Source organism: Aphelocoma coerulescens, chromosome 13 (genome assembly GCF_041296385.1).
Source record: "Aphelocoma coerulescens isolate FSJ_1873_10779 chromosome 13, UR_Acoe_1.0, whole genome shotgun sequence".
NCBI classification, from domain to species: domain Eukaryota; kingdom Metazoa; phylum Chordata; class Aves; order Passeriformes; family Corvidae; genus Aphelocoma; species Aphelocoma coerulescens.
The window spans coordinates 676,325-747,127 of NC_091027.1; the positions used below are offsets into that span (position 1 = coordinate 676,325).

At 50.0% G+C, this 70,803-nt stretch overlaps 2 long non-coding RNA genes across 2 annotated transcripts; both read left to right on the top strand.

Annotated features, from left to right (window-relative positions):
* Positions 1–9,279: 9,279 nt before the first annotated feature.
* On the top strand, positions 9,280–13,246 carry LOC138118217 (uncharacterized). The gene is made up of 3 exons (XR_011155041.1): positions 9,280–9,633; positions 10,001–10,130; positions 12,531–13,246. It is a non-coding gene; the product is annotated as an uncharacterized lncRNA (long non-coding RNA).
* Positions 13,247–21,390: 8,144 nt separating this feature from the next.
* On the top strand, positions 21,391–51,963 carry LOC138118318 (uncharacterized). Its single transcript, XR_011155090.1, has 4 exons — positions 21,391–21,607; positions 40,385–40,600; positions 49,118–49,232; positions 50,506–51,963. It is a non-coding gene; the product is annotated as an uncharacterized lncRNA (long non-coding RNA).
* Positions 51,964–70,803: the final 18,840 nt, after the last annotated feature.

The following is a 70,803-nucleotide window of genomic DNA, read 5'->3' on the forward strand; positions in this document are numbered from 1 at the left end:
AAATCAATAAACCACCAAAACTATTTAAATGTGATCTATCTGTATTTTTCCTATTTCTTTTTTTTTAAATAACCATGACAGTGTAAGCTACAGCTAGCAGCACGCAGCACAGATGTTGAACAGCATTCCCCTTTGGAAGCCGGTATTTTGGAGTGCAATAAAAATAAGAACAAATACACTGAAAATGCCCAGGTTCAGAGCATTCTGGCCAGTCTTCTGAGCAAGGGGAGCTGGTTGCTCCTTAATTATAGATGAGGAAAGAAACAGATTTTTTAGCCCGCTGGAGATTTGAGAATCCTGGTGCTGGAATGCAGAAGCAGTTTTGGAGGACTGTGGTTCAGCAGGTCCTGGCTCTCGGGGTCCTGTGGCAGCTCCAGTCCCCGTTTTGAGCCAGAAGAGCTGGAAGCTCCTGCTTTGGATGCAGCACTTTGACTAATCCTTCCACCCCAGGGCTGATCTCAGGAATATCCTGTCATGGGGCTGTTACAGGTCCATGAACTCACCACCCGTGCCCTGTAAATGTAGGTAACTTTCTACAGCACTCTGTCAAATGCAGTTTGACAGAAAAAGGGATGTGTTGCAGGGTCTCGGCAGCCTACCCTGAATTACAGCTTGAGCCAAATGAGAAATGCAGAAATGCCCTGATACCCACTGACAGTGCTGGTCACTCCCAGCTCTGTCTGTGAGGAATATTCAGGGATTGCTGAAGCACTTCAGGTTCAGAGGATAAAGAATTTCAGCCTCCCTGATCACAGAGAACATCTCTAGTTACCAGAGAAATATTCTTCAAACAAAAACATGTGTTTACTCTGAAGGAAAGAAGCTCAGGTGGTGGGAGAGTAAGAGCTATTTTTTTTCTTTTTTTTCCTGAAAAATAAACTGGCCATTTGTACATTGATTTATCAAGCTTATCCCAACTGTCTTCCAGCCAGGATTCACAATCCTGCCTTTTTGTTTCTCTACATGCTCCAGCACACAGATATGGCTTTCAGAGTGGAAATCAATACATCTGCAGGACGCCTCTGGTGCTAGCAGAGTCCACGGCTTCTTTGATTAAGCTCTACTAAAGCATAATTATCTGGAACGCCTTGCCATTTCCTTGGCACTGCTCACACAGCTCTCCAACCAGGAAGCATTTCATCAGGGCATTAGAGCTCCACACAACACATGCTGGAGAGAGAAAATTACCATCCTCGGGACAAGGAAACGTTTATGTAACATCCAGTTCAGCAGCCGGGGGGAAAGCAGCCCTGTGTTTGAGCCTGCCCCTGGATCTGGGGCAGACCCCGGCTCTCCCTGGGTGTTCTACCAGAGACCGGGATCCTGGGCTTCGCTGCTGGTTCTGGGCAGCCCCAGGGGGTGATGGCAAGGGGGACTTGAACATCCTAGGTTCTGCTCAGGAAGGGATGGATCTTCTGGGATGTGCAGGGGCAGCTGCCCTGGCCTCTGGTGGGGACACCGTGGTCCTGTCCTGGGGCTCAGCACCCCTCCCCCAGGCCCAGCGTGGTCCCCAGGTGGCAGTGGGTGCTCCTGCCCTGGTACCCCAGGCCTGCTCTGCTCCGTCGCTCCCATTCACGCAATATGGTCATAGTAACAAAACAATTGCCAATGTGACATTATCCTCTGGCAATCCAGGCTCAGGCTTGCTCCAACAGGGAACAGAAGGAGAACTGTCATGTTAACATTTCAGCTGACTCCAGCCTCCCCCTTTTCTCCTCTTTTCCAAGGCTGTGTGTAAAATCCGCCTCCTCTCCCCGCGCTGCCAGATGAAGCTGCTGCACAACACTTCTCTGGCTGTGCAAACCCCTGCCTTCTCCCCTTGGGCTTGAGTCACCCAAGGCAGTGCAAAACCCAAGGCAGCAGCTGAGTCAGGATGGTTGCCTGGCCACCGTGGGCTTCAGAGGAGGTGGTTCAGTCCTACGGGGCTGTGCCACCTCAGAATCGTTATTTTGGAAGATTTCTATCTGTGCGGAGTGGGTGATGCTGGCCAGGGGCCAACAGCCATATTTCAGCCCCTTCTTTCCTGTTTGGATGATAGGTATGATCAGAGCTCGAGCCATGACTTGTTCTGTGACAAGGGGATGGAGGCCGACCAGTGGGCACAGGAGGGAAGATTTCCATACAAACAAATTCCTGCGGCCGCACAGTGAACCTGCTGTGCTCTCGGGACCACAGGTACCCAGCTGTGAGGCTGTGTCCTCTGCTCTCAGATGTGCTGAGGAAAGGCCCTCTGAGAGCCACCCCAGCCCCTGTCCCAGCAGCAGGGCCATGTGCTTGGCTGCTGGCCGGGGGGGTCACACAGGGCACGAGCAGCCGCTTCCCTGGGGATGGCACCAGCCCCACATCCACCTTGTCCCTTCCAGGGAGTGATTCTCCAGAGAGCAGGCTTCTCTCTGCCACAAAGATCTTTGGCTTGTTTTTCTTGGGTGAACAACCCAGCCACTGAGGGCCACCTGAGGAATGCCTGAAGGTCCTGGTGTTCCTGACCACTGGGGTCACTTGGGAGAAAGGGAAATCACTGCCGGCACCTCTCCAAGGGCTCGCCATGCCTTGTGGAAGCTGAGATGGGAGGATCTGACAGCCAAGCTCCAAACCATTGCTTCCAAGCAATGAAGATGTTCTTAGGCTCCCTCGTATTGCCAGTTAAAGAGAGGAAAATAAAAGATCTTGTTCCTTGGCCCAGCCATCAGCCAGCACGGGTCTGGTGCAGATAATCCGAGGCAGCTGCCGGCAGAGGATGAGGCTCAGCACCAGGCAGGACCTGTGATTCCCCAGCCTGAGCCCCAGGAACATGCTCTGACCCACATTCCTGCTCCCTCCAGGGAGCCTGCAGTGTTTTTTTCAGATTTTTGGGAAATCATATTACTCTACTTTCATTCTGTGAGGCTTTAAAGCAATTCTGCTCTATAGCTCTGTTCATCCGCTGCAGCTTCTGCAGTCTGGACTTCCTGAATATGATTTATGTGAAATCTTGATGGTGAGCCACTCCAGCCTGCTTGGGTTTAAGCTTTACTGAAAAGGGATATAAACAACTCTATAATCAGCAAAATGAACCAGCAGCCTTTTGCAGCTGTACCTCACTGCACAAGGTGCACAGGGACTTCTTTCCTGCTGAGGTTCACTCATTTCTTGTGGACACTCATTAAGTGAGGCATCAAAAACCTGAGTGTCCTGGGGAGAGGGGGACCTACAGCCAAAAGCAAAACAGGGCTCACTCCAGGATGCTGAAGGAGAATTTGTAGTGATGATTTTGCCTTTGTGTTTTTTTCCAGATGACCAACACCAATAGAAGTAATAAGTAATTAACATATAATGGAAAAGGGGTTACCCAGGACCCAGTTTTTGCAACCTGCAGTGTGCTGATGGCGAGATGCTAACAACAGCTCATGGAATTCGAGGTTTACTTGAGCTATTTCTCTTTCTTTCTGATCACACAGGCAATTACACAAGGACAATTTGGCTGAGGCAGATTTGTTGTCTACCATGGGCACAGCTGACCCGGGGCTGAGCACAGCCTCCTGTGGTGGATTAGACACTCCAGCTGTTTTCCTGCCCAGGTCCATCTGTGTGTGACACCTTCCTCATGGCCCTGCAGCTGCAGAGGGCAGAGCCAGCCAGGAAAGCTCAGGGAGTGCTCTGCATCCCAGCTCCTCCACTGCAGCCCTGTCCGTGGCCTTAGTTTGTGTTTGTAAACATTTCTCAGGGGTGGGTGGTTGGCTTCTAAAGTTCCTCACTCAAGGGCTTGGAAAGCCATTTTCTTTGTACCAGGAGCTGTGTTTGTATACGAATGCTGGAGTTGTACCCAAATAAGGCAGTCTCTGACCCCTCTGTTATGAAACTTGCCCTAAAAGCAGCAGACAGGGACTGATGGGGGGGTCTGTGTGGTGGGCACATCCCCTCGGCTGGGGGCTCCCTGCCCGTGCCCAGCTGCAGATCATGAAAGTCATCACTCACTAATTCCTGTCATCCAGACAGAACCTCCTAAGCCAAGAGACACCCTTTAAACGGCCTGAGGCAAGGGAGCTTTGTTTGTGTGCTCCCCAGTGTGTGCCCAGTGCCTGGGCAGCTCTGCGGTAGAGCTGGCCAAGCAGCAAAGGTCAGCAGTGGGATTGCACTGGGGCTGCTCATCTCAGCTGCTGTGAGCCCACCCAGAAAGAAAGCTGGCCTCTGTGCCAGGTGATCCTTGTACATCCAGAACAGCCAAAGAGGAACACCAGGAATCTGAGGACAAGATCTTCAGCAACCCCTGGTGAAGGTATGTGCAGCCAGACAAGGTAAGACTTCCATAAGGACCACTCAGGAAAAGGGAGAATTTAGTCTGGTGTGTGAGGCTGGAAGATACAACTGGCCCAGTCCAATAAACCACAACTCCTGTTTGGGAGGATATGTGTCTGTAGCAGGAGAGAACAGGATCTGAGTAGAAGCTGCAGTTAATTAGCTCAGAGCAGCTGAGCTCGTGCAGTGCCTGGGTGCTGATCCCAGGGCCCCCCTCGTCCAGCTGAGGTCAGGGAGCAGGTCCTGCGTGTGTCACCATGTGGTGTGGGTGACCAGGGCCTGGTGGGGATGCTGATGGCATTGCCAGCAGCCTGGTCCTGCTGTCCCCTCAGGAGCCCTCCTCTCCAGGACAACCCAAACCCCCTGAAGCTGCTCCTGCCTTTCTTCAGAGCATGCCTTTTAGAAGCTGTTTCTGTCTCTTCCCTTGACTACAGTGCTCGGCCAAGCATCATTTTAGGGAACATTAGGTAGCGTTTGGGATATTCAGTGCTTTAGCAGTTTCCCTCTTGACCTTCTCCCGACCCTTTTCTCTTGGGTGAGTGTTGTGCAGGGAGAAATTGCCGTTCCCCTTTTCACAATTTCTCTATCTATAAACACAGTAAATGGCAACAAGCTCTGGTAATTCTTGTTAAAAGCCCTCAAGTCCTGAAGTGAGCCCCCAGATAATAATTGAAAAGGCAACAATTAGGGGAGAAGAGAGAGGGACAAAAGGGATGTAAACAAATCCCTGCTTGCAAAAGCCAGAGCAGCCAGTGAAAGCATCGGGCATGCAGGCACAGGAGCACTGTGCAAGAGGCTGGAGGTTTTTGGATGTTTCTGAAATATGAGCTTAATAAATATTAGAAATCATCTTTATCCACATGCTAGGTTTCTCCACTCTCAGTGTTATTTTTTGACATTGGATCTTGGCCCAGATCCTTCATTCAAAGCAAGACAAACTCTCCTAATCCTTGTTTATAACTTGGGAGAGATGGTACTTAGTGGTGGTTATATTTGTGAGGGATTATTGGTTTGGTCTGTGTGCTTTCAAATACTGTTCTTTGCTCATTACAGGCAGCCAGGGACGATTACAGCAACAAGAATGCTCACAGCAGCTAATTCCAACGTCTTTCCGTTTGCCAGTTGTTAACTTTCCTGTGGCCAAGTAAAAGTCTTTGAATGAGAACCAAGAAGTGTTTTACAGTTCCATGCAGCAGCTGAAGCTATAGAGGACGTTTTAGACAGAAATGTTGATTTTCTTAGGGCCCCTGCAGCATCTGCTGACACCTGTGGGTGCCCCTGGGTCTGCTTGGAAGTCTGATTTTTGCCACTTGTTTTGGAAGAGGCTTTGAGCATTCAAATGGCTCCTGTGGGCAGTTTTCCAGAGGGTATGAAACCAGCACACAATGTCACACATGGTTCTGGGCACAGGCTTTATCCACCCAGTGTTTCCTCAGGAGGCTTGAGGGACTGGGCATCCTGGTGGGCACCAAGCTGGACACGAGCCCGCAGTGCAAAGGGCTGGTTAACCAGTTGGTTGTGTCATCCAGCAGGGAGCAGAGGCAGAGCTGAGTCCAGAGGAAATCCTTTCATGCAAGAACTGTGCTTTTGTATTGATTTTGTAAAGCACCAGTTAATATAGGAATAATAGCTGGGTGTTTATTCTTAAAAGGGCCAGACTGTTCTGCCAGGAAAACGAGGATTCGTAGCAGCCTTGAGATATTTTTCTCGTTTTGTTCGCAATACAAATGATACTTGAATTAATATTCATATTAGAATAAAATCTGAGGGGGCCTTGGTAGTAGACCAGTAAACAGTGCAAGGAAAAATGGCTTTTTATGGTTGCATAAAGATGCAAAATGACAGGGGAATTGGGAGCTTGTTTTCTTCTGTCACATCTCCCAAGAAACCAGAGCAAGTGTTCTGTACCTGTGTTTTGTTTTGCCTTTGCCCAGGGACATTAATTATCCTCATGCAGCACACGGGGTGACAGAGCTGCGAGTCCCCACGTGGAACACGGGACACTTGCAGGGTAACGAAACCCATTCCAGGGAAAGCCAGGCATGGAGTGACCGAGGGCTGGGATCAGCTGTGCCAGTGCCTCACCACGTGCCAGAGCACTTGTGGGACTGGGAGAACATGGGTCCTGTGCTGCTGGAAAGTGTGAGGTAATTCCCCGGGAAATGGGGACCAGTCACTGCACTGCCTGGGAACGCTGGGTGCTGCAGAACCACGGCCTGGCCTTTGCTTTCTCGTGTTTGAGGATTTCCTCTCTCCTTTCCTCCTGAAGCAGCAATATCACACCAGGAAGTGTCACTGCTTAATTTTGAGCAACCTGGAGAATTCCTGGGAAGTTCCCCCAACCGTCAGGCACTGCTAACTATGAACTAAGTTGATGAGTGCCCCCCTCCCATTCCATTGTCCAAAAATAAGGGATGCACCACATTAATTACAACAGAGCTTGTTTGTGCAGAGCAAACAGCTCTGAGGAGCTTTGCATTTGCTGTTGAAGCAAATCCTTACCAAGGAAGGCATTTTACAGCAATTGATGCAAGCTGAACAAGGATTGTTCTTCCAGCTGGCCAGTAACTACCACAAGCTGCAGCAGCTTGTTGTTGTTGCAGCTTGTTTATCCCACTTCCTTCAGGTGGTTATGATGCACTTGCAGAATTCCACATTGGTTTGAGGTTGGAAGGGACCTTAAAGCCCATCCAGTGCCACCCCCTGCTGTGGCAGGGACACCTCTCTCTGTCCCAGGCTGCTCCAAGCCCCAGTGTCCAACCTGGCCTTGGACACTGCCAGGGATCCAGGGGCAGCCACAGCTGCTCTGGCAACCTGTTAAACCTGTTATCCCCCTTCCCGTGACTCCTGACCGCCTTCTGGACGTGCAGTAAGTGAGCAACTGGCCCAAGGCAATCTGTTCCCTCAGCTGCTCAGAGGAGAAATCAGCTCATGAGTTCCAGTGTTACTGTTTGTGCTCTCAGGTTGTACCAATGGAAGCAAGGGCAGGAGACAGAAAAATGATGGAGGAGGTTTGTTCTGTAGGATATTATCCTGCTTATCCTCTTCACTTTTCTGGGTTAATGAAGATGATCATATGCAATTTTAGATTGGGAAAGATGACCTGGAGGACTGGGAGGAATAGGCAATTCCCTGTTTTCCCATCTCTATTTGTTCACCCTTAAGGGTCTCTATGAGGTGGAACTGGGCTAGGAACAAGAGTCCGGGGTTATGCCATCTGTGCACAGCTCTCATGGGATTCAGATTATTTTGCTCATTCACAAAGTTAAGAACCACTCTAAACCCTGCCTTTTCTTGCTTCTGCATTGAGGTATCGCCCCAGTGCCTTGTTCTTTCTTTCCTGCACTTGGGAGCCAATTAACATACCCCCAGGAAAAAACAGACATAAAAATTGCAGCCTAGATGAATCTACCCATAGACCTAATAAAAGATGTGGTTGCTGCTTTTTAATCTGCTTTAAAGAAGAAGAAGAAGAAAGAAATTTATGGACACAGAAGGAGTTTGTCATGTGGGGACATGAGAAAGCTCTGGAGCCCTTATGGAGAGGAAGCAGATGAAGACACTGGTACTTGTGTTGGGCAGTAATGGACACTCAGGTAAGGTGTAGGATGCAGCCAGTTCTGCTCCACAGAAACCTGACAAGAGGTTTCATGGGTGCACTGACAGGCTCAGCCCAAAGCCACACTTGCCATTAATTCCAGCTCATAAACTCCAGAGCTGCTGCAGACTGTGCTGGAGACACAGCCATGGAACAAAGCTGCTTCGGGGGCTTCAAGAAAAGTAGCAATGGCAAGAAAAGCAGAAAACAGTTGTAACTGCCAGGAAATGATAAAGCATCAACATCAAGATGCATCACAGCACAAAAGTCAGCTGCTCAATAACTTTTTTGGCATATGCAGCGAGTGGCTAAATAGCTGGAGAGGTGCCACCCCAGCGCCGTCCCTGGAAGTGGCTGTCAGCAGCTCAGTGAGCATCAATCTGCTCAGCGAGTTCCTGGGAACACTCGGGGGCACTGCTGCAGTGGCAGCTCTTGGATGCTGTGCTTTTGGGGAGGGGGCCAGGCTGTGTGGGAGGCTGGGACACCCTGGGGCTCAGGGGCTGTCGATTGGGAATTGGGGGCTGGGGACAGGGGCGGGTGCCTCGCCTGTGATGCTGCTGGGGAGCACCCGGTGCCTGAGCCCGTTTGGGTTATGCACCTTCACTTGGGTCTTCAACTGCACAGAGGCTGGGGGGGACCTGCAGGTCGCTTTCTGAGAGAGGGGACATTTCCCACTGGCTTTAATGCAGAACATCTGTGCTTCCAGAGCTCCTGAGCTTTGGGGACGTTACTGATCCCCTCTGCTGCAGTGTCCCGCTGGGTCAGAACCAGTGGGATTGCCCCATGTGCCTGAAGGGCTGGGGTGTGTTGGGATGCTTCCATAACCTGGTTCTTGGTTCCCAGGTCTTGGCTTCCAGAGCAGGAGGTGGGAGCTCTGCACTTCAGGGATGGTGCTGCCAGACTTCTGCAGTACAGGAGCTTAAGCTTCCAATCAAAACTGTGTCATAATGGAGATAATACCCCAAACGCCTCATTCCTGCCTCTGTGGATGTGATCTCTGGGAGTTTGCTTTAGCAGTGACTCCTTTGTGTAGTTGTGGCAGAATATTCTCACCATCACCGGGGGGCAGGGAGGCAACACCCTTCCCTGCTGCCCTTCAGCACCTCAGTGTAAGGTTTTGTAGCTAAACAGGGTGAGGAAAGGCTTCCTTTGGGAAGCTCAAGGAAAGAATCCCTGGGATTGGGTGGGAGCAAACAAAGCAAATATTTCCTTCATGGCAGATGTTCATATAACTGCTCTGAAATTTGCTTATTTTAATCTTGTGGGATTTCCAATTTCAGAATCAATTCCCCAGCGTGCAGTCTCGGTTGTCAGAAACTGGGGTGGAAGAAAAACACAGGTAGGAGTTCTGATAGGGGAAAAAAACCCTACTGACTATTGAAAAACTGACTGCCAGTGCTGTCTAGTCTGCTCAGAGTTAATATTTTTTCAGCTTATTTCCTCAGAAATATGACTGTTATTTTTTCCCCTGGTTTCACGAAACCAATTTGCATCTGAGATGCATTTTCTGGGACCTCGGCAGTGATGGGACTGGCGTTGCCTCTCTAAACAGAGCACCATATGCTTCCTTCTGTGTGTGTTTGCTGCCTGAAAAACCCTCCCAGATCATCTCCCCGGCTGAGTACATGACAAAGTACCAGAAAGGCGTTAGCACACAAATGCTGACACTCCTGCAAAAGGGGAGAAGTGATAAATGCTTTCCTGTGTAAAGAAAAAGATAAGGATGTATTTTGGGAACCAAGCTGACGGTTGCAATACCTGTGAGTATTTTTAAATTGAGATCAGGAATGTAAGGAAAGGTAGATAGAGGCTATCATTAAATCTGCATTGGTATTTGAAAAACAAACACTGTATGTTACTTTCAAAGTGTCTCTTATCAGAGATGCAAGGAATTGCACTGGGGTTTTCAAATGCATCTGAAGATGAAGGGCCTTATTTCCTTTCACATGAACTTAGCAAGAGTTACTCCCAGATCAAACCTGGGGCTTTTCCTTTTAGAAGTGGAATTCTTGTTTTTTGGTCAAGCAAATAACAATGCAAATTTCAGAGAATACACATTATTCAGCCTTGCTGGAAAAACCCACCACGTCTGAGAAATGGCTTAGTAAGGAAAATGCTGCTTTTCAGACAACCTGCTTGGCTGTGTTGGTCCCAGTTCTTCTGTGGTTTTAAGGCTGTCTGTCCTTTGGGAGTGCTGTGTGGATTTGGTGATGTTTGTCTGGATCTCCTGCCTGCCAGCACCGGCTGGAAATGAGATGTAAGTAAACATTTTGATCAGCTTTGGTTTAAACGGAGCAGCTGCTGCAGGGACACTCTCCCTGCAGTCCCTGGCCAGGACAGGGACAGCTGCTCCATCTGACACCGGGGGCTCTGCTTCTCCCGGAGTCTGGGAAGCGTTTAGCGTGGGTACAAACCCAAGTGCAAACAGTGTCCTTGGAGGGGGACCCTGCTCTGCCCATCCCCTCACAGCCCCTCCTGCCTCCGCTCCCGGCTGCCCGGGCGGGTGTGGGGGACCGCTGAACGATGGCAACGTTGCTCAATGCATCAACGCTGCAGCAGCAAATTATGATAAATCACCGTTTGTGCCCCCACTGGGAAGGTTTCACAATGATCGTTAACCCTCAGAAAGTCTTGTGCTTCCTGTGGAGGTTTAATGATTGCACTCCAAGCTCCCAGATAAGTCACGGGCTGGGCTGTCACCAGCAGCAGGGGGGAAGGATTCCTCACAGGAGGTGTTATTACTTTGTCAAATCTGCAAAAGGAATAAACATCACTTGAATTCTGGCAGACTACCACGACGAACAGGTCGGTGCTAATCTCCACGGGCAGCAGGTAGGGCTGCGCAGGTGCTGCTGCTCTTCTGCCTGGCCAGTCCTTTGCTAATTATCAAAGAACAGAGATTTCCCTCCGTCGTTCATTCTGCTCAGATTCTCCCCATCAGGATCGTTTATCTCTCAGAGACACTCCCTGTGCCTGTTAAGAGCGAGGGCCGCAGTTTTACTTTCGTAATCCGTGGGCTCTCGCTTCCAATTTGCCTCCTGCCGCCGTTCATCACCGCGGGCTGTGTTTATAGGAGCAATCCAAGCTAAAGCTGTCCTCCAGCTCTTCCCTCGGAGCCGGCAGCCTCATTCCTAATAACCTGCTTCTGTAGCATCCATCATCCCTCCTCCAGGCTGCCCCTGCTTCTGACTTGCTGTGGATTATCTGTGGATAGAGGTGTCGTAGAATCATGGAATTGTTTAGGTGGGAAATCCCTCTAACAACGCTGAGTCCAAGTTGCCAAGGCCACCCCTAACCCACATCCCCAAGTGCCACATTTACATGTCTATTAAATCCCTCCAGCGATGGGGACTCCATCACTGCCCTGGGCAGCTGTGCCAGGGCTGGACAGCCCTTTCCATGAAGGAAATTCTCCTAAAGTCTGATTGAAGCTGTCCATCTGTGCATGCATGGGGGCACTGATGGGATCACCCTGGTAACCTGAACAGCTTTGCCCAGCACAGGCAGCTCCAACAGCCAGGAAGGCAAATGTCTGTGCTGCACTGCGAGTTCTGGTGGGCAGAAGGAACAGCTGCCGTGTAAGAACTGAAAACAAAGTGGGAACATCATTCCGGAGCGCTCCCATGGCTCCTGTGCCTTGACAGCAGCGTTCCATTCCTCGCTCCTGCCAGCCCCACGCAGGCAGCGCTGCCCAGCTGCCAGCCCTGGCTCTCTGCAGATCCCCTGGCAGCAACAGGGCCATTCATGGGGTTTGTGTTTCTGTAACAGGACCACCACAGCTGTGAGGAGAGCAACAGCGAGGCAAGAACAGTCATGTTCTTAGAAGTAGACAATTACGTGAGATGCTCCTGTTTCCATAAAAGCAGCAGCTTAGCCAGGAGCTGTAAAACTTCTTGAGCTCAAAAGTTGCTTCATTAGTGAATAGCCCCAAAACTTCCTGAGAAGGAAGTAATCTGTGCTTCAGATGAAGTGTTCAAGTAATTTGAAATAGTATTTTTGAAAGTAATTTTGAAATTAATTTTATTGTAATTTTGGAAGGGTCAAGATGCACAGAACTATCCAAGTACAATTTTCTTGAAACCAAACACTCTGGAGGGTTTAAACAGGGGTTTTGCGAACAGTCACAACAATCCTGTTGTCTGTAAGCACCAGGCATACTAATGAGGCAAAAATTGCCTGAAATAATAGCTTGATCTAACTATAAACTTCCAAATTCTGAGGGTGTGGAGCATCATGTGCCCTGAGTGCAGAGCGTGCAGGTAAGTGGGCTCTGCCGTGCAGTGCCGGTGTGGGGAGCAGTGGAGCCTCTGCTGCCCCTGTGCCATGCAGTGTCCCCTCCAGGGAGCCCTGAGAGCTTCTCCCTGGAGCTGGCCTTGGAAGAGAGCTGGCTGCAAAGCCTCAGGCCACAGCTGGGTGCAGAGGGTTTGGGATGCAGGTCTCAGTACTTCTGCTCCCCAGAACACGAGCCTCTAGAAGCCGAAAAGCTGGGAAGGGGAAAGGGTTTTTCTGCTGCCCGAAACCTTTGCAAAGCTTTTCCCCTTCACTTATGTGCTGCAGGGTGATGGGGAGTAAATAGCCCTACAAAGCTGTAAGTGCTGTGTAATGCACTGGCTGCCCAAATGGATCTGTGTCCCCCTGACAGGTCTCTTCCATGCAGGGAACTGCCAAGTGCCCAGGGAGTGATTGTGGATTCCTGCTACGAGATGATGGCCCTGGCTCTGTCTTCATGAGGACAGTTCTGTGAGCCCAGCCTGTGGATCCAACCCAAGCCCTCATCCACGGGAAAACAGGCATGCTGCTGGTGTTGGGGTGGGTGGGCTGTGGCAGGAGGATGCTCTGTGTGTCACCCTGTTGTAAAGGGGCAGCAGCAGCACCTGCACTCCTTGCCCTGTCCCAGGTGAGTGCCATTCCTCAGGGAGTGGAGGTGTCCTGCTAACTACGGCCTCTCCATGTGGAGCTGCTCTGAAGCAGTGAGGGGGGGCAATGAGGACCCCAGTGATGGCATTTTCTATCCTAGTTTTGGGTTTCTTACAGCTGCTTTCATGCTCAACTCCTCCTTAAAGCTGACCTTTCTACCCCAGGCTCCTTCATCCATTTTTATGATGGTGCTTGTCTGATTGAGCTGTTACTCACTAATGTCAGTGGGAAAAAGAGAAAGCTATTGGAGCCCTTCCTTGTCTTGCCTGCTTGAAGCTCCCAGAAGTCCCACTCAGCGCATTTGTTTTGTTAGGATGTTACATCAAGTGTTTATTTTTTAGGGACATATTTTGCTCGGTGTCCTCGATTTCGCTATTTTGGTCTCTGGGTCACTGTGCTGCTGTTGGAAGCACAGGGACGCATCTTTGGGAGCGTGCAGGGCTCCGCTGGGATGTGCCTGGGGATGGGGTGTGTTAAATCTGCCCCTTGGCACAGCCTGCACAGGGCTGCAGCCCCTCAGTCCTTGGAGCATTTATCCAAGGACAGACATGAGTCATGGTTGCTTCCTCTTGGCACAAGGACATTTAGGAAGATAATAGGTGGGAAAAATAACAGTTGATCCTGAGGCTGAAACTGGAAGCCGTTTCTGAATATAAATTAGAATGTGACCTCAAACTGTCCTGGTTCCTGTCTGCTTGGCAGTGTCTCTCCTTGCCCGAGTCCAGCCTTTGTTTTTCCTTTGTCCCTCTGTCACTTCCATATTGGAACTCTCTTATTTGTCCTGTGACTGGCACAAACCTGTGCCTACACGTGCAAGACAATGCAGCCTGTCAGGAAATGGGCGCTCTTCATCCCGCTCTGTGGCGACAGGAAAATCCCCTGTTAATTCTGCGGGGGTTGGCTGCAGGCCTCCCTCTCTTTTCCATGGGCATGGGCAGTCTGTTTCTCTAATGGAGTCCCTGAAATCTCTCCCAAGGCTTAGAAAATGGAACTTTCCATGATCCAGCACTGTCAGAATGGGAGCTGTTGTAGCCTCTGTGCCAGCTCCCTGCTGCTGCGGCCGTTCCCTGGCGCTGCCCGGCCCGAGGAGGCCGCGGGGCCGGAGCCCGGCTGGGCGGTGGGGTGGGGTGGGCACGGGGACCTGGCACTGCCGGTGTCACCATGTCCTCCACCTGCACACAGCAGGAGGGGTTTGCTTTATGCACACAAATCACTTGTGGAGGCACTATAGAAGAACAGGAGAGCTGCAGGGCTGGCTGAGGATCCCTGGCAAGGCCCGGGCTCGGCTCTGTTTGCTGGGAGGCTGCAGCGGGGCGGCGCAAAGGCAGCATCACTCGGGAGGGTCTGGGCTGGCGTTGTCAATTCCTCGTGTCACAGAATGTTTGGGAGCAGCAGCCCAGCTCCCCCCTCTCCTGTCACTGGGGATCAGGAGGAATTTCCATGAGCTCGTTGTGCTGCTGCGGTACAAGCAGAGTGTCAGTGCAATCAAACAGTCACCACGGCCCTGCTTAATCAGAGTGTACAGTTTATTTTTTCACATAGTAAATTTGCTATGATCTAGGTCAGTGCTTGTGACACCAAAGTCCCCTTCCAGAGCTGTTTGTTAAGCTTTAAAGCCCCCACAAAACTCAAACGTACAAGGGCTTTCAGACTTCCAGGTTGTAGAGTGGCCCTTGCTGGGTTTTGGCACTTGGCTCTCCAGGGGGAAAAAGTTTGGATTCCTTTTTCTGGCTTACACTCACTGTCCTTTGCTTTGCCAAGCTCAGAGTACCAGATTTGCTTTCCCCTCCCACAATTTCATTAATCATGAACAACCTTTTGTTTCAAATAAGAGAGATGTGAGGAGAGCTGTGGTCAATAAGCACAGGCCAAAGGAGTAACTAGGAATATTGATTGGGAATGAAGGCCTGGTGTAATAAACTGCTGTCTGGAAGGAAAACTAAATGCACACAGAGGGCCCAGGTTGCTCTTCCCATGGGCTTTCAGAAAGGAGTAAGAATTTTTTTTTTTTTTTAAATTGAATCACTTGGTGGTAATAAATTACCAAATTTTCTGTCATTGCAATGGTCCATCCTCTAAAAGTACGACTTGGCATTTTTTTTCTTCCCTGGTTCAGAGCACCAGCCTGGTGTGCTCATGTGCTGCCATTTGTCCTCGCCTACTTTCATTTTAATTTGATGTGTCACCATAAAAACGGGGTGACTGAACAGCTTCAGTTCTTGGCACACTGGATTTCATGGAGTTGGTGAGGAGAGCAAGCAGTAAAATTTGTTTCCTTCAGCAAGACTTGGCGTGGCCCCTGGTTTGTCAGGTTGGATTCCTCAGTGCCGTGTCACATTAAGGGACGTGGGACACTGGGGCAGGGCTGAGCTGTGGCCGCAGGACACTGGAGCTGCCGAGTCCAAGGTACTGCTGCCGAAATTCCCGGTGTGGTGGGTGTCTCTGTGTCCCACGGCCGCCCTCGCTGGTGGCTGTACATGCTCCCGTGGGTTCTTCTGCCCTGGGCTCAGCTCTCTGCAAGGACCTCTCTCCTGAGGAGAGTGTGGGAGCTGGGCTGGGTTAGTCCGGAGAAGTCTGAGAGGGGATCCCACCAATCCATACAAACATCCCCAAGGGCTGTCAGAGGATGGTGCCAGCTCTGTTCAGCAGTGCCAGTGACAGGACGAGGAGCAATAAACTCAAACACAACGAGTTTCACCTCTACATGAGGAAGAACTTCCTTCCATGGAGGGTGGCAGAGACTGGAACAGCTGCCCAGGGAGGGTGTGGAGTTGTCCCTGTGATGCAGTAACAGGTCCTGCAGTCACCAGTGCTGTCTCCACACCCACACCCCGTCCTGAAACAGCTCATGGCCAGTACAGGTGGGATGGTTGCTTACTGTTATTATTATTCAATTTTCTGAGTATTTGAGCATTGTTTCCTAAAAGGTGTCATGGCAGTGAGATACCACCTCGAATTCCTATGGCTTCTCTATTTTTCTGCAAAACCATACAGCACCTTTTTTGCTAATGAGTGTTATGAATAATTAAAACTAAATTGCAGCTCTCAAAAGAGGCAAGCAGACAGAGGGAGTGAGCCTCTCTCCTTGCTTCCTTGGCATGGAAGTGCCAGAGCTTCGCTGTCCATCTCACTGCTCTTCTACAGGGGAAGACTTCAAAGGCTCATGAGCAGAGTTCCAGGAGCCATTGGAGTTGGGGCACTGCGGGCCTCCATTACTGTTGTGCTCTCAGGGCTGATCTATTGTTACAGACTCTTGCACTTTGTGCAAACCAATTAAAATGAATAAGTGTACTCTGATCTAATATCCAAGTCACTTTTTGGCACACAATCATTCATCATAAATGCACATAAAGCTAGAATTCAATTAATCAGCTCATACAAAGAGCCTGTCTCTTGCTATTTTTTCCTAATACATTTTTTTCTTTGAATAAAAATGTAATTGTCAGTGCAAAATATCAAACCAGAGCCACATAACAAATAACTATGGATTTGTAATTAAGCCAAATAAAGCCTAAGATGGAGTATAAAAGGCAGAGAGCTGAAATCCAATTAAAACTTATTATGAGAAATACAATGCCAGGATTTTTTCAGGCGGAGAGCAGCATACTCTGGTCTGTAAGAGAACACTGTTATTGGATTTGATAATGAAAGCCGAGGTCTGCTTCCGTGAGTGTGGAGCAAACAGCAAAGGGCAAGAGGAGACAGAGACACAGGAGGGAGGCTGGAAGGGCCGGTTATCTGCTGCTGTAATCAGAGCCCGGCTCTGGCCATTTCCCCTCCTCCAGGGCTGCACTTGACTCGAAAGGAGCAAGTGATTCATTCTGGTTGCCCAGGCTGGAGCTGCTCTGGCTGGTGTTTGTGTTCAGGAGAGCAGAGAGCTTTCCACGAGTGTGGCCGTTAGTGCAGGACACCCAGAGAGGGACACGAGGGCTGGGCTGGGCAGGAAACACCGGCAGGGACAAGGAGAAAGTGGCAGCTCCTCCTGATCACGGAGTTTGATCCCCCAGCCCTCACTGCCAGCATCCTTCATCCTCCTGCCGTGCCTGGCCCGGCATCGGGGCTGGAAGGGATCGGCACCATCGCTGCTGCCTCTGGGAAAGGAGAAAAATAACAAACCTTCAACCTTGTCTATGACTGACTTCACACAGTGGCCTGACTAATCATTGTTTCTCAAACAGAAGTGGTTACAAATATAAAGTGGTTGGTGAGGTCATTTTTCTTTCACTTTTTTCCCAATCAGAAAGCTTCTTAGACATGGAAAATGAATGTGTGAAGTTAGCCTAGTCTGAAAACAACTGGACTTCGTGCTTAAAATGAAGAAAAAATAGATTAGATTTCTCTTCCCAGAATTCTTATTGTTCCAAAATAACTGTAATTATTCCCTTTTTCTTTTTTGTTATTGAGTTCTTCCATTGTGTATCACATAATTCTCTTAACCAGCAGAATATTCCTGGCCTTACATTTTATTCTGACCCTACCCTTTTTAAAAATATTATTATAGGTACAACTCCCATGTGCCTATTTCATGTCTTTGTAGCATTAATGGTCTCTTGAATAATACCCAGCTGTGTTGTTTACCCCTTCTATTTTTGCTAATGGCTGTCACTGGTTTTGCAGCTCGGTGTTTCTTCCTCCCTGTGACTCTTGTGTGGATCGGCCTGGGCAAGGCTGAGGATGGAGAACGAGCTGGGGCTGGGAGCCAACATCTTCCCTCCCTATAGTTAATGCTTGTCCTGCCGCTTCCATACCTGGGCATCCTCCATCTCCATGGCTTCATTTTCCAACTCCCATGACAACCAATGTCCCAGCCCCAGGAGATCCCTGTGCAGTCCCAGGAGCCCTCCAGGACCAGGCACAGCAGCTCCACCAGCACAAGGGAGTCCCCTGCATGCTGGTGGGTGCAACCTGCCCCTTGCTTTCCTCCAAGGGTGGAAACCCAAAGTGGGGTGGAGTGTCCCCAACACAACTGCACCCTCAAAATGTCTGTTGTGAAGCCTGGGGAAAGCTGGGGTCTTTTTTACAGAAAAAAAGATCCTTCTTGTTTTCAGTAAACTGATTTTCAGAAGTGTCCAAGACATTGTGACCCAACTTTGTCAGGCGAATAGGTTGGAGCCCTGAAGATGCTGTTCCTGCTCCTGCCCATGTGGCTGTGAGCAGCTGGGAGCTCAGCCACAGGGGCTGGGTATGGAACAAACCTGGCCTTTGGCTCTGTTCCTGCAGCCTCAGCTCCAGGGTGCTGCTCCCAGCTGGCTCAGGGACAGATTGAACGGGACGTGCTGCTGCCCTTGGCTTCACCCGCTCTCCTCCGTGCCCTGAGCATCCGACACCCCCGGCCCTCGCCCCTCGCTGTTCTGTCCTCAGTTCCACAGAGGGAAAACCCTCGACTTGGGCACTGCATGGGGAAGCTGTGTAAGGCAAAAGGCATTCATGGGTTAAATACTGAATCTTCTGCAGCCAAAATTTGAGACATTTTTTCAAAACAGCTCTTCCGTGCCTCTGAGTGTCTGAAGTGGTTCTGAGCTCTTGGGGAAGTGCAGCCGCTCCCGGTGTGACCTCAGAGCAAACATGAAAGAATGAACAGTCACGGACACAGGGACGGCTCCAGCTGGCCCCAGCTATGAGCAGCTCTTAGGAAATCCTTGATTAGCATTCACTTATAACATAATCTCTTGTTCTTTTTCAGCTTTTATGAACAACACCTGTAGCAAGCAACAGGGGAATGAGGTGACTCTTCTCACCAGATGGAGAGTAAGAGAGAAAAGGCGCCTGAAATCAGAGAGGGAACAAGATCCCAGTTTGTGTGGCTGAATTTGAGATGGGAAGACACCCTCTTTGAGTAATTTGGTATTTTTTGTATTGAAACAAAGTACTGAGCAGTCAGCCTAGGCACTGTCAAACATAGTTATTAACATAGGAGGTAAATAACAAGTATTAAAGTTGTCTGGTGGAGACAGCAGCAAGCAGTAACTCTTGGGTAGAGACTGAATCCCAGTGTTCAGCTCTTTGTGCCTCACAGCCACATCCACCCCAAAATGTCTTCTGCCATCTATTAATTCACCTGCCACACATCTCCTGTCTCTGAATTCTGACCCTCATTTAGCAGCTCTAACCTCAGCCCGTTGCCCTGGTAGTTAATAACGTCCCTGTGCAGGTGCTGGTGACGTGTGATCCATCCTGGCTCCGCAGGCTCTTCGTTAACAATTAACAGCATTAACAACACTCTCCATATCATGTCAGCAGCTCGCACATCACTGTGGGGCTGTGAGGGGCTGTAATTGGAACCATCTGTTTGAAGGTTTCTGTTCTCTTCAGCTTGCTGGTGGAGCTGTCTCTCCTGCTCTTGCTCAAGCAGAGCCCATGGAGAAGAATTCCTTCCCAATATCCCATCTATCCCTGCCCTCTGGCAGTGGGAAGCCATTCCCTGCATCCTGGCACTCCAGGCCCTTGTCCCAAGTCCCTCTTCACCTCTTTTGGAGACCCTTTGCACACTGGAAGGGGCTGTGAGGTCTCTCTGGAGCCTTCTCTCTGCCGGGTGAACACCCCCAGCTCTCCCAGGCTGGCTCCAGGGGATGGGTATTTGGTGCTTAGCAGTGACTCCATCGGGCTGAATCCTGGTGACTCCCAAGCTGGGAAGTGTGGATTGTCCCCAGCCAGGTCAAGGAGGTTACAGGCAGTGCCTGTCTGAGGGGTTGTTATGATCATGCAAATGACTCTTCCTTCAATTAGTTGCACCACTGAAAACAAAAAGTTGGCTTAGATGGAATCCTTTTCTCGTGTCTCTTCGGGATGGAGGGAAGCGCTCTCCTCCCTCCTCACAGGTACCAAAGGCTTCCTCGGGGAACTCCAGAGCTGCTCACGGAGTGCCCATGGGTGGGGAATGACTGCTGGGAAGCACTGGTGACCTTGGCACCTTGGGGGATGCTCTGCCCTCCCTTGGGAGAATCATGGGGAGCCCCAGGCAGGTCCCAGAGCCACCGCTGCAGGAGCATCCCCTGAACCCTGCAGAATTATGCATGCGAGCTGCTTCTGAAATTAGCTGCACATGTTTATATTAACATGCAAATAAAGCAGCTTCAAATAAACCAAAATATGAAAATGTCTCTTCATTAGGTTCGGGTTTATGGCATAATTGATTGGGGGGGGTGCAAGGCTCTGATTACCTTCCTGACGCTGAAGGGATCCACAACAATCACACTGATAACAAACCATTAAACATATTCTATTAAATTACTGGTAATTCTGAAATAGCTCAATATTGCACATGGGTTCATTTAATTTTTATGTAAATTCTATCCCCGATTTTGCAAAGTCATAATAATTTAACAGCAGATTAGGCTAAATTATTTTAATTGAATTTTATGCAATTTTTTTCATTCTCCCTTTAAGGAACCCATTCATAAAGGTTTTTCTTTCAGACGTTGTGCACAGAGAGAACTGGATGCTGGTGCCAGCTCTTCCCAGCTTCACTGTGGGCCACCATGCCCACTTGGATTTGAAATCCAAGTAAACCCAAATGTTGCTCATTTCACGTGGGATGTTCAAATTAGGAAGGAAATACTGAGACTGGAAATAAAACTAGAGGAGAGCAAAGGAAGCATCAAATTTGGGAACACTTTTTCCAGAGGGTCAATACCCTGAGGGTTTGGGCCATTTTGTGTCTTCATCGGGTGGATTTTTTCATTGCTGAGATTTGGATCAGAATTCCTTACCTATTGTTTAGGTGACGTGCTGGATTCGGACTGTTTCTCACTGACCACTTGCATAGAAACAGCATCTAAGCTGCACCTAATGGTTGGTGTTGCCAGGATCCGTGTCTGTGGGCTCCACTGGATGTTCCCACGTGGCTGCTGGCAGCCCTGGAGTCGGGAGCAGACACCAAATCCATGCCTTCACGAGGCAGCACTGGCAGAGCAGCCCCTGCTGTGACACCCTGTGGAGCCCTGGGACAGGGCATCCATGGGTGATGTGAGTTTTTCTCTTTGGATCTCTGAGCTTTGCTTTCTGCTTTTGCCTCTCTTTTTCTGCAGTTATTCTATTAATACAATATTTTAAATGTCTTAACCAAAATAATGTCAAAGGATTTCTCCTTGGGTAAGTGTGCCAACAGTAATCACTGCTACGTCTGAAACAATTGGAGTAAAGGGAGTGTCTCTCTGCTAACGATCCCTCATTTGTACTGAAGTCATTTCTGCAGTTGCTTCAACTAATGCTTGGCTGTGGTGTTGGATTCTGGGATCCAAGTACACCTGTGGAAAAGGCCCAGCTGTTCTGCTCCATGGCCACGGTGCTGTCATTCCAGAGCCTGGGAGCACTGGGTACTTGAGGGGGTCATTTCAGGAGATTGGAGCTGCCTGTAGTGGGAACAAACTACACCTGGGGGATTACACCTGAAGGCGCCTGAAGCTCCTGCTGTGGATCCTCCCTTTTTTCCCTTTTGCCTTTATGAGAGGGAATCTGTGCTCAATTCCTGCCCAAAAAGCAGCTGGGATGTCAGCTGGCTGAACTGGGGGCTTTGGAGTGGTGATTTTAAATAATCTCACTTGTCAACCATGGAATCAGACATTTATGTGGGGCTGCATCTCTAACAGGGCTTTGGCCACAACTTTGAAATAGTTTTATAAATGCCTCTGAATTATTCAGTGTAAAAAGGCCCCTAATTATCTTAATTGACCGATGAGTCAGTCCATTGAAGGCACCTGGCATTGGAGTGAGCCAGCGGGGGCCGGGGAGAGCCGGGCCCTGCCGGGAAGGGGATGAAAGGGCTGAGAGGAGGCAGTGCTTCAAAGCCTTGGCCCCAGGAAAGCTTTGTTGTCTGAGGTTTGTTTCTTTTAAACATTTCTATTTTCGAGAGTTGTTTGGATACCAGAAGACGGATATTTTTAGATCCATTTAGAGCGTGTTTTTGTGCAGCTCCTGTTTCCCAGCTCCATTAAGGAGCTTTCCGGGGAAGCCGCCGTGTCCCAGCGCTCCCTGAGGATGCTCCTGGGAGCCGGGTGTGCGCAAAGCTCCGGGAACGAGCGGATGGATGAGCCCCTGAGTCACGGCTGGCGCCCTAATGCACTGCAAAGGCATCCGTGCTGATGGGTAATGGGGCTGCATTCCAGGGCAGAGCCTCCGGAACCTTCGGGAGCTTGGGGCCGAGGGGGTTGTGCAATCCCGGGTACCAGAGTCCTGCTAATTCCTTGGACCTGGCGATTTGTACTTTGGTTGGCTGGTTACAAGGAAAAATCTGTTTGATGTACATGTGGATAATGTTTTGAATGTGAGATATGTCCTAATGCAATTCTTGTTTTAAAAAGAAAAAATATAACTTTTGAATGAAGTCACAATAAGCAGAATATTTTCAAATGTTCAAGCCAAATCGAGCTAGAATTTGGTCATTTTTCCTCAGGGAAATAAATTCAAATTTAGATGAATTCTAAACATTAGTTTTGCATACTTTTTAATCACAAAGACTCCTGCAGACTTGAACAGAAGGAATTGTTTCAGGTGTCTCTGTGTCCTGCCTAGCTTAGTGGTAAGGCCTCACACTTTGTGCCTCAGTTTCCCCTCAGGAAGGCATCTGGCAGCCAAAGGCACCACGTAGAGGATGTGGATGTCCATAAGGATCTTCTGTACCTTTAGGGGTTGGCCTTGTCCTAATTGCTCCTTAATTTCCCTGTCCTTCATTAGGGCCCAGAGTTGCTCCGGGAATGGGTGGCTGGAGCTGCAGCCCAGCCCCCGCGCTCCTGAGGAGTGACCCCCCTGCTCCTGCAGGGGCTGGGGGCTTTGTTCAGCTGGGCATTTCCAAAGGGAATTGGGAGCAAACCCCTGGCCGCTCGTCCCGAGTCTCCTGCTCTGCGCCCCGCGAGCTTTGGGGCAGGGCAGGGGCTCGGGAGGATGAGCCCAGCTGGGCTCTGGCTGGGAACGTCCCCTCCAGCTGGGCAGGTAAAGGTGTTCCACACCCTGCCGGAGGGGAGGTGGCAGACTCAGGAGAGACATGTGAGCAAACACAGCACTTCAGGAGGAATTTTTGGCAGATACATTTTTCAAAATAAATGTGAACATATATAAACTAACGTGGCAAAATGCAACAAGCTGTGAAGATTATCAGATGGACAGGAGGAACACTGACTTTCTCCAACAATAATTAAAAAGTAAAATGTGAACACCAAAAGAAACAGGGATTTGGGAACGTGATGAATGTGGAACTTAATGGGTTTTGGGCTATGTTTTGGCTTTTCCTGCCTGAGAAGCATCAGTATGGAAAGCTGTGAGTCTGTGGGAGCCTATGCTGAATGCTAAGTCCTGGTGCCTGAGGAGATTGGCAGGAGCTGGATGTACCCCACAATGAGGAGGGGTCACAAAAGTGTGTTGGGAGGGAGTTCAGCTCAGGGTGATATTTAGCTGGCTCTTGCATTTGCTGGGCTTCTTGTTGCAAGCTTCTTTTGTTGTTTTTTTTTCCTTTGGCTTTTCAGTAATTTTTTAAAGTGCTAATTAGAGAATTAGGAACACTTACCTCCCACTCATCAAATTCGTCATGTTCTGCTTTGCCACAGTAATTCCAATAAAGGATTTTGGTAATCTCCCTGCGATGCAGAGTCAGTTTAACACAGACACACCTAAAGCAGAAACATGTTATTTCATTATAAAGACACAACTGGAAATGTGAAAACACAGCAAAGTCGTGCACAAGAGCTTGTTTACAAATGGAAACACCTTCCTACGGCTGTAATGAAATGGGGATTGTTCTTGGAAAGAGTTAATTTTTGTACCTCACAGTCTGTGTGGGTGGGATGAGCAGAGGGGAGCGGTGTCCCCCGGGCTGAGGCTGTGCTGCCTCAGTGTCAGAGGTTTTCTGGTTTCTAAACCTGTATCCATTAACTTTGAAAGCAACTCCAGCAGCTCAGTGTAAAGGCGTCTTCCCTGGCAATTGTCTATTAAATGATACACACAGATGCCGGGGTGCAGTACGGCCTTGGTGGGAGGGGTGGGAGTGAGGCACGAATGTGGTTCACCATTCGCTCAGTCTTCATGTTTTATGTCAGACTTTTAATATAATTTAATTTTGCCATTAGTTTCTAAACCTGTCGTGTCTGAAATCCCACATATTAAGAAGGCCTGTTTAATGATGATATATCCAATCTTTTCTCCCGTTGTGATATTAATTCTTGAGAATGAAAATTAAAAAGAAGCAATGAATGTTATTTCAGTAAATTTACTGGAAGCAATTAAACTACAAACACGTTTTTTATGACTGCAGAGTGTAGCCAGTATTAGGAAACATAATTTTTTCCTCTGCTGACTATATATTCCCCTTCAAGCAGAAGTTGAAACTATCTATAGAAATTATACTCTTTTTCAGATATTTTTCCTCATCTAATTGAGTGTTGCCTTTGTGCTTGTATCTTGCACAATGCTAAATCCCATCCTCTGAGCATGAAAATCTTCTGTAGGTGTGAAGGTCATTAATTTTAATTTAATGGAACTTTTTTACACTTGCTAGGAAATGAGGATTAGTCTGAATGAGTTTCATTAAATAAACAGAGCAAATTAAAATTTATAATACAGCTCAGAAGAGATGAGAATCATCTCATCAAATGCCAGTTAATGGGCAAGCAGGACCAGCCTGGCGGGATGGAGTGAGGGGGGCTCGGTGCAGAGCTAGAGAAGCCTCTTGGTGACAGAGCAGCGCCTCGGGAAGGATGGGGAGCTGCTGGGAGCCCTCCTGGAGCCGGGCTGGGAGAGCTGGGGAGTCCAGCCTGCAGAAGAGAGGGCTTCTTCCAGGGCCTAAAGGGGCTCCAGGAGAGCTGGAAGGGGACTGGGGACAAGGGCTGGAGGGACAGGACAAGAGGAATGGCTTCCCAGTGACAGAGGGCAGGGCTGGATGGGAGATTGGGAAGGAATTCCTGGCTGTGGATGTGGTGAGGCCCCGGCACAGGGTGCCCAGAGAAGCGGAAAAGCTCCAGTGCAAATTTATTCCTAAGGTTTGAATCGTTTCCCTTCAGACCGGCAGACGCTGCTCTCTTTCCAGATGCCGGGATGCGTTTCATGGATCACGACGCGCTCCCAGAGCCGCTGCTCCGGGGGCGGGGGATGCTCAGCGCTCCCCTCGCCCAGCGCGGAGAGCCGCTCCTCCCGCCCCCGCTGCTGCTCCGCGTTCCCTCAGCCGCTCCAAGGCTGATTTCTCTGCCTAATGGATCCTCTTACACCTCCTTTGTCCGCTGAGGGGTTTGATGGCTGTGAAAATCAAAGCAGTTAAATATCCGGGATTGGATTAGCAGTACAGAGGCCGCCTTCCAGTAAAGTCTGCATCTCCATTGCCAACGGTCCTTTTACTCCAGACTGGCACGGAGTAGCTCCTCTAAGTAGCTCCTTTGCGCTTTGTCTTTGGCATCTCTGGTTTATTTGATTAATAATACACTGGACTGCATGCAACTCCTTTCCCACTGGGAATTCTTAAATATCCTTCATGTGGAAAGGTCTTCCAGCACTGTATTTTGGAAGCAGTCACTCTTGCTGCTCCGTGTGGGGACAGGCAGCAAACGCTTTGCCAAAAGGAAAAGATAAAGTCTGTTGGTTGCTTGACTTCAGCCTCTTTAGGTTGAAAAATGTAGTTCAGTGTTTCTGAGTGAAGTTTGATATTCTCTGCAAAAGAAACAAGCTGGTACGACTGCAACAGCTCAATGTCATCATGGAATTTTTTAGTAATGACGTTGCTATTCCTGGAAAATAAATGGAGCCCTCAGCACCTTTGCTGTGGGTGACATCGGAGCAACATCTGTAATTCTGCACCTCCTCTAGTGTCGTTTTGGAACTGCTGAACCAGCTCCCGGCAAAAGCAGCCTTGGATCAGCAGCTTGATATTTATATCTTGGCTGGGAGCGTGTGTTTGCTGGGATCATTTGTCTCTGCAGAACAATAGCTGTAGTACATGAAAATACATTTTCTGCCCTTCTCCTTCGCCCCCAGTGCTGATGTCACCTGAGCCACTCGTCCTGTTGCCATCTCCCTTTGCAGGGCACTGCCTATTTCTGCAATTTATTTTTCTTTTTCTTCGTTAAGATGGGGGGAAAAAAATGATTGTGGGGTTTCATCTGAGCCAAAGGCTGGGCCAGTCCTTTGCAGCCTGAGGACAAACCTGCGTGGGTTCCCCCCAGGTCAGGGGGATGAGCTCGCAAGGAGGGGCACTGCTCCCCCAGGGACAGGAGGAGCTGTGGGAAATGCCCATTTCTCAATTGCCCACAAAAGCAAACGCTGCCTGCTGAGCCCGGGCCTCCCGTGCCGGGGACACCGAGGCTGGAAAATACTCCAAGATCAACTCCAGCCTTTGACCCCTCACCACCCCTCACTCTACCAGACCCTAACCCTTGGCTTTTGTCTGGCTTCAAAGAGTCTGAATTCACTTTTTCAATAGAATGAGATTTAAAAATAATTAAACTTAAGTTTGGTGAATCAAAACAATCATCTGAAAATGCCAAAGCAAACTGGTTTGAGTTTGTGAAAGATTTTTAATGTTAATTTAGTAAATATTTTGACCAACTTGAATTTGATTGATTTGATTTATTGGTTCTGTTTTTTTTGACATAGAACGTTTTAGCTCAGTTATTCACTGAGTTCCAGTTAGGCTTTAACAGTTTAATGCTGGAGATCTATAAGCATGTCCAAACGTTTCATTTGCAACTGGTAAATTTTAGAATTTATTCTCATAGTCATAAAATAGTTGGTTGACTGGAATCCAATTGTTATGTTAGTTTATTTTTTGTCTGGCTTTAAATTGACCCACTGAACAATTGATTTGCTGCATGAGGTCTCTTTTTGTCTGACAGCAGAACAGCATTTGTTCCACAGCAGGAGTCAACTGTCAATAATCAGTAATTACAAAATTTTAAAAATGCAGATTTGTTTCTCTACAGCTGAAAGAATTTTAACCAGAGCAGTCTAAAATACGTAAGAAAGAAAAATTTTAAAAGGATGAAATTTGGAGGAATTAATTTTTGCAGGGTGACTCCTGAGTTTTGGCCAAGGTGGACAGGGATCTGCCAGGACCTTGGATTAAAGAGATTCAGCTTCAGGGAAAGTGAATTGAGGAGCAAAATTAGCTCATATGATAAATAAGGTTTCCTCCCTGGGATGGGCTGTCCAAGGCCTGTGGGCACCAGGCAGAAGTCGAGACCTGGAAAAGTGTTGGAAGAAAAGGTTTCCTGGTGGAATTCCATGGGGCAGGTGGGGAGCAAACAACTCTGCAGCTGAGGTTGAGGTGCGCTCCCCATCTCCGGAAGTGTCCCAGGCCAGGAACAGGGAGCAACCTGGGCTGTGGAAGGTGTCCCTGCCCATGGCAGGGGGTGGAACAAGATGAACTTTGAGGTCTCTTCCAATCCATACCCTTTAATTTTGAGATAATTAAGTCATTAATTTCCTTTAAGTATTTAGATATGCAGAATGGAAAGCAGAAACCTGGGTGCAGCCTTTCCAATATTGTTTGAAGATGGATTACAGGATTTTGGCCTCTTAAAAATGCTTCTGTAGATTTGAGCAGATTCATTCTTGGCATGACTCTATTAACTTACAAGTGTTATTATCAAGAGCACCAAAATGCCAGCAAGCTGTGGGTGACAACGAGCCAGGGACATACAACAGAAATGATTAAGGAGCTTGAGGAACTTAGAGGGAAAGATTAAAAGAACAAAATGTTTAAATTGGATAAACAGCAACAGTGGCTGTGATAATCAGCTGCTGATGTGTGAGGGGTGCAAGTGCCAAGAGCGTAATTTTGAAAGGGATTTAGTTAGAAGTGGGATAAACTGTAAGATGTGGATGAGACTTTTTTCTTTTAATCTTTTGAGCTGTTAGAGAACAGGGCCAGCTGGGAGCACTGCATGAAAGGTGGGTGCATGAGTGGGGTGCAGCAGCATTTTTTCCTTCATGCAGTGCCCTGAGACTGCTTCTGCCACAGGAAACCCTGTGCTGGCTGCTCTTAAGGGATGTTCCTCTTCCTGGTTGTTTTCCCAGTGCAGCCTTAGAGGCTCAGCTCTGCACAGACACCTGTTGAGGTGAATGGAACCTCAAGTGCCTGCAGCTGCTTTTGTAGGCTTTAATGTTACAGCACAAAAATCCTGTGCCAAAATAGCATTGTGATATTCACAGGAGGGCGGTGATTCGTTGGAAATTGCCAAGTTTGAATAAAATATCCATTTCTTCTGATCTGATATTCAGTGCTCACTGTAAAACAGCACTGAGGAGGGCAGGGGATACTCTATGGCACCTGAGGAATGCCAGGAATGCTCTGGGGGGAGGCTGTTAAACTGGGGGAGGCAAATACCCCCAGTGCCCATAAATCCTGGTCGGTCTGACTTCACAGGTTACCAATAACATCAGCACAGGATATATCCTGTGCAGAGAACGAGGCCAGGACATCCTTCCTAGAGACTGCCTGGAGCAGCAGCCTGGATTTTGCTTCCTCAGCACCTGCCCTGGCGCAGGGAGGTGCTACTGGTGTTTTAACCAGTGGTTCTAATAAAAGGGGACATCCTTGGGCTGGTTCTCTGCAGAAAGTAGCAGAAAAGATGTTTGCCTCTGTGTGACAACAAAGCCCTTTATAATTCCAGCAGCCAGACAGGAAACACCATTTGGCAAATAAACTTTTATTGCTTGGAGTGTGTTCAGAGTGCTCTAGAAAAATGGACAGGTCAGCGGTGGAGCAGAGAGGCTTCGAAGTGTTGCTGTGAGGCAAAGTGAGGAGGAGAGATCTTGCATGGATTTATATCTGAGGGAGATCTTTTTCAAAGAGCTGGGTCAATCCCTGGGCACACAGGCACTTTCAGAAATATTTAGAGGTGATAAATTCCACCAGAGGCAGGAAACCCCCTCGTGGGAATGTGTTGATGGCATCTATTAGTTCAGGTGCCTTCCCAACACATTCCCATGCTGGGAGCTGGCTCCATCAAACCCCTGGGGCTGGTGGGAGCTGCTGGCCTCCATCTCCCACAGGCTGCAATCCCAGGCTGTCCTGCCCTGGAGCTGGTGGAGGCAGGCATGAGTTCAGCTCCTGGACACGGCAGGGTGGTTACACCCTCTGCCACCAAAGGGCCTGGTTTGGGGCCAGCCTGGGGCTTTTCTCCATTCCTGCTATGATTTGAACCTCAGCAGTGCCCTGAGCTGGCACCTTCTGTGGCCACTCGCTGTCCCTGGCCCCGGGATGTGCCTGAGGCACACAGGGGGTTCAGTGGGGTGCATGTACTCATGTACATAAACCCATTAAGTGGCTCAGTGCTGGGGAGGGAGCTGGGAGCAGGGAACGGGCTGGTGGGTGAAGGGAAGGGGCTGTGCCTGGCTGTCGGTGGGTGCCAAGCTGTTGCACATCTGATGACTACACCTGCTGCAAAGGGATTTTGCCCTGTGGGGTCAGGGAGCTTAAATAAATCAGATCTTCAGACCCAGAGGGATCAGTACATTCCACAATGCCATAATCAGTCTGGGGAATGAGGCTGTGCCACAGCTCCAGTTTGGGTGTCCCAGTGGTGGTGTGGGGCTCAGGATTTTCCCTGTGCTGGTGATTCCTGAGCCCCCCTGCCCGTGTGTGACACGCAAAGGGCGGTGTTGTCTCCCCATTAGCGGGGCTGCCTGGCTCAGCAGGGCTGTGCAGATAGGCATCTTAAAGCAAATTGTAATCAGGATTCTGAGCAGAGTGAGATGAGAATTAGCTGCCTGTCTAGTGCTTTTCTGTTTATCTCCAAATGTCAGCACTCGGCACTGCAAGTTTTGATAGGAAGGCATCTGCTGCTCGCGGCTGCAGAATTAGTGAAGGAGAGAATGAGGATGTGGTGAGGGAGAGGGCTAATTGAATCCAGCTGCAGAGACAGCAGCTCTGGAATATACTCATGGCAGGTCCAAAGGAACAGCGAGGGTGAGGCCAGCAGGAAGGACTCCTGCCCCTCAGAAAGTCCTGTGTTGCCAAACTCCTGGGACAGGGCTGGACGTGGGGATTTCTGCACCTTAACTTGGAGCAGGGAAGGCCCATGGGGCTGAGGACACGAGCTCAGATGCACCTTCTGGCTCCGAGCTCAAAGCTGCCTCCTGGAACCACAAGTGGCTGCTGGAGCAGGAGGCGGGGGGATTTTGTTCCTCACTGATTTTCCTGTTCCTTTGCCGTGCCTTACACTGGCAATGACATATTTGCACAGCTTCTGGGGGAGGCTTGAGGCGATGTCAGCAGCCTCAAAAGCTTCTGAAAATGTGAAGTCACAATTTCACAAGGTTCCTCTGCTACTCTGGGGAAAGTCTTAGTTCAGTGTGTTTTTGCTGTGTTCAGTGTATATTGTGTGTCAGGAGTGGGTGTTGGGTAATGTGCTGCAGTCCCTGGCTGTGCTGGGAGCTGTGACTGTCCCCTCTCAGACACCACGGCCCCGCAGGGACCTGGCCCTGGCTGTGCCAGCATGAGCAGCTCCAGACCTGCTCCCCTAGAGCTTTTCACAGCATTTGGTTGCTGTTCTCACACACACAAACCTCATTCCTCTCCCTGTGGTTTTCAATCCCCGCTCCCAGTGGGCTGTTTTATTTTTAATGCCTGTTCAAGGCTGGAACTTTCTCCCAGGCTCTGCGATCCCTGGTACCACCCCAGTGGTGCTATTTTTACCAGGAGCTGAGAAATGCCAGCACAGCACTGAAAATTTTATCATGCCAAGTGTGCAGCTGTATCTTCTCAGATCTTTATTGCGTCACTGAGCTTCAGCTCGGGCCCTTCTTTGCTGGCTCTGTGTTTCATTATTTACAACACGCATTTTCTGACCCAAAACCAGCCTCTCAGTTCTCTCAAATCACCAAATTGCTCTGAGCCCCACTGGAGGGTGGCAGGTGACACTCAGACTGGGAGATGTGTCCGCTGCCTGTCCTCTCCCTGTGCTGGTGGATGCTGCAGCGAGTGGGACACCCGAGGGGTTACATTTCCGTGCCGAGCAGCTCCTGTAAAAAGCTCAGGAACACCTCTGGCGTCACCTGCACATCCCCCTGTGCCTCCGAGGCACCTGTGACACAGCACTGGGGCTCTGGCCCCGGGGCCCCGGGCTGTGCCTGTTTTGGTGCCTCACAGCTCCATGCAGAGCCTGCTGGTGGCTGTCCCTGTCCTGTCTCCCACCATCTGTTCCAGAATTATCTGTTCTCTCCTTGTTTTCCCATTGCTCATGCTGCTGCTGTGCAGTGCTGTGATCAGCACTCCCTGGGGACTGCTCCTGCTCCTTCCACCTTCCTCTCACCTTCTTTAGTCCCAATATTTTCATCTTGGCAGCAAAAAATAGAAAGACCAAAATGAAAGCAACTTTTTCCTCTAAAACCTCTTTAACAACCTCTGGCATGAGCTGAAAATGTAACAGCAAGAGCGTTGTGTGGTGCTGTGGTACGGGATGGGGAGCAGAAGGGGCTGTGCTGTGGCTGCTCAGGAGGTGAAAGCCGATGGCAAATTCCAGCTGAGGGCCCCACTGCAAATTCACAGAATAACGGAGTGGTTTGGGTTGGAAAGGACCTTAAAGCCCATCCACGGGCAGGGACACCTCCCACTGTCCCAGGCTGCTCCCAGCCCCAAAGTCCAGCCTGGCCTTGGGCACTGCCAGGGATCCAGGGGCAGCCCCAGCTGCTCTGGGCACCACCCTCACAGGGAAGCATTTCTTCCTGATATCCAATCTAAACCTACTCCCTGTCAGTTTGAAGCCTGTCCCCTGTCACTGTCCTGTCACTCCAATTCCTGATGGAGTCTCTGACTTTCTGGTAGGTACTGGGAGCCTGCTGTGGGGTCTCCACTCAACCTTCTCTTACCCAAATTGCAGCAGAGAACTTTCCTAGGACATTTTCCAGACCTGGAGAACAGTGCAGAAACGGTCCCTGCTAATCTGCTTTTTTTTTTTTTCAGGTTATCTGTATAAAAAGTTATTTTTATTGTGATTTTTAATGCTATCTACACAAAAATATTTTTACCACTTTTTGACTCATATTCGACTCCTGGTTTGATATCGGTGTTACAGTATCCCCACTGTAACATATTCTGTTCCCTCAGTAAGTACCATGCAGAATGAAAGCTTGGGCAGTCCTTGCAATCTAAATGGAGAGAAAATATCAGGCCTTCTTTTCAGAAAGGGGTTTGTAAGATAATTATAATACCATAAAGATGCATTTTAGAAAAGAGTTGCCTTTAAACTCAGTACCAACCTGTTCTCTTGCCAGGGCAGACACTTGTCGTGTTTCCAAGTTCAGTTTGTTGGAATCTTAAGGGCGGTGAAGGAGGGAGGGGGAGCTGTGGGCATTTTATATTATTCATTCCATTATCCACTTCTTTTGCTCCTTATGCATCATCCTGTGGCAGAGCTGCTTCCTGGGAAGTTTCCCCTGCGATGTGAGCGGGTGCTCACGGAAGGTGCCGGGGCTCTCTGTGCCTGTGGAGCCACTGCAGACCTTCCCCAGGAGTGCTGAGCTCTGGAGGGTGGGACGGAGACACGGGGAGCTGTTTAACCAGGTGATGCAATGTAAATGTGACGAAGGAGTTGCTGAGGAGTGAATTGCAGGGAACGTGTGCAACCTGCAGAACGTTCCTGTCACGGGGCTGATTTATTACAGAGCCCTCAAAGTGCGGAGGAGTCACAAACACGAGGGATGAGGGGCTGCTGGGTTCTCCTGGGATGTATCAGACCAGGATCCGTGTCCAACAACTAATTAGTGCCAGGGAAAGCTGCATGAGAGGGGAACGGAGGAGAAGAGTTTGAGGAGGATTTTTTAAGAAATAAGACTAAAAGCAGTCTTTGCCAAAATTAAGGGGAGTACATTAAAAGGTCAGGATTAAAAGCTGTGTTTTGGAAATGTTTATAGCAGGATTTTCTCATCCAGGGGGTAAAAAAAACCCAACAAAACAAACTCTGTTGCTGTTCTCATCTCAGTGCAGTGGGTGGGAGAGCCATGGTCCTGTCCAGCCTGAGGGAAGAGCAGCTCGCAGCTCCTGTGGCTGGAAAACCTCCAGCCTTTCCTTGGAGGTGCTGGGTCCCTGCCCCTGGGGTGGGTTTGGATCAGCCTCTGCCCCAGCAGGAGCTGTGCTGACCCTTAGCTGTCCCAGAGGGGTCACCTGTGCGTGCCTCCCTCCTGCTGAAATGGGGGTTTGATCCCGACTGCAATTAAACATCAGCATCCTCAGGGCCTTTTATCACCACAGGTGTGAATAATGGGGCTGGATCTTGCTTGGTGGGGCCTGACCTCCTCGTGAACCGAACATCTGGGATGAAACACGGGCTGGGGAGAGAATTAATTGCAGCTCTGTGAGAACTGTGGGCTCTCGGGAGCAATGGGAGCAGCAGCAGCCCCTTGGACCAGGTGCATCAGCACCAGCTCACATCCCTTTTTCTTCCCCATGTTAGCAGCATGAAATAGTGAGAGAACAGGAAAATCCTGAGTGCTAATCTCCTCCCCCTTGCCTTTAGATACATGTTGCAGAAATTATTTGCTTCTGCACAAACCCTGGGTTTCATACCTTTTTACTAAACAAAACCTGCAAATAAATTTCAGCTGCTTTCCTGCCTTGCCTAATCCCCGTGTTTTGGTACGGATAAATCCTGTATAATTAGCTGCAGCTCGGGAAGCCTGGAGTGCCTGATGGGAATGAAATGAAACCTCTCCTCCAGCAGCAGCGAGTGCAGGGCTGGGCTCTGGCACCTTTGCCCTTTGCAGGGCCAGCCCTGGCCAGCGTGGCTCCCACCAGCTCCCTTTAACTGCTCCAGCCCAGCAGCAGAACCTTTGCTCCTGCCTGTTTGAGGTTGAGGAACAGTGTATTGAAGCCAGTGGGATTTGAAAACAGTCAAACCCTTGAATTTCCATGAGGGTAGAAGAGTGTTCTCTGCCCCGACGCTCCCCTTGCTCCCCCCTGTGTGCAGCTTCCTCAGGGGTCACCAGGGAAACACATCCAGATAAAACCCAACCCCACAGCTCAGAGGTGCTGATAAAAGAGACCTTTTATCTCATGAGAGCTGAAGTGCAGCTCTTGTTTCCTGTAAAAATTTTAAAGCAATTTGAAAGAAGAAGGTTGGGTATTTTATCGATCCGGCACCCCTGTAGAATTTAGAAATCCCGTGAAGACTTGTGGTAGTATGGTTTTGTGTGGCAGGACAGGCAGAGCTGGGGCAGGGCCATTCATTGGCTCAGGCCTGACCTGTGAGATACATTTTGAACAGATTCTTGATATGCACTGTGTGGTTATTCATCTTCTGTGTTGTATTATCTCCTTTTTATTTTTAATCATTTGTGCTTTAACTGGTGTTTTATCTGTAAACTGAATATTTAGCACAGAGTTTCCGGGTTTTGATTGCAAATCACAGCAGTAAGATGTCAATCATTTGCACACTAATTCAGCTGTGGATCACATGAAACATTTACAGGGACTTTGCTGGTGCAGGAAAAGCTTTCTGAGTTTTTTGTGTTTCACATAGACAGGGACTTGTCTTACTTTTGGTAGAGATGAGCATTATTTTTCAGACATTTCACAGATACTTGTAAACTGTTGGAGAGCAGGGAGAGGAGGATTCCTGCTGGGCGAGTGACTGAACTCACGGTGTTAACAGCAATAGCACTGACAAGATGTTGGTTTTTTAAGGGTGAACTTCATGTCGAATTATGTTCTCTCCTAAGCCAGGGTGTGGAGTCAGCCTGTGTCAGCTTTGCCCTGTCCTGTCCCCGTGGATCAGCACAGGGGCAGCAGCGCTGCGGGGACGAGCAGGGTGTGTCACCTCTCAGCCCCCTTGGGGTTTCACTTCTGGCACCCCCTTCTGGGTCTGGTAGAACACTTTAAAATGAGCAGCCTCATGCTTTATTCGTGGTCCAAGCCCTGTGCAGTGTCTTCACAGAATCATGGAATGGTTTGGATTGGAAGGACATTAACACCCATCCTATCCCATCCCATCCCATCCCATCCCATCCCATCCCATCCCATCCCATCCCATCCCATCCCATCCCATCCCATCCCATCCCATCCCATCCCATCCCATCCCATCCCATCCCAGGGATGCCTCCCCAGCCCCGGGTGCCCCAGGCCCTCCAGCCTGGCCTCCTGTCTCAGAGTGGGCACAGCTGAGTTCTCCCAGCACCTGCAGCTCTGCATGGGATGGTCACTGGCATCTCAATGTCTGTTCCTCTTGCTGGTTTCTGCCATGGCTGGACAGTCCTTCCACCCTTCTCCAGTGAAGGGAGACTTGATATAAAGAAAGTAAAAGAGAAGAGAAATTGGTAGAAGTGGTTTAAACTGCAGGAGTGCCCTGATCCAAGCACGCATCAAAGCTTTCAGGCATCAAACCAGCCTGGTCCAGAGTTCATCAGAACATTTCCACTTCAAAATGTGCAAGCTTAATCTTTTCCAAGAAAATTCTGTCTCATCTAGATACACACAGATGTATAAAAGAAAAGAGGGAAGACGGACTTGAGAATCAAATGTGTCATTTCTTGTTTTTGGAGAAGGAAGGATAATGTTGCTCTTCACTGGGGCAGGTTTCTGTAACCCTAAACTCTCTGTAAGGAACATCTCCTGCCTCTCTACAGTTCCTGACTGACTCCCCCTGAGCATTCCTTAATTCTGCATTAACGCTCTCTGTGAGGAGCAAGGATTTTACTTACTCTCTACCCAAGAAGGGTTAAAACATTCTGTGCCTTCGTTTCAGCTCTGATTGAGTTGAAAATGAAAAGTTCCAGAAAAAAATTAATTTATTGGTAAGGAAAAGGACTGTGTGAGTGAGCCTGCTGGGCTCAGGTGGTGTTTAATTCCGCTGTGCAGCCACTCTGGGTGTGAGAGCTCAGGCCTCCCAAAGAAAAAAGGGAATTCTATTATAGTAAGAACATGGCAAAGCAACTGATAACATTATCAGAGAGATCGAACTTTTGCAAGTGCTGTTTAGCCCTTGCCTTCCTCTTCCCAAATGTGAGAATGAATCATGAGAGAGGATAAAGCCTCTGCCCTCTGGTAGCCTTTCCTTTGGGTTTGATTTGGTTTCTCTGCCATGATGTCCATGATTCCTGCCTGACTAAGAGTTCAGGGAATAAACTCAACAGTACCTTGAGCACGAGTGGAACCCAGGTTATTTCACCTGTGTCTGGCTCTGAGGTTCAGGGGGCTGGGTAATCACTGCTCCGTCCTTTCCTTTCGTGCAGCCTCTTTGTACCTCCACGTTTCTAGAGGTATGGATCAGGCCCTTTTAGAAGAACAAAACCTGAAGAAATGATGTAAATAATTTGGTTTGTTCAGCTGGAGCAGAGGAGCCTGAGGTCAGAGCTCATCGGGCTGCAGCTCCTCCGAGGGCAGCTCCGATCTTCGCTCCCTGGGACAGGGACAGCACCCAGGGAGCAGCTGGAGCTGTGTCAGGGAGGTTTAGGTTGGATATCAGGGAAAGGCTCTTCCCCCAGAGGGTGCTGGGCACTGCCCAGGCTTCCCAGGGAATGGTCCCGGCCCCGAGGCTGTCGGAGCTCCAGGAGCCTTTGGACAGCGCTGCCAGGGATGCCCAGGGTGGGGGTGTTGGGGGGTCTGGGCAGGGACAGGGGTGGGACTGGGTGATCCCTGTGGGCCCCTTCCAGCTCAGGATATTCTGTGATTCTGTGTAAATGATGGTGGACATGGTGGTGGTGCTGCATTAACAGCTGGACTTTGGTAGTCTGGGAGGTCTTTTCCAACCTTGGTCCTCGGTTGATTGTGTTGAGGAACGTGGGATTTTCTTGTGTAGTGGCTGTAAGCACATGACTTGTGTGTCCTCAGGTATTTGTCAGGATTTCTGTGTGCTCACATGAAAATGGCACCATTTCTTCTTTACCAATGTGTTCCCATCTGATGATTCTGACACGGTGTTGTCTCAGCAATCCAGGAACAGCAGTGGGGAGGAGGGGATGCTAAATCTTCAAAACGAAGCTGAACAAAAAGTGAATGCATTCCAGCAATAATTGCTTTCTGTACGCAGAGATAAGCTGCCAAAATAACAAGACTGTCATTTGAAATGCTGGCTTCACTCCTACGAGGAACTGTTGGGCTAATCCTCGGCTGGAGTAAGAAATAATAGAGTTCCTTGGGAGCAGCAGTGCTGTGGCACTTCCCATCAGCTGAACACGTGGCCCCGTCCTGCTTGGGGCATAACCAAACCCATCGGAGCAGGTTTCTGGGAAGCCCAGAACCTGCTGGTTTGAAACAAATCCTTAAAACCTCCTCCATGAAGACACAGTAATTTATGCAACCTCCACAGTGGGACCTGGTTGATTGTTCAAGAAAAGGCAGGAGAAGCCAGTGCCAGCACGTTCCGGCCCCGCCGAGCTGGGAGGAAGCGGAAGGGAATTGGCTGAGCACACATTATTAGGGAAGCAAATCAGGAATGTAATAAGCTGTGTTCATGCAGTGTTCCCAGGGATGGGAGCACTTCCCCTGTGAGGGAAGACTGAGGAAATTGGAGTTTTTTAGCTTGGAGGCGAGAGGGCTTCTGGGGGATCTGGAAGCAGCTTTGCAGGGACTGTGAAGAGGTCAAGGAAGACAAAGCCAGGCAGTGACTGATGCACAGGGGAGAAGGAGGGATGGAAGCCCTAAAGTGAGAGAGGAGAGGTTCTAGAGGAGCAGACTGTGGCTGTGAGGGTGACTGGATGCTGGCCCAGGGCCCTCTGGAGTCTCTGCTCCTGGTGCTTTTCAAGGGCCAAGTGCCCCAAGCACAGCCAGGACTCGGGACCGGCCCTGCCTCGAGCAGGAGGCTGGACTGAGCCTTCCCAAGGTCCCCTCCAGCCCCAGCGACTCCTCTGCCCACCAGAGGAGATGGAAGTTGGGAGAAATCTTTCCATCAACCCTGTACCAAGCTCATGGCCTGTTCTGCTCTCCAATGTTATGTCCATGGAAATTCTCTGTATTCCCTTGGATGTGGAGCAGGGCCAGGAGCCTGACATGGGAGGTTAAACGTGGCACTGGACACAAGCATGATGTCCTTAAGATCCAAGCTGCCCAGGAGTTTTCACGCACCAAACTTTGTGTGTTCAGTGTACAAATGCCTGATTTCCATGTGCTTTGGAGAGAAGAGCACATCCTCTCTCCCAGGCACAACTTTTCCATTGGGAAGGGGTTCCCCTGGCTTCTGAACTCAGACAAGCTTGGTGGCTGATTTCCATGTAGTTCCAAAGACCTGGAACTCTAAAGAAAGGCTGTTATGTTTTGATAATGATTCAGCTGCTCTCAGATCAGGCACTAAACTCCCAAGGATCCTCATTTGTGCAAATTATACTCCTGTGTGTTGAACCACACTTGTGCATGAGCTGGCAGATGTCTGATCTGAATGCTCCATCCCTGGGCAGGCCACCCCCAGGAACAGGTGTCCAGAGGTCAGGCTGGCATCGCCCAGGTTGTTATAGACACAAAAATGCCAGTGTAATTTAAATTATTTTTAAATGCTTAGTGTAATGTACAGGATGGCAGTGAGTAGAGTTTTTTCTAAGGAACAAATCCTCTGCATAAAAATGAGTTGAAAATACCCAGCGATGCGTGGAGCAGAAATAAGAAGAACTTGTGTTTGCTGCCCTGCTTACATCCATCTCCCTCGGTAATTGAATGTATCATTCCCTGGGGGAGAGAGCAGCAGCTCACCTGCTGCAGCTCCTGCCTTAATTGGCACAAATATTGAGAGTCCCTTGGGAAAAGACATTTGGGGTGGGGTTGGTTCTGGTCAGAAATAAATGAGTGAAGAATTGCAAATACATGGTGGCTGAAAGGTGTGAAAGCCCGAAGGCTCAGGCTGTGGCTGGCCCAGGACAGTGACAGTCAGTGTTTACCTGCCAGGTACCCGGTGATTTCTGTGTGGGGGTGCCCCCTGTTCCCCCTGCCAGCGATGGGAAAAGGCACAGAGGGGTTTGCAATCCTTGTGGCTGATACCTCTCCATCCTCTCTTCTTTCTCCAGTTCTAAAAAAGCTGCTGAGGCTCCTGGCTTTGCCATGAAACTTCTTACACCCTTTGAATGTTTCCGCTTTAAAGAAAGCAGAATTTCCCAGTGTTTTCACAATGTAAAGTTTTCTTTGGTCTGTTCTTTTGACGTGGCTTTTGCTGGTGGAAATCTCTAACCTTGGTTTATAGCCAGGGCAGCCCAATGAACCCAGAAACTGTCAGTGAATTTGTGTGGGATGGGAACTGTTCATTTGAATTGAGAGCAGTCAGTCACAAGTGTAGTGAGAGGATGAGAGGAAACGGCCTCAGACTGCATCAGGGCAGGACTGGGTTGGATATCAGCAGGGATTTCCCCATGGAAAGGGCGCTCAGGCACTGGCAGGGGCTGCCCAGGGAGGTTTGGAGTGCCCATCCCTGGAGGTGCCCAGGGAAGGGCTGGAGGTGGCACTCGGTGCTCTGGGCTGGGGACAGGGCAGGGATGGGGCACAGCTTGGACTCGCTGGGCTGGGAGGGCTTTTCCAACCTTAAATTGTCTGTGATTCTGGCCTTTCTCCCAGGAAAAGGAAGCCCAGGCAGGATGCTCTGCTTTGGGTGCAGGAACCAGGGGGTTGCAGCCGGTGGGGCTCTGTCCCTTCTGCCCGTGCTCTGGCAGCTGGGAGAGCACTGGGGAGCCAACAGCAGTGATTTTCTGCAGCCGAGGCTGCGGTGGAGCTGTGATTTTACCCTTTGGTCAGTGCAGCCCCACTCTCCCCATGGGTTCTGTGATGCGGCTCGGGGCCGTGCTCGGTGTGGCTGAGGGGGGATTCGGCACCGGGTTTGTGGCACTGCCAGAGCTGCTCTGCCCTGTTCCAGGGCTGCTCTCTGCAACCTATTAACGTTCCTTCCGAACATGATGTTAATATTAATTTGTGCGGAAATTCTAACTCCAGGAGTGCAATAAAAAGGCAATTATGGAACTCGCAGATCCACATTCCCCACCCCAGAATCTCATTTCTGTGGTGGATTGAAGCCATAGAGCTGTGATTATGGTGAGAGAATATAAAATAACTACGATCCAGGATGTGTAACTGCAGCTCCTGGAAGCGCTGTTGAGGAATTCCATGGATTGCTCTGCAAAATCCTGTGGTGACTTTTACCAGCTTTTATTTTGCTGGTTGGTGTGAGGGTGGTTTAGGAGGTCTTCAAGCCACATGTGCAGTGGTGATTCCACGAATATTTGTGATCTTTATATCAGTAAAATACTGAATTGAATATCATTGAAAATCTGGTGCTTTCTTTGTGCAAATTTTGTAATCACCTAATCCTGCAAACTAAGCTTGATTCAAAACTGGTCTAATGTGCAGAACTTTGGATGCTGCTTAATTATTAATTTCTAAAATGTTTTTTAGTTTAGTTTCATTAATGTTTATAGAATATCTGCATATAATGTACTACAACTGAAAGCGGGTTCTTGCACTGCATAAAAATGCAGAACTTAATATTTTGGTTAATTTTATGACTTTAACAAAACCCCACAGTTTGACACCTGGCAGCTGAGGGTCTGGAACGTGATCTTTAACACAGGGATTTATAACTTCTTCAATGTTTAGATCTTTCCTTGTAGCTGTGTTTCAGCAGTTTTTGGTGGTGTAATTGATAGGAAAGATAACTAAGTGCAGAAAAATGCAGCTTTGGTTTTGTGATAGACTTTATTTTTCCTATTCCACAGATTGTGTCTGCTCGTGGGTAGCGCAGGTCAAGGACTGTGGGAACACTGATTCCACTGGAACGTGCTGGTTAACAGGAATGGGAAGGTGGTGTGAATAAAGGCCTGTCCTGCAAACTTGCTTTTTTCTGGTATTTCAAGCTGAGGAGGCTCTCGTGAGGCTCCAGCACTGCCCAGGGAACCTCATGGACCCCAACCTGCACCGGGACATCTGGAAAGGTGAGGGCTAATGTTTAACTTCACAGACAGCCTCCACGGGCTTGTTTCACCCAGGAAATACCAAATGCTGCTGCCAGCAGCCCACACCACCTTTTTATTTCTGCTTGGTGGGAAATAAAAATGATTTTGCACTGAATCGGCACAAAAATGAATCTCCCAGTATTAAAAAGTTGCTTAAATCAGAGGCTGAGAGATGTTCTATTGGCTTGTTTATAATCCACGTCTGTAAAGGAGGCTGAAGGCAAACGAAACAGAATTCAGGCAATGTGCTGCTTGGCAGCAGCAGCTGGACAAAAAGACTTCAGTTTTGGAGAGTTTTAAATATCAGGAAGTGGAGTTTGTGAGTTTGTTACCTTTGAGGTGAGCTCCATCTCCCTGGAGAGCAGCACTGCCCTGGGGACCTGCCTGCAGGGATTTAGGGGATGCTGCACAGCCCCGTCCCGTGCCCTGGAGGAGGAACTGGCACAGCCAAAGCCCCCAGCACTGCAGGGCCTGGCCAGGGGGGCTCTCGATTCACCTTCCCACCAGGGCAGGGGCTCTGCCCAGCACCCTCCTCCCATCCCACACAGCTCCCTGGGGACACAGGAGCCTGGGCTGGCCTTATCTCTCTCTGTGTAAGAAGTTTTGCTAACTATGGATGTTCACAGTAAGCTGAGGGTGGCTGTCACTTATTTACTGGTTTAAAGATGCATTTTGGAGACCCTGAGAGGAAACAGAGTGCTCTGAGTAGCTGGAGCCCCATGTTCAGTAACAGGATTTGAAAGTCATCCATCTCCTCGTGAGCACGGAGTGTGCCAGTGGCTCCTTCCCTCTGCTCCAGCTTCCTGCATGTGCCATCAGCATGAATAAATGATGGCTCAGAGATTAAATATCCCTTTGATGAAGCTGGGGACAGGAGCTCTGTAATAAGTGTGTGTCGATCTGAGCACGCTCTCGTATTTCCTGCAGTGAATTAGGTGCTATTTTCTGGTTGTCTTTGATTTTAATAATGCTTAGTCAAATATTAAGTAGACTGTTAACTGGGGAATAGCATAAGGGGTTTAATCTTGTCAGATCAGTTCTGGAGAGAGCTAAGTATTTGTGGACTTTATGGTTCTTGCATAATTTATTCTGAAGTCATATTTTATGTATCTGTTTCTTACATGGGTCCATCTCCAGTAGAATCCACTCCAGGGGGTGAAGGGACAGTGCTGTTCCTCAGGGACAGCTGAGGGATGGAGGGAGGGAGGGAGGGAGGGAGGAAGGGATGAATGGATGGATGGATGGATGGATGGATGGATGGATGGATGGATGGATGGATGGATGGATGGAGGGAGGGATGGATGGATGGATGGATGGATGGATGGATGGATGGATGGATGGATGGATGGATGGATGGACGGATGGATGGATGGATGGATGGATGGAGGGACGGATGGAGGGACGGATGGATGGACGGATGGATGGAGGGACGGATGGATGGAGGGATGGATGGATGGAGGGATGGATGGAGGGAGGGAGGGGTGCATGGCACCAGGGGTGAGATACTGAAGTGCAGACCAGCAGCTGCCCTCAGCCCTGCAGAGCCCTCCCCAGGGCAGTCCTGGTGGTGGCCCCACAGCCAAGGTCCCCCTGCAGCCCTTGTGCCGCTCACCTGGCTGGGGGTGGTGCTGCTTTCATTCAGGTGCCAAATGCTTCTCACGCCTCCGACTCTCTCCTCCAACAGCCACATCCATCTGCTGGGTAAGTCCGAGGTCTGGTCACATTCCCTGTGCTTGACAGCCCTTGTCATGTAACAGATCATCCGGTCTAACCCTACACAGGCTTGGATTAAAAGCCATTAGCAGAAGTTGTCTGCTCCATGTGGTTCCAGGTAGGCAAACCTGTCTCCTTGTGACTCTCTGGATTTTAACTACCAGCAAATTGGAGAAATGTAACAAAATCCAATCAACTTAATTAGGGTTGTCAAAGGCTGTGATTGGAAATCATAACCCACATTTCCACAAAGCAGAGGAGCCACAGCTGCTCTGAATACTGTGTTGCAGTGGTTTCAGACCTTTCAAGCCAATATTCTTTCTCCTCATGAAATTTCATTATTCCTGAAGTGACACTCCAGTTTTTAAAGCCTGTGTGAGTAACTGCGTGCTGGCACAGACACTGACAGAGTGACACACACCCAGTGACAACCCCTGGCAGAGTCACAGAGGGAGGGTTCTGCTCCACTGTCCCCTCCCAGAGGTGTTGCTCTCCTCCTCCATGGAGAGACACCGTGTTGGGGCTGGGGGCCCCTGGGCCTCTGCAGGGGACAGGGAGCAGTGAGGACAATCTGTGCCCAGGGAGCAAACTCTGAGTACACGTGTCCTGCCAAACCGGAACATATGGTCAGCAGTGGGTACCTAATTAAATCCTCTCAGGGAAACTTCTGCGTGACCCAGGAATCCGAGCATGATAATCCCACAGACAGCAAAGCCATTGTCCGTCACCTGCTGCTTCTGACACTGCCCAGCTTAGACAACCTTGGGACGAGAAGCTGACCCATCCCTTGCAAGCTCTGGGTCATGTCTGATCCTTCAGCTTGGCCTCCCTACTGCAGGTTCCTCCAGCCTGGGCTCTGACTCTCATGCCTGCATGATTAGCTGTGTTGTAGAGGGTTTTTTTGTAAAACAAACCAAAACGGGCGATTTTTTTCTGCTTTTTATAAAAGGAAATACTTAGAGTTAAGTCTGTCAGTCACCAAAGAAATATTTCTGTTGACTTAAAATCCTGCTGCTACTTCCATTGCATTCTTATCAGGAGGAGCTGGAGACTGCAGGGGAAGCAATCTTTAATCCATCCATCCTGCCTGCCAGCCTTGCTCTGAAAGGCGCACTGCAAATTTGCTTTTGTTTTCCCAAACTATGGGGCCACGTACAAATTCAACCAAATTAAGCTTATCTGAAATGTCACCAGCATCCTCATTCCATGCATGTTCTTTTAATGGGATCTTGCTGGAGGGATTTCCATTAACTGCATTTGCAATGCTCCTTCTTAATGCTTCAAACCAAGCTGTGCCTGTTCCTGCCTATGGCTGAGGCAGAGCAAGGACAGGGTTTCCATGTGGGAAATGTTTCCGACGTTGCATTTGGAAACACTCTTTGGATGTATCTGCAGGGATATTGTGGAAAACATGGGCCTGGGTGGAGAGAGGCTGCAAAATGAGACTGGTTTGACCACAAAGCAAATGGCTGCAACCCTGAGGATCCTTGACAAAACCAGAGGAGTATCCAGGTGCAAACCCTGCCCTCAGGGCTGGAATGGGAACAGTGTGCCTGCGGGAAAGCATCCAGTGAGCTGATGTGTCTCCCTTTAAGGTCTTCAGTACCTTTGTGCTGTGATATCCGCACTAATGACACCAGATTAGAGCAGTACCTGAGCAGGAATTTGTGCTGCTGATGGGTAATTGCTCTCCAGCTGCAGCAGTTCCTTCCTCATCTCTATTTGTGTCAGAGCAGCCACATATTTCCCCTCTTTCTAGGGAGCAGGCAGATCTGCTTAATTATTCCATTGCTGTACGGATAATAAAGGGATGAAGCCAGGCAGGTACCTTGTACTTTTGGAAATCTCTGCACTAATGAGATTTTCTGCACGGGCAATTTTGGGCAAGTTGTGCTTCTGTGCACAGTGTTGAAGCCAGGCAAAACCTTCTCCTGATGTTCCACCCAAGAGTTGACTGAACGCCTGAAGGGGAAAGGTTTTCAAGGAAAATGTAAATATACAGCAGTATAACTCTTTGTCAAGGGTGTTTTCAAGTCCGCGTTCGGAGCACAGAGGTGCAAATCCCCAGGATGGAGCCTTTTTCTCCACCAGGGCCGCCTGTGAAGAGCCCCTGGGCAGTGACCACACGTGCTGAGATCCTGCCCCTCCGTTCCTGGTGACTGAACAGACCCTTTAAACAAAAAATCATAAGATGTCTTCGAAAAATGAGCCGGAATAAGGTGGAAAAGTCTTTGTTCTATTAATTTTTGTCCCTCTTTCCAAGCTGTGCGGGAGCAGACGGAGCTGTGAAAGGCACCAGGCTGGCCAGGAAGGGGCAGCAGGGGTGAGGGATGAGGAGTCTCTGCGCCCCTGCTCCGGGGCTCGCTCACATCAGGCACCTGTGCGGCATTTTCCCCGTGCGGCGTTTCCTGCCGGTGCATCTCTCACCCAGGGCTCGTCCCTTCCAGGCAAATGCAGCCCGCGATGGCTCTGCCGGCAGAGAACAATTTCAGCCCCATCTGTTCAAGCAGCGAGAGACCTTTCTGATCGCTTTGGAAGTCAGCAAGAAGTACTTGTATGTTTTGTTCTTGTTCCTTTCCTCTCCTCGCCCATTGTACGTTTGTATTTGGCTCACGCTGCGCAGTTGTCTCTCCCCTGCCCTCCCGTTTGCTGGCTGTGCTCTCCCGGCTCAGACTCTGAGCCTGTTCTGGCCGTCACCTCTTTGTTGGCTCCCTCCTGTTGCACAAGGACTGGGTTCCATATCTTGGCTGAAGGTTTGTGTTTTCCAGCAAATTTTTTTTTTTTTTTTTTTTTTTTTTTTTTTGTCTTTCGGTAGGATTTTTTCCTGTGCTTTCCAATAGCTCTTCATCAAATATGATTAATCTGGACTTGATTCTTTGGCTACTTTCCTCATTCATTTCATCATGGGATTGAAACACATTTATTGCAGTATTGGGGTGGGAGGAACTCTAGTTATTGTTTGTGGTTTACCTGTTCTTTGGAGAAAACACTTTCATCTCCAGCACCATCAGAGTTTTATAAACATTAACTGTGTTAATGAGAGTGAGAAAAGAAATTGCGTTTGTGCCAACAGTGGGAACAAAATGTGTAATTTCTCCATTAGTTGATCAGGTTTGCTCATATAAACAACATGATTAAATTTGTCTGCATGCATCGTGCTATATGAATAATAATGATCATTAAAAAACCATGCAAGGCCCAAAGATAACAAGATTGTGTTAGGAAAGAGCTAGGAGGGGGTGGCAGTGTTGGAGCAAACAAAGCCAGACTAAATTTGTCAGTGCCGGAGACGGCTCGGCCATCGGGGCTGGTGGGGCCACCTGGGGGTGGCTGAATTCCCCAAGCTGAATTTCCCTCCACCCTCAGCTCTGTGGGGCTCTGTGACAAGGAATTAGGGGTGGAGAAAGGGATAAAACCTTGTTCTGAATGGACGCTTCTCATGCGGAAGGCAATTTTACACAAGTGGAAGGCTCTGAAGTTGAAGCCTGCTTCTTGTTTGACACACCCCGAAATGCTCTCCAGAGCCAGGGCTTTCAATGCTGTGTTGATGGGCAAGGAAAATGGTCACAGAGTTCATTGTCTTAACCCTTAAAGAAGATTGTGGAAGGGAGTTTGTGGTTATGAGGTTCTTGTGTGGAACAAAGGTTTTGGCTGCTCTGCAGGAGATTTCATAGTTCTGGTACCGTGTCACCGTGGTCTGGACCACCGGGAAATGGTTTTCATGTGTTTCTATGAGCTCTACTGGAGGCAGAATTCCCTGGAAATTGCCCAAAACCTCATGGGATGAGCTCAATATTCCCTCTTCTGCTGGGCACGGCAGGGGCAGGGAGGTGCTGGGGACCCCAACACCCCGGGAGCCGCTGCAGAGGGGCCTCGGGGCCAGATGGGCTCCCAGCCCTGATAGTCCTGCTGGGCACGGACAGAAACCGGCAGTAAACTGGAAATGCACCAAATGGAACCATTCACTGCTGCTGTCAGTTACAGAAATGGTCAGAGCTCTGGCTCGGGCAGGCGAGCAGCTGGCACGGGGTGCAGCACAGGAGTGCAGCACAGGAATGCAGCACAGGATTCAGCACAGGATTCAGCACAGGATTCAGCACAGGAATGCAGCACAGGAATGCAGCACAGGATTCAGCACAGGATTCAGCACAGGAATGCAGCACAGGAATGCAGCACAGGATTCAGCACAGGAATGCAGCACAGGAGTGCAGCACAGGAATGCAGCACAGGAATGCAGCACAGGGTTCAGCACAGGAGTGCAGCACAGGAATGCAGCACAGGAATGCAGCACAGGATTCAGCACAGGAATGCAGCACAGGAATGCAGCACAGGAATGCAGCACAGGAATGCAGCACAGGATTCAGCACAGGAATGCAGCACAGGAATGCAGCACAGGAGTGCAGGACAGGAGTGCAGCACAGGAATGCAGCACAGGATTCAGCACAGGAGTGCAGGACAGGAGTGCAGCACAGGAGTGCAGCACAGAAGTATGAAATTATGGCATTGAAACGTTTCAATGAAATTGAAATTGGTGGATATTTGCGGTGGTAGCATTTAGTTAGTGTTGTTTGATGTGATATCTGTGTTTCCATCATGGAAAAGGAAAACAGAAACATAACTTGATGCTGCTTTATCCTTTTTTATTCCCATGGGACTCCCTAGGCTGTAAAAAGCTGAGATGCAAATGTGGCTGTAGATGATTTAAGGGGATCAGGAGCATTGGATGGAGGCTCATCAAGGGCTGTCAGACCATCTGTGCTGTCAGGGCCTGTACCAGGAGTGAGGCTTTCCCGGCCCTGCAGGCACTGACTGCCCCCAGCCACACCGAGGGCCGAAGGGTCCCTGTGTCCTCATGGCATTTGTGGTCACCCCTAAGGATCCAACAGTCCTGCCAGAACCAGCCCTATCACACACTTCAGAGCCTCTGAGATGAAGGCTTGTAATTCCTCTAGGAAGGAAATACCCACACAGATGTTCCCTGATGGCTTCCCTTTCTTTAGGATGTTTATGTAAATACTATTATTTACTTAGAAATCCAGAAGCTCCATGGATGCCTGAGGGTTTGCTGCACTGCTCAGTATTGAGATTTTATCAAAATTCTTCTCAAACTCTGTACCAAAAGAGAGGGAAAGTGCCATGTGGACTTGGAGCACTGCAGGTTTGGGACTTCACTGACAGCCTGGAGAAGGTTTCAGGAGTCCCCGCACTTCTGCGCTGTGTGGAGGCACCTTCCTGTTTGGGGCTGCACAAACTCCAAACCTTCAAAGATAGTGGTAAGTCCTATTGAGCCAGTATTAAACAAACATACAAATAGCAAAGGCTGGGACCTCAATCTTTAATTGTGACTGTAAGAAGATTATTGTGATGGTGTGAGATTAACAGAAATTAATGTCACCCTGCAGCACAGCCTGTCCCTCTTGCCTGGGGGGTGTCAGGCACCAGCTCCCTCTCGTGTGGGGAATGTGATGTGTGAGCAGCATCGTTCTGACACTCTCAGCTCTCCCTTCCCAGAGGTGTCCAGGGTTGCTGGGTCAGTGTGGCCAGAGGGATGAGAAGGTTTTCCTCGGGATTCACAGCTCCAGCCCAGATACCCCCAAACCCAACATCTCTCCTATCTGTCACCTTGTCCCACTTGGATTGCATCTTCCATCCAATAATTACAGCAGCTAAAGCCACCCCTCCAAAGGATGCCAACCCCACCCTGGGCTTGAGGCAGCACCTCTTGCCCAGAGCAGCTGTGGCTGCCCCTGGATCCCTGGCAGTGCCCAAGGCCAGGCTGGACATTGGGGCTGGAGCAGCCTGGGACAGTGGGAGGTGTCCCTGCCTGTGGCAGGGGTGGAATGGGATGGACTTTAAGGTTGCTCCCAACCCAACCCAACCCAACCCATGCTGGGATTCTGGGACTGGAGCTGCGGGCAGGGTGACCCCGGCCTGGGGGTGAGTGTCCTGCTGCCTGCTGCCGCTGGCTTTGGCACCCTCCGATGCAGCTTGGGAGGCAGCTCAGCAAATCTCCACAGCAACCCCATGTGTACTATAAAATTGTGAATTGTCTTGTTTAGAAGAGGTTCATTAGGAAGATTAATGAGGTATTATTTTTCCCTCATTCAATGTCGTGATACAGAGGGGACACAGTAATTTTCCCAGCTGTGCACAGCAGCGATTGCTCCTCTCCAGGGTTCCGGCAGCGCTGCGTTGTCATCAGTTAAACTGCTCAATCTTTGCAAGTGTTATTTGTCAGCTTAATTAGCCCTAAAGGAAGCACTCGTTTTAAAATGAGACAACAGTTTTGTTTTTCCCTGAGAAAGACATAATGTTCTTAGCAGTGGCAACTTGTTTAAATAAAAGAGCTTTTAAGATGAGTTTTGTATCAACCCTAAGAGTCATTTTCAGGTTTTTCCCCACCTCGAAGTGCCCAGCTTGCCTGTACCCTGTCCCCACGAGCCACCAGCCTCACCAGTGTCACATCAGTGCTGTGACAGGCCAGGCACTGTCACACCGCAGGGAAAGGTAAAACATCCTCCTGGAGGTGGGGCAGGCTGGGAATTGTCCTTCTGGCCAGTGCTCAGTTCCACAGAACCCCAGAGTCACTGAGGCTGGAAAAGCCCTCCCAGCCCACCGAGTCCAGCCTGTGTCCCATCCCCACCTTGTCCCCAGCCCAGAGCTCTGAGTGCCACCTCCAGGCCTTCCTTGGATACCTCCAGGGGCAGTGATTTCAGCTGGGACATTTCTATCTTTGGTTTATAGTGGAAGAATTCAGAATTTCTTATTTCACTGTTCTTGCAGGGTTAAAAGTTCAGAAGGAAGCTGGGAAAAAGCCACAGACAGTCTTGATTGGGTGAGTCTGATGTTTGCCCCAGACACGTGTGACCGCAAGAATCACTTCAGCTAAAAACAGCTGGTGAGTGAGGTTTTAGATAAAATTAAACCCTGTGGAAGGGGTGGAACTTGATGAGCGTCAGTAACCAGCCCTGTACCCCTGTGGCCATCCTAACGGAGAGAGCTTCAATTGACTTTCCTCTTCAGAAAAAAATCATGTGATCTTTTAAAAAATCCCAACAACCCCTCTCAAAAACTATCTTTAAAAAACCCTGTTCTACCTGAACTCTCTATTTCTCCTCAGTTTCAGGACCTGGGCTGAAATGAGGATCCCAGCTCTGTATCTTTTTCTGGTTTAATATTATTCACACTAGATGTAACAATTGACTTTCTCTTAGGGTTTTTTATGGTGTGCTTAAAAATACCAGGTTTTCAGCTGAGATGGCTGGTCTGTGTTTTCTGTCCTAAGCAATTATTTGCCAAGTTAGAACTCTTGTAAATTAATGTGCCATTTTCCACTCGCGCGAGTGGGGGCTGTTCTTGGCGTGTGTGGGAGGGAGAAGGGCAATAACTGCCTGCTGCTTCAGGAGGATGCTCTTCAAACGGGAATGATCAGCAGGAGGAGAATCAAATTCCTTCATTTCAGTGCCCTGGGAAGGATGATTGCTTGTTCTGAGTGGGAAGGGGAAGGAAGGATGGGGGCGATGGGAGTGCAGTGTCCTCACTCTGCTCTGGCACCCAGCACTGGGCCAGGCTTTGCCTGCAGAGCTCAGGAAAAGCCAAAATAACCCTTGACCAACAGGCCTTTGGTCCCACCTAGAACTGGTTGATTTTCCCTGTTCTGGGCCCCTCTGGCTGAGCTCTGCAGCTTTAATTGGGTGGTTTGGCCCTTTGATGGCACATTTGGGTCTGGGGTCTTGTTCTTCCTCTTCTTTCTCATTTTCTCCCTCCTCTTTTTTAATTCCTCTCCTCCTTTTCTTCTCCTGTTTTGATGGCTCAGGCACCACACAGCCCAGCTGTGCCACTCTGGTGCCCTCCAGCCTCCCTTGGAGCCTGACCCAGCCGAGGCTCTGGGTGTGCCGCTGGAATTTCGGTCAGTTCCCCTCATCACCGTGCTATTAATTGTTTTAATGGTGCATTCATTCAGGTTGGAAATGTGATACCAGTGAAATTTAATTTAAAAAATCAATAACTCATTAACACATTACTGCTACACCTCCATGTGACACCACATGAATCTCCTGTACTGGAGAAGCGCTTGGCTCCAGCCTGGCATCCGGGGAGCTTTGCTGCAAGAGTTGTTGGTAGGGTAATCATGAGAAAGGAGTTATTGACCCACCATTTTCTTTCTTTAGAGATTATGGCCACAGATCAGCTGGACACTTCTCTGTGGGCCAGGCAGGGCTGAAGAGCACCCAGGTAACGCTCATTCTTTGTTTTACTCAAAGAGACAGCACCGCTTGAGGCTTTGTGTGGATGGTGCAAATTCCAGCTCTTCTCAGTCCATGGGACACAGTGAGCCACAAACCTTCAGGGAGTGCCCACAGTTCTGGGACATGGCCCAGGAACTCCACCAGCACAGCAGCACCCCTGGGCGTCAGGGACGAGGTGTCCCCGCTCCTGCTGTTGTCCCTCAATACCCAGCACTGGTTTGGGCTCGGTGCCTGCCTGACTGTGCCCGGGCACCGAGGGAGCGGCTGAGCTGTGCCCGAGGGCGAGGGGGGTGTGACACCGCCCTGGGGCTCTGTGGGGTGTCCGTGTGCACAGACCCACACGAGCAGCGCCGTGTTTGGGGCTGCTCGGAGGGACAGATGGGAGAAGCAGCAACAGGGACAACTGGAACCCTTCCAGACGCTTACATGAGAACTGAGCTGCAGAGAGAACGTTTCTGAAAATGCCTTTATTCCTTAGTGGATACAATACTCTCATTACTGGTGTCTTCCCATGCATCAGTTGGTACAGTCTTTAATTAAATTATCCCCGACTGATATAAAGCCACAGTCTCAGACAGAGCCTCGTGCTGCCCAGCAGGAGCCTGGACAGGCCATGGGGACCATTGCTGTGCCCTGCAGAGGGGCAGCTCCCTCCCCACACAGCAGCAGCACAGCTGGGCTCAGGAGTGTCCCTGTCACCGAGCGGGCTGGGCAGTGAGTCCTGGCTGGACACGGAGCCCGGTCTGTGCTCCCTGTGGGAGCTGCTCCTGCAGGAGGAGCCGGGGGTGGCTCTGGGTGACTGCCCAGCCCCAGTTCTGCTGTGGCCAGTGACACAGGTGACCTCTCCAGGTGTCCCCTTTGTCCCCTTAGAGCTCCCCTCTGCAGAACCAGCACGTCACGGACAAGATGTGCCACCAGGAACATGCTCAGATATGGTGGGTTGAGGGAGGAAGAGTTTAAGAAGACTTTTATCCCAATTAATGTAATTTTTCTTTCAGGACCAGTTCAGGGGAATACTTAAGGAAAAGGTACATCTGCATGTGCACCAATTAAACCTGACTTTGCATTCCATTAGATCCCATTTTCTGGATTCCCCGCCCAACTGCTCAGGCTCCAAGGCCCACAGGAGATCCCTCAGGGGTGCACCCCATTGCCAGGATCAACTCCCCCCCCAAGTCCCCAAAGCTACAACCACGTTAATGATGATTCTTTATTAATAATCCTGCCCTCACCAATGTGCAGAGCTTTTCATTTCCATTGTGCTCTCCCTACATTAACCAATAAATCTCCGCAGAATCCCAGAGAGAGTGGGAAGTGCTGTTATTCTTGTTTTATGGATAGCAAAATGAGATACAGAGAGGTTAATAGCAAGTCTAATTGGACAATAATTACCCACTTACCACACTGAAAATTAAGAAATAATCCTCCCATTGTCATTACATCAGCAGAACAAGGCGAGAGCAGTGTTCACGTCCTCCCCATCCCACCATTTAGCCAAACAGCTGACATGCAAATGAAAGCAAAGGGAGCACAAGAGCAGATAAATAAATTGTTCTTTCCTTGTTTAACATCTATTTTGCACCACTGAGTCACTCAGGATAGAAGAAAATTATTAAATTTCCTCTGGAATCTATTAGGACATGACAAAACAAAGGCAAGCTCCATTTGTAGAACACATCTGTTGGAAAAGAAATGGAAGAAATAGGATTTAATTACTGCTGTGGACTGGTTTCACTTCATTTTTCCAGGGAGGGAAAAAATGTAGGATAAAAATTTCTGCCTTACAAAAGACCAGTACTCTGATAATTCTGTTTCTCCTGCCATGGCAGGGACACCTCCCACTGTCCCAGGCTGCTCCAAGCCCCAGTGTCCAGCCTGGCCTTGGGCACTGCCAGGGATCCAGGGGCAGCCACAGCTGCTCTGGGCACCCTATGCCAGGGCCTCCCACCTTCACAGGGAAGGATTTCCTCCCAAGATCCCATCCAGCCCTGCCCTCTGGCAGTGGGAAGCCATTCCCTGTGTCCTACATGTAAGGGAAGAGTTAATAACCAGTGACTATAAAAATTCAGGCACTCCAAGTATGGTAGAGTTTTTTAAAACTTTATCTCTGAATTAATTTGAAAATGTGGGTCAAGTCCTAAACCCTCTTTTGAAACCCCAAGTGCTTTCAGAAAGTGTTACCTGAAGGAATGGCTCAGCCAGAGTCCCAGGTGGGCAGGAATAGCTGCAAGTGCAGCTGAGATCTCTGTGCAGCTCTTACAGCCTGGGTAATGTTGCTTAAACAGCGCTGTTTGTGTGGGTGGTTTGTGATCAGTGCCACTGAATTTATTTGGGAATGAAACTTATGAAATTCAAAAGAAACAGAAAAGCATTTTGCAGGTTTTTTCAAAAGTCTGAAACATCCAGTACAAAATCATCGTCTCTATCTGGTTGTGAATTCTGTAGCACAGATGTAACTTCAGATTAAATCCCATAAAGGCGATCGATAAATCTGCAGAAATCCAGTATTTGCAATTAAATTCTGTAGAGCTGCTCTCTAAGTACACAAATTGGGAGCTCAGAAAGAACCTCTGCCTCTTGATGCATCATTTTTTGCTGTGAATGCTCCTCCTAATGAAAAATGATGGCAAACAAAAATAGATTTTCTGTCATGGGGGTAATTGTTCTTTTTCTTAGTGCACTCCAAATATTTCTGTAAAGCATCATCTGCTCTTTAAACACATATTGTAGAACATCAATGGAAGTCAATACCTTTTGTCAATGAGTAAAATATTAAAAGTAATGAGCTGACCTGTTTCTTATTTAGCTATTGATCCTGCCTCTCTCCTGGTTTGTTTTCCTGAAATGTGCAACGTTAGGGATTTGCTTTTGGAGTCAGAGAGAAGAGCCCAGGCTGGGAGGGACTGACCCTCCACTCAGAGGGGTTTATCCCATGGTCATTCCCATTCTGATGGGGGAATTAAAGTACTCTTAAATTGTCTTGAGTAAAACAATCAATGAGGGGCTGAAAGGTAGGGGCTTCTACTGATTTTATTTCCACTGATGTTGCTTTTAGTGGGGAAATGGTAGTTTTGGTGTATGGATTTTAATTAAGGCTGCAAACAACCTCTCAGAGATACAACTGAGATTGGAGGGAAAAATTAATTTTTTCTGAGTCTGAACTGCCTGTTTCAGTAATTGTGATGATTAAAAATTGAACTGGGGATTGAAGATACTAGATTAAATAAACAATAGAGTATTTTAAGTTATACTCAGTGCAGCTGCAAGTGGATTGAATGAGCGGCTGGCACAGGAGTGGAAGGGAGGGAAGCAACTCTTGCCCCTCCGGTCACGCTTTCTGAGGGCCGACCTGTGCAATTCACCAGGAAATGAATTAATCTGATGTGCTCTTGGGAATGTTTCTGACTAGGTGCTGCTCAGGGAGCCCACATTTGTGTGGAAATAAAATCCCTCCCCCAAGAGGGCTGTTGGGCACTGGCACAGTTGCCCAGGGCCACCCTGAAGGGATTTAAGGTGTGGCCGTGGCGCTTGGGGACATGGGCCAGTGGTGGCCCTGGCAGGGCTCGATGCTCTCAGAGGGCTTTGCCAGCCTCGATGTTTCCGTGGCTCTCACCAGCTGCCGCCTGCTCTCTCCGTTGTCCTCAGGTCACTGAACAGCTCAGGTGCCGTGAGGAGGGAGGGAACCCCAAAGTCCACAAAGGGTGAACAGAAGCTTAAAAGGTTCGCTGGGCTGAGTGGCCCCACAGGCTCTGGGTGTCTCTGCTCGGCCACCCCAGGATGTGAAGGGTGTTCTCACGATGGAATTCCTCTGGAATTCTTCTGGAGACAGCTTTGTACAGGAGCAGCGTCTGCACCTGGGGAAGGTCCCCAAGCCTGCTGGAGGCAGTGCTGGGAAACCAGGCTTGTAAACATCTGACACAAACACGCCTTTCTAATCAATATTGAAATGCTCCCTTCCCAGAATTTGGGTTCTGGCGCAGGTTCAAGCCTGTCTCTCATTGAGTGATTGATTTCTTTATTTCTCTTCTCTCCTGCCAGCCCCCCAGGAATGTGCTTGAGTTAAATCTCGAGAACCTTAAAATCCAGTGACTTTATCAGGGAAGGGAGTGAGGGTTCCTGGCTGGGGGAGGATGTGGGCAGGGCTGGGCTGTCCCCCAGGCTGTGCATTTGTGAGTCCTGCAGGATGAAGTTCTCCTGAAAGTGTCGTTTGTTCAGTTTGGAAGAGGCCAGGCTGGGGAAGGCTGGCTGTGAGGGGTAGGCTGGTGATCCTGGAGGGCTGTGCAGGGATATCCCTGGGGGGATGTGCAGGATATCCCTATGCTATAAAATGTGGTGCTCGGTGACTGGGCATCGCTTGGGGCTGCACCGGCACCACTCAGATCCTGAGCTCCAGAAACCCATTTTCTGTTTTTGTGAGAGGATGTGGTGTAGAGCGAGCCTGTGGAGGCCAGCAAGGCATTCCCATCTCCTTAAACTGGATTTTACCACAGGCAATGTGTATTTCTGCTCATTCTTTCCTCCTGAGCCCCTCGTGCTCAGCTGTCCAGCTGGGAGCTGCTGAAGGCGAGCACATCCAGATGTGAGCGGCACCCTCACCCTGCAGCCACCCCAGAACTCCTGCACTGCATTTCAGGTTTGAATTGCTCTGGTGAGGAGCACAGTGCCCCAAGAGAAGGCAGCAGCACGAGTGGCACCAGGCAGTGTCACGCCCCAGCGCCAGGAGCCCAAGTGCAGAGCCAGGAGCTGCGTGAGCTGCGCTTGGCAGAGCACAAAGCTCCTCAGAAGCAGAAAAACATCACAGGCGTTGAAAATGGCACTCGGGAGATCTGGAAAAGCATGTTTTCCTTAAGAGCAAGACAGTTCTAGTGGTGCTTCTGCAGTAACTCGTGTGTTGGGCTGCTGCCCACCGCTGCTTCGCTGAGGGAGGACGAGCTCTGCCCGGCGCTCTCTGCTCGGGCACAGGGATGGGATCCATCCTGCCCTGCAGCCTGCCCGGTTTTTCCTGGAGCAGATTCATTAAAAAGGGCTGGTGCCCCCTGTTATTGACAGGTGTAATGGGTTTGTTTCCTCTCCGAGTTCCTTGCCCCAGGGTTTGGGCCTCTGGGTGGCTGTGGGCTGGTGGCTCACAGCGGTATCTGGAGCCATGGCCAGCTGCTGGGAAGGGCCAGAAATGACCAAATGGCCAGGAATTCAGCACCAAATCATTTTCTCATGGTCAGCACTCCAGTAAGTACTTAAAGTATTTTGAAAAACTGCACTAAGCTTAGCTAAAATGATGGTTTTCTCACCAGAAAGTTATCAGCTCCCCTTTCTTTGGTTTATTTTACCAAAAGCTTTATGATTTTACATACTGCAATTGTTTTTATACTTCAGAAGAATTAGAAATATTTTTAGTGGATTTTCATTATTACTTGGGTCAAGACTTTTGGTCAGGTAGAACTGCTGTGAGGGCCAGGGTGTGATTTTGGATTAACCCTTTTCCTCCCAGGACAGATGGTGCCTCAGTCACAGCACCTGCCATCCCTTGCTCTTGGCCAGCCTGGACCTGCTCCAGAAGTGTGGAAACCAGTTCAATCAGACACTGCTGCCAGGCAGTCCAGAAATATCCCATGGACAGAAGGGATAAGGACAAGGTTACTATTTGGGGGGTTTGGACTCCTTCCCATCTGCTGTCAAGGTAAAATCTCTCCTAATGTTGCAGAAACTTTCAAATCCCCAGCAGAAAGAGTGTGTGAAGAGGGGGAGTTATTGACAGTTCAGCAGTGATAGAGCAGGAGAGAGAGTAAATGTTAAATGCACTTTACTATACAACAAATTTTCAGCTTATGGCATCCCAATACATCAAGAAATGTTGCTTGCTCCTGGCCAGGAAAATGTCATTCATTTTGCTATTCATACTGCTTGGAAAAAATAAGTGCCGTGCTCATGCTTGTTTACACCCTCCCAGCTTGCTGGGAAAGGCTGATTTCCCACCCTTCCCTCACAGTTTGCTGGAGAATCCCTGCTCTGTCCAGAGCAGTGGGGCTGTACCTGGGGGGCTCAGCCCCAAGGGAGCAGGGCCAGAACTCCTGGTGTCTCCTCTCCAGCAGGTCCAACAGGCACCTGCATTAATGAGGGAAAGATGTTAACACAGAACCCCTGGAATCCCAGTTCTGCTCTGGCAGAGGAGGTGTGCAGGGGAGTGGAAAACCCTCCCTTCCCAAGCGATATTGGGTTTATAGTGATAAAGACCTTTTGTCCCTCCTGGACAGCGTTTCAGCACTCACAGCTGCTCCAGGCAGTGGCAGCAGGGCAGAGCTGGCATTTTGCTGCACCTGATCTGGGGGCTCTGGGTATCTTCAGTCTTGGTCTGAAGTTTCTTACCTGAGACTGCTTTAGATAAGAATCCAACTTAATGTGCTGGGCTTTGGTGTACCCTGGGTGTCAGATCCCCTGCTGCAGGCAGGGTGAAGCCAGACAAAATGACGAATTCGGTGTGCGTTTGCCTCTTGGAGCACATCACAGCTGAGGACTGTGAAAAAACATAATAAATAAAACACAATCCCCTCTCCGGGGAGCCTTTCCCAGACACGTCTCCTGTGCCCCGAGCCCCGTGGGATGAGGACACCCATGAGTACCCCTGGCTGTGACAGGAGTGCTCATCTCTGCAGACGGGATCCCCGCAGAAGCCGGGAGCTGTGCGGGGAAACGTGGCTGATAAGGTTCACTCATGGACTTCAGTTTGTGAGGGTTGCTGGCAATTACTGGAGCGAGATAAAAGTGTTCCAGGAAGAGAGGAGCAGGAAGGAAGAAACAACCCCTCCAATGTGCAGAGGAGTATCTTGGTTTTACAGCTGCACACAGCATCGATCAAAATGCCACCTGCACACCCTGGCTGCTACCTGGAATTACACAGATCCCCTGAGCTTACAGGATGCATAAAATACACTTTTAATGAGGCAGGCTCTGTCTGTGGATCCAGGAGGCTTAAAAAGAGAAGTACAGGATATATATGTCCAATCCCTGCTCACAACAGAGGAAAAGGCATTAGAGCCACCAGCTCTAATTTTCACAGCTTAGTAGGTGGTGTTCTAAAGTGCTCAAACTAAGTTCAGATGCTCTCAGGAGTCTTTTGGGGGACATGCAGGTCCTTAGCATCGGTCCATAGCCTATTTAGGAACACTGGGCAGGCTGAGGAAAGGCAAATGTTGGACAATTTTAGAGGTGTCTGCATAGAATCAAATCCCAGACTGGTTTGGGCTGGAAGGGACCTTAAAGCTCATCTTGTGCCACCCCTGCCCTGGGCAGGGACACCTTCCACCAGCCCAGGCTGCTCCAAGCCCCGTCCAGCCTGGTGACCAGTGCAGCTCTGCAGTGGCCGGGGCCAGCCCCGAGCCCTCACCCTGTGCAGCTCAGTCTGTTCCTCACACACCCCAGCGCTGGGGTCAGAAAAAGTGGCAGGAAAGAATAGGCTATTTTTATTTCAGTGTGTATCAAATCCTGGTTTTATAACTTATTAATGATAAATTGATCTCAGGAGATATTAACTCTGTATTTACAGAGTGTTTAGACATGCTGGGGGCTGTTTTAAATGTACCAGCTGCTCAGTGCTGATTTAAGTACACAGATGTTCTTATTAGCATAACATTCAAATTCGATGCCCTTCTTATCTGCATCCTGTCAAAGCACAAAAACAGCGGCTCCACAGCCTGGGAGCTCCAGGCAGGAACAGCCTTTCCTCCCCCTGGACCTCCTCACGGGCTGAGCTTGCAGCAACATGTGCACCCCATCCCATCCCATCCCATCCCATCCCATCCCATCCCGTCCCGTCCCGTCCCGTCCCGTCCCGTCCCGTCCCGTCCCGTCCCGTCCTGTCCCGTCCCGTCCCGTCCCAGCCCCTCAGGGCTCCAGGAGGGATCCCAGCAGGTGCTGGGGACGGAGAGGGGGATTTTGGGGGTGATTTGGTGGAGCCGCATGGGCTCAGGGCTGAGCAGCCCTTGGGTCACTGTGAACCAAAGGTGGGGGTGACCCCGTGCTCGGCGCTGTGCTCCGTGGGGTTTGCAGGTGTTTGCGGGTTTCTGCTGCTGCGCTTCCCTTTGTGCTCATTTCTTTTCCAGCCCTGCTCTCTTTTCCTCTGGGAGGGATGAGCGTGCTGGGGAGCAGCGCCTGTGGCCTTTGAACCACAGGAGCAGGCAAGCACCACAAACCCGCGTTTGGCTCCGTGTTACAGAGCAGTGCTGGCAGTGAAACAGAGCTGGGAAGGGCAAACCCGGCCTGGGCGACCCTTGGCTGGCAGCTGGGATGTGCAGGGAGCTCTGGTTTCCCTGGGATGAGGAGCAGCAGGAGCCTCATTACGGCCCTTTCGATCATCTCCGAATTCTCCCAGGTTATCCTAGAACGGAATAATGGAATATCCCAGTTAGGAGGGAGGGACCCACAGGGCTCAGTGAAGAGCAGCTCCTTGCCCTGCACAGGACAGCCCGGGGACACCCGGCTCGCACAGTGACCGGCCCAGGTAGAACTGCTCAGGAAGGTTTTCTCTCCTTGCTGGGTGCTTTAAATGCGCTTCCCGTGGCTGCCCAGGACGGAGGAGGCAGCAGCTGTGATGTGCTGGTGGAGCAGAGGTTGCGGCAGGGGATGAAACTGCCCTGTCCGAAGGCGTTCTTCTCTCTGGGGGGCAGAGCCCTCCGAAGAACCTTTTGCTCCTCATTTTCACTTTGTCATTCCACTTTCTACATTGTTTCACAGAGAAACAACCAACCAACCAAATCTCTTCATTGTTTCAGCCTACCCACAAACAGGAATTGTAAGAAATGTCACCAGGAAATCTCCGTTCATTTCAGCTCAGCCTTCCAAAATGTGTGAATAAACACCTGGACGGATGAATATTGAATAGGCCAGTATCCAATTTTAATTTAATTTTTTAAAAACCTATTTTTATTGACCTTCCTCCATGCTTTGTGAGTGTTGAACCCCTTTAGTCCCCAGCCCTTCTCTCACTGTGATTTTACATATATATATATGTATATATATGTATGTGTGCGTATATATGTATCTATATGTGTATATATGTGTGTGTGTATATGTATATACATATATATGTGTGTGTATATCTGTATATATGTATATACATATATGTGTGTGTGTATATATGTATATCTGTATATATGTATATACATATATGTGTGTGTGTATATATGTATATACTCCCGCATATATATTTTTGTTCTTAATTTCTCCTTGCAGCAACTTTGAGCGGCCCCTCGAGCCTGTGAGGGGTCACTCCTGCCTTTCCCTGCCTTTCCGATCGTGCTCCAGCGCTCAAGGGACCGGACACAAAGGGAGCCTCTTCGGCGGCCCCTCGCTCCCCACAGGAAACATCCGACAATCCAGCAGAAACACAAAGTAATGACAAACACAGAAATGGAAATCGCTTCAAAGTCAAACCGATATCTTGAGAAAGATGAGGGAGATGTTACAAAGGGAATATCAAAGGCTGAAGAAGGATGTGCCGAGGCACTTTGTTACCGAAGTCGTTTCCACCGCCGCCCCCCGCCGAGGCAATCAGGACTAATGGGGACATTAGTGCAGCCAGGACTACATATCAAAGAGTCCCCGGAGCAAATAACACCCAGGAACTGGAGCATCGCTGGCACCGCGCTCCAAACCACCCCCCTCTGCCTCAGGAATGAGTAAAAGGGTCGTAAACAGCAGAGAGAAAATTTTTGCCTGGTGACTGCAAATAAGCACCCAGCAGAGCTGTTAAAAGTTGCTTGCTGAAGAGAAAAATATGATTCTTCCAGTTTTATGGGCCATGTTCAGATAGCTCTTACTCCTGTGCCATAAATCCAATTTTCACATAGATTAAATGGAAAGGCAGCAGAGGCTCTGCTGAATAATGCACGGATTGTCGTGGATCTTTGAGGGGCAGGAATCGATCCCGCTCACACCCTGGGGCCTGCTCACAGCCACACTGCTGCTCCGGGCACCAGGTACTGCTCACATCCTCCACACCTTCCTCTGGGCTCTGCCTCCATCCTTTATCCAAATCGTTACACTTCAGTAAAAGCCCCTGAAGTTACAGTAGAGTTGAGGCTGGAAAGAGGTGGCCTAAGGAACAGCTGATTCCTGCAGGAGGATGCTCAGAGAGAGCTGCACGGGGGTGCACTTAAATACCGGAATAGCTCTGCTAGCTGAGGGCGCGTTATCCCTCTGGAAATGCACCTCCGTGCCAGTTTAACCCCGCAGTGACAGGGGGGCTGCATGAGGGAGCTTCTCCAGAAGGAAAAAGACCCCCTCTTGCACGGCACAGGACATTCCGAGCCACGGTCCCTGGGCCTCAGTGGCACCCGGATTGGATCCCAGGCAAAGTCAGCCTGTTCGCAGCCCGAGATTTCTGAATGGCGGAGAAAGCAGCACTTGAGCATGGAGAAGAATTAATGTTTGCAGTTCCCTGAAGGACCTTTAATCTCTTTGCCAGTAACTATCCCACAAACGGGGAGCTTAAGCTTTTTTTCTCTTGAGTGGAAGGCTCTGCCTGTCCCCTCCCAGCTCTGACCCAGCACCTCCTGGAGCACCCTCGGCCCAGCTGGGGAGGTCTCTCTGTCACCTTGTCCTCATGGAAGTGCCTGCTCCGCTCTGCTTTGCTGTTTCTCCCATTGTGCCAGCCCAGCCGTCCCTCCCCTCTGCTGTCCCCAGAGCAGGACAGACCCGGCTGAGCAAGCCCCCAGCGCCCCTCCCTCTGCCCTCAGCTGCTCTGCTGAAGGGGTTAATTTGTTTAAACCACGGTTGTTCTCATGAGTTATGGGCTGGCTCCTGCCAGCGGAGTGGAAAAGTGATTTAATTTTCCAGTTTCAGCATGGCAGATGTGTGTGTGGGAGGCCTGTGAGGGAAAGGGGGGGTTGTTGTTGTTTGTAAGGTGACCAAAATCTGGTCCACCAGATTTAATCTAACCCAGTTCCAGCCTGCTGAGGTGGTGACAGCTGACACGGCGCTGCTGTCACGGGGGTGCACAGGGGGGATGGGATATGGGGGGGGGGGTCCCACAGCCGTGGGGCCGTGCTGGGGGTGAGGGGCCAGGGGGCAGAGGAGCAGGGATGGTGTGGGAGCAGCTCCCAGGGCAGGGATGGTGTGGGAGCTGCTCCCAGGAGCAGGGATGGTGTGGGAGCAGTTCCCAGGGCAGGGATGGTGTGGGAGCTGCTCCCAGGAGCAGGGATGGTGTGGGAGCAGTTCCCAGGGCAGGGATGGTGTGGGAGCTGCTCCCAGGGCAGGGATGGTGTGGGAGCAGCTCCCAGGGCAGGGAGTGCTCCCAGGGTGTGAGGAGCTGCTCCCCCCAGTCCTGCCCAGACCTGGCTCACCCCTCCCTGCACAGACTCTCCTCGTGCCTCCTGCCTTGCTCATTATTTGACTGGAAATGTGTCTTGCTTTAACGTTCAGTCAAATGCTGTGAAGGTCAGAGCCCTGCCTTGAGCTTGGCCTAACAGGTGAAAAGCTGTGATAAAACATCCAGTGCTAGAAAGCTTTTCCACTTCCCTCTGCCAGTGCAAGGAACACTTGGCTGGTGCCTGCAGGGCTCTGGGCAGGAGCTGGAGGAAAGCTGAATTTTATATGTTATCCTTTTCTTTCTGTTCTCCTATTAGAATAATCTGTTATTAATAGATAAATTAATAGACAATACTAATAGATAATAATCCTATTAGAATAATTAGAATTATTCTGCACAAAACAATCATTACAAACATCATCTTTCTTTACTCTCTAAAATGAGTCTCTGCTTTGGAGCTGTGGGTGAGGGAACACAGAGCAACAACAAAGGCTGGTCAGCGTTTGCCCTGTGACCACCTGAGCCAGACCCCAGTGCCCTGCACTGGGGCCTTTGGGAGCCCCCTCACAGGTCTCTGTGGGGTTGGGGAGGTGGCTCTGGGTCTGTTTTCTTTTCTTTAAATCAGCACAGGAACTGCTCTTGTACCAAAACTGCCAGTCAGAGGTTTGAGGAGGTTGTTTTTAAGAGGTTGTTTTTCCTCTGTCCCTTTTAACCTTCTCTGGTTTTGCAAATTAAAAGAAGCTTTCCCATCAGATTCAATTTCTACTTCAAATAAGTAGTGTTTAGGCTGGGAAAAAAACTCTCCAAACCACTCAGGAATTGAGCAGTAAATCAATGGCAGAACCAGTTAGGGATGCTGCAAGACAGAGAGAGTCAGGGATTGATTGGGAGGGTTTTGGGAAGACACACAACTGGAAACCACCCCTTTTGGGTTTGGAATTCTGGGTATTTGTCTCTGAGAAGCTGATCCTTCCTGGATCTTCCTGGATCCTTCCAGGGCATCGTGGTGTCTCCCTGGAAGGCAGCAGGACCTCGTGCCCGAGGCTCCCCAGTTCAGCGGCTGTCCAAGGCCTCTCCAGATTTTCAGCATCAGATAAAATCCCACTGACAGCTCGTCTCCATCCCCAACAGGAAACACTCACTACCGACACAGGTTGGGAACCTGCCTGCTTGTAGGTGGGAGCAAACCCCTCCTTTTGCTTTTTCACGAGTAATAAATTTATGTAGAAACAGAACATGTGGGAAGCAGCTGTTGGGCGCTCTGAGTGACAGCTCCCAGCCCCAAGAGAACAAATACTTGGGGCTGAAGCTCTGCAGGGGAGCATTGCTGGCAATCAGGAGTGAGTGAAGCCTCAGGGAGGAGCCAGCTCTGGGCAGGGCACTGCAGCATCCTCGAGCAGCGAGGCTGTGCCGGGGCAGCCGCAGCTCTGCCGCTCCTTCCTCGCTTTTCTGGGCTCTCCCTGCAGCCCCGGCAGGCGCCGAGAGGCAGCGGAGGGACCCGGGGCTCGTTCCAGAGGCTGTTGGTGCTGCACAGCTCTCCCGGTGCAGAAAGCACAGCGATGGATGTAATTTTAGGGAAAAGGGCCATTGAGCAAAGATGGACCATTCCGGAGCGTTAACGCCGCGTGAAAAGGCCTCGTTATCCTCGGCAGCAGCCTGCTCCTGCAGCCTGCCTTTGTTAACCCAGGGCGCATCTCCGCGCAGGGCGCCTGTGAAGTGCTACCCGAGGAACGGGATCCGTCCTGGGGCCGCAGGGGCTGTCACCTGCTTTGCTCCTCTCCCAAACACCTCCTGCTCACCACCCCGTCCTGCCTCCCTGCAGCTCCTTCCGAGGGGCTGACACCCCTGTTTGCAGCTCGGGCAGCAACAGCCCTTTCCTCGAGTACCACGCTTGGAGCAGGACATGGAATTGATCCAGTTAATCATCACGATTTCTTGCAAGCGCATTAGAACGAGATCACAGTGTTCATGCAAAGAAAATACTTTTCAAGGCTGTGCTTAATTTTGTTGAATAGTCTCAGTGCTGTCACCTCCCAACCCTCCTGTACCTGGTGGTTCATGCTCAGGTTTCCTCTGTTCCCAGTCCTGTCCCTCAGTTAATCCTTCTTCCCTACACGAACCCTCAAATGTCATCTCCTGTGCTGGCTCAACGTGTCTGCTTTGTGATTAATCTGCCTCATGCCTGAGCTCTGAACCCATTTAAACAGCCTCAGCAGCCTGGGACTTCCTAGAAGATTTTCCACTTTCTTTTCTTATTTACTGTAGAAAATTGTCGATGGAAGAAAAAAAGAAGTTCCCCTTTGGCTCATTGCCCACAGCTTGAAGGGATGAGGAGCCGAGGTCCATCTGGCTGAGACAGGGAGGCAGAAACAAAAAAGGAAAGATGAGATTGAGAACATCTGGATGTTGGTCCCAAGGTGTCCCTGTAACAGATTGAAGCCCTGAAATACCAAACCCACCACACTGAGTTGTCCTGGTCCATGTGGCCCCTGCTGAAAAAGAGGGATGGAGAGAGAGGAAGGAGGATAAGCAGGGATTCCATAGAATATTAACCAATGTCAGGCTGTCACTCAGCAGCTGGGTTCGGCAAGTTTGGGTTTCCTCTGGAGCCAGGGAATGTTTCCATCCTGTCAGCCTGTCCTGGTGACCTTGGCAAGGCTCTTCATGTGATCCTGCTCATCGAATAAACTCATTAAAGTTGGAAAAGACCTCTAAGATCGTGGAGTTCAACCATCCCACAAGAGCCATCTCCATCTGCAAGAGCCCTGGCTGGTGCTTAGGAGGTGCAGGTGCTCCCACAGCTCAGTGCAATGGTCTTATCAAAAAGTTTTCTGCACTGAAATACTTGGAGGTGACTTAAAAAGCAAATACAAAACGTTTTTATGGCTGGACGTGTTTATCACCGTGTCTCAGCAGTATCTCATGACGTGAGTAACAGTTATAAAAGCACTTTGAGCTTATTTGACAGTAAATGTTTTGTGGCCATTCTCTATTTCTTCCCCTTGTATTTCAAACTGCTGATCTGTGCCATCAGCATTTAAGAGCAGCTGAACCCAGTGGGCAGAGCTGTGTGGGGGGAGGGGGTGCCTGGCCCAGGAGGGGCTCTGGAGGGGCTGGGGGAGTCTGGGGGCACGGAGGGGTCTGGAGGGGGCATGGGGCAGGGGCTGCTCGGGCCATCCCAGCTGATTCCTCATTCTGCGGCAGAATCCCGCTGGGAGTCCCTGTGGGAGGGAAGGCTGCAGGAGCAGGTGCAGAACAGCAGCTCACTCACCTGCCAGCACTGGGAGTTTTGGGTGGGCAGGGCTGAGTGCACTGCCTGGGAATCCAGCAGAACCCGACCTGCGCCTCCTCTGCTCCAGAGAGCAGCGTTTGGGAAGGGCTTTGAGCCAGGTCCATCCACGTGCGGGCCCCAACGCCATCCCAGCAGTGTCTCGGGGGTGTGAGGGAGCAGCAAATTCTGTACTGATGCTGAGAAAATACAGTATCTGCTGCACTTCCCCCTGCGTGGGAGGGTCCTCACTGCACGGTCATGTGCTGCCAATTCTGCACAATTCAGGGAGCCAAAGGCACCTGCAGATGCAGGAGTGTCTGCACCCCTTCCCGGGATCCCTCCTCAGCCCTACTGCCCCCCAGCCCTGCACCCCTTCAGAGGATGAGGACGTGGTGCACAGCCACTTGAACGGGGCTCTGCCTCCCTCAGCCCGTGATTAATGAGCTGTGCTTTTACCCCAGAGAGCCAATTAAAGGAGAAGCTGGTGCAATCCTACAAAAGAGCAGGAGAGTAAACATGGGAGCCTTGTCACGAGCTGCTCGCGCTCTGTCACTGCGCACCGGGCTCGGCTGCTCTGCTGCTAGAGAGGAATTGAACCAGGTGCTCTATTAATATTTATCAATCCCCCCCAGCCCACGACGTGATCTGCTGCTGCAAATGCTGCATGTGGAGCCCTTTCTGGGAGCAGCTCTCAGGTGCCCTGCTCCTGAGCATCCCGTGCTCCTGGCCCACAGCACACACGCCACCAGTGGAATTTCATCCTAGTCATAACTCGCTTTTTGTATCTCCAAATGTCTGAAGAAACACATCAATGGCCCTTTTCTTCCCAGGTTTGGCCAGGGAGTGCTGCCATCCTGGAGCACCAGGGACACCATGGAATGGGAATATGGATGAGTTTTCATTGACCATGTCAGTAACAAAACAGGTCAGAGTGTGACACTGGGGACAGATGGACAGGAATGTGAAGGAACATCCATTGAGAGGCTCAAGGAGCAGCACAGGTGTGTGACAGAATCCCGCTGGGAGTCCCTGTGGGAGGGAAGGCTGCAGGAGCAGGTGTGGCTTATTCTGGGCATATTTTGAGACCTTTCCCGGTTTATAATTTTGTGGCAGTAGGATTTGAGTGTCACACAGGTGTGGCTGCAGTTTACCCCATGCCATGCTGCCTTCTGCTTAGCCGGTGCCAGCAAATAGAGGGACAATAGCAGAGCTTGCAGAACAGGGGTTTGCAAATGATTGCTCAGGCATCTAAATGATCAGGTGTAGGAATTACAGTAGGGAATGACATGCCAAGGATACTCAGAAGAGCTGGGCAGAACATTTTTTATGAAAACAGGAAAAATCTGTAGATCTCAAAGAGTGAGGCTTCCCACAGCAGCCTTCTGCTTAAAGGCTTCACTCGAAGCAGTAGACAGGAGGAGCTGGTGCTGATGGGGAGATCTCAGGGCTGCACTTCCCAGGAAAGGCATCCTTTGGGCAAAGGGAGAATTCTTCATGGAAAGTCAAGAGAAGGAAGTGCAAGTGAATAAAGGCAGGAATTGAGCTAAACTGGCGCTAAACCCTATTTTGATTCTCCTACATTGGATCAAGGTCCCTTTGGTTCTGGAATAATTTTAGATTTAATGATTCAGTTAATTGTTTGACCTGATTGATAATGCACAATTCATTGGGAATTTAGGCTCAGGGATTTTTTTATGTGACTTTTATTTTTAGTTCTTTGTACGTCAGGAATCATCACATGGGTGCAGGGATACTGAGAACCAGAGGGAAATCATCCTGCTGGAGATTGCTGGAGTAAAAAAATTCCAAATCCATCTTGATTCAATATTTTTTATTGCTCTGAGCTGCGGGGAGCTCTGGGGGGATGGGCAGCTGGGGGTCCCACACGCGCTGTTGGGGTGTCTGCTGTGACTGTGGGGTCAGGGCCATCCTGGATTTGGAGACCTGGAGAGGCGTTTGCTTGTCCTTGGGGAGGATTGTGCTGAAGGGAACAGGGCCTTTGTACTTGGTTTGCTCTTCCAGGCTTTTGCCCCATCCTTGTCCTCCTCGTGCTGCAGCAGCTCAGATCAGACATTCCAGAATGTTCTTTGGGGTGCAAGTACACTTCTCCTCTCTCCCCAGCTGCCCACTGGCAGCAGCAGTCAGGAGACTTCCCCTCCACGAAACCCCAGTCCAGGGGAGGAGATTTGTTGTGGGGAAGCCCCCAGGACAGCCCGAGCTCCCCCCAGCCCGGCCAGGCCGTTCTGGCCCCGCAGCAGGGACAGCAGCAGCGCTGTCTGTGGGAGCCCAGCGGGCCGGGCAGGCTGCTCCCAGCACGGAGAGAGCAGCCGTGCTCTTTTCCCAGGCAGTTCTGCACCAGCAGCCACGGAGACTGCGATGGGGCAGCCCGAGCTGCCTCCGGCCTGACACCATCCCAACACAGCCCTGCTGAAAGCAAACACAGCCTGCACCAGATCCCTGGGCCTCCTGGGCGGCTGGGACACCTGCCAGGGTGGGCGTGCTTTGGGGACCACGGGCTGCTGCTGCTGGCACATCTGTATTTAACGTGGCACATCTGTATTTAGTGTGGCACAGGGGCCGCCTCGCTGAAACAGCTGCAGTAAGGTTTGCTCTTAGAACTGCTGGCCCAGAGCAGTAATAATTCTGAGTTGAGTGGTGGAAGAGCATCAGTCCCCAGCCCTGGACGTGCCCAAGGAAGGCCTGGCCGTGGCACTCAGTGCTCTGCGCTGGAGACAAGGTGGGCATCGGGCACAGCTTGGACTCGATGGTCTTGGGGCTCTTCTCCAACCTCAGTGATTCTGGGATCATGGGGGAGTCCCCTGTGCACCACTCTGCTCCTTGTCAGAGCAGCAATTAAATCATGGAGTAATTCAATCATCAAGGAAGAGCATGTGGAAAAAGGGAAGAAAGCCTGAGTACAGGGAGTATAATTTTTTTCGCCTTGTCTTTTAGACTAAACGTTGTGGAAATCAAGGGAAGGCTTAGATGGCAGGCACTTAACCACTAAAGATTTTTGCAAGAGTCATTTCCACAAATGTCTTACAGACCATCTATAGATCTGGAGCCTGTGCTTTTAATGGACTGACAAATGTACACTAACCCCAGCTGACTGTTGCTCCATTGCTTGGCTATCCAGATAAGAGGAATGCTTTCCTTTGATTGAGATCTTAAATCAATTGTTCCTTTACCCAGTGGCTGGTGGTTATTATCCAAGGAGAAGATAAAGTTCAGATGGTAAATTGTTAATATTGTAAGAAAAATGTCTGTTGTGTCCTGCTTAAAGTTTCCTGTCTGGATGAAATACACTCTCCTATAATAATTCCAATTGTGTGCAATCCATCAGAGCCCTCGCTGCAGCAGTGGCAATGCTGCTCTGGCCCTGCCCTGCCAGCTCTGCTGGGCAGCTCTGCCTGCACGAGGCCGGCAGCAGCTCTGGGGAGCAGAGCCGAGCTGCCCGGGGCTCCTGCCGGGGCTGGGACTCTCCTGGCACAGGGATGAGCCGCTGGGAATGGGGCAGGATGGGCAAGGAGCGAGCTGTGCTACAGCACAGCCCTTGTCCTGCCCCAGAGTGTCGGGGATGCAGCCAGCAGGGCTGGATGAACCCCACAGGGGTCACTTGCCTCACTGCTGGCCCTGCCCTGCCCCTGGAGGTGCGGGGGGGGTCACAGCCTGGCCCGGGGTGTCCTGAGCCCCCCAGGAGCTGTGTGGGTGTTGGGCAGCTCGGAGCACACTCAGGTGGGAGCACAGCCCTGCAATGCTGGGCACTGCCGTCCCTTCCTGCAGCTCCCCCAGCGCTGGGCTCCCCCCTTGTCCCGCTCTCCGTGGGGGCTGCTGGACCAGCACTTGGGAAGTGGAGTCCTTAAATGCTTCTCGGGATTACTCATTCATTATTCATTGCCTTTTTGAGTTCCATGACTACAGTAAGAAATGAAAACTATTTGGAGGTTCTTCCTTTATAGCTGTGTTACCAAAGATACCAAATTTTCTCTCAAGCACTCAAAACACAACGTCTCACATTTGCTTCCCAAATGAGCACCAACTGTAATTCCTCATCTACTCATCCCTGGCTTAGTTGGGGTCCTAATATTTCACACCCCTTTGCTATTGAATTTTCACCTCTTGTCATTGAGAGAAATAGTTCTGTTATTCTCTAATGGTGACTCATGCTGTACCTTATGAACTTTAACTACTCTCAGGGTCATTCTCCTGACAAATTGCTCCAGGCTGTTGCAGTAATTATTTGTCCTTGGGAAGATGCATATCCTTTATTGAAGGTACCCTAAGAATAAAACAACCTTCAGTATTAAAATGTCTGGTCTACCACTGGAAGATTAAATGCTCATGCTTTTGACCAGTTCATGGCAGACCTTGAGAAGCAGAGATCCAGCAGAAAGTACTAAAATTGACTCCATGAAAGGCTGTAAGAGAAGGTGTATAATTAACATGACTCTATATAATTAATTCTGATACATTCCTATTTTCATTTCACTTTTGTGTTTCAGATCTGTCAGTGATCACCAAGGAAACTAAAATCTGCTGGTGACTGTTCACATCCCCAGCAAAGCTGAGGGAGAGGCTGGTGGCTGGGGACTCTGTTCTTCACCTGGGGCAAGGACAGGCAGCTCAGGTGTTCCCAGCTTTGGCATCTGGGTTCTCTCTTGGGTTTGGAGCCCCCTCGAGCCCCCTCTGTGATCTCTGCTGTCAAAAGGTGACTTCCAGCATCTCCAACGTGGGACTGAAGGAGGCAGGGCAAGAATTCCAACATCTTTTCCTGGCTGAGAGACCTGCACAGGTCCTGAGAGTGTCCAGCAAATGGGACCCTGCTCTGACTGCTGCCTTTGGGGGCTGCCACAGCAGAAGGGCTCAGGGAAGGCAACAAACCCTACTTCCACCAAAACCAATGCGAAAACTGAAGGAAAGTCACAAACTGGGATTTGGCCACAAATTGGGTAAGGGAACACCAAAGAGTGAAGGAACTCTGCCCTGGCAGGTCCCAGTTCCTGCAGCCACGGAGCCCAGCCCCACAGGGAAGGAGCCGGACCCTTCCCCTCCTGTGCCTCTGCTGGCTCGGGCCAGGGCCCTGACCCCAAACAATCCCAGTTCCCACACTGGCCCCTCAAACCCCTTTTCTTTTCCATCTCTTTAACCCAGATTTGTGGCGCTGCTGCTGCTGCTGCTGCTGTGACAGATGCTGAGGGAGGCTGACAACATTTCTGGTGTGAAGAGCAGGACTTCTTTGCTGACAAGCTATTAAAGGAAAGATTTACTGTTATGAGGCTGGTTCCCTTCTGGGTCATTTTTGAGAGGGAATAACTTTGGCTGTGTTGGCCAGGGATGTTCAGGGGCAGCAGGGGACACACAGACACCCTCGGGGAAGGAGTGTCCTGCACGCTCATGCCAGGAATTCAGAGCAGGGTCTTGTCCAGCAAGGAAGATCCATTCACTCCAAGTCCCTGTCTGGTTTTCCTGCACTAATGAGGTTCTACTCTAGGTCTGGCTCTGGCTGAGAGGTGAAGTGGTGGCCATGAGAAGTCCCAGGGAGGCAGAGCAGGAGGGAGAATCAACCAGCTCAGGGGGGGCAGAGCTGGCTTCTCCTCATCCTCATCCCCATCCCCATCCCCATCCCCATCCCCATCCCCATCCCCAT